We start from the raw sequence: 72,089 nt of genomic DNA on the forward strand, positions 1-72,089 counted from the left end.
TAAGACTTTTCTCAGCATCTTCATCACTGCCAGCCTGAACTATCAATAAGCGGTAATAATCAGAAGGGCGAATCAGTCCAGGAAGTTTCCTAGAAGTGTCCCTGACTCGTTCCCCAGGGAGGAGCAAACCTCCCTACAGGTAGGGTCAGGCCAACATATAGGGCCTTCCGTTCCTCTCAGCAGGGAGTTGCGAATGACAACCATCCTTCTGTCCTTCGGGTGGAGGCAGTCTTGAGGCGTGGGGTCGACTGCTTCACCTGAGGCAACCTCGCGGGCAGGCCTCCCTCCATGCCCCCATTCATCTCTCCCTCAAGTTCCAGGGCCTCAAACCTATTGTGCAGAGGCACCTGGGGAATCCAGAATGGTCGGGATGGGGGATGCCCACTTTCCGAGCTGGTATCCGTTTCCACTCCTCCTCCTCCTTTCTCAAATTGTTCCAAGGGGGAGGAGAGGACAGGGGACTCACTGCAGCACGCCTGCCTGCCGTTTCCCCTCTCCCACCTGTTTGCAAGGCAGCAGGGGGTGATGTGCTCCATGTGGAGCCTCAGCTGAGTGCCAAGATCTTGGGACCAATAGGGACTGGCACCACCAATCAATCTCCCTCTCAAACTCCTTTATGGCCCTCAGCCTCTCCACCTCCTTCAGATTGACAAGGCTGAGTAAGTCACTGAGGTGGTCACATTTTATACAAGTGCTGCCTCCATTGCCCAGCACTGCAAAGGCCAAGCTATGGCACTGGTGATAGCCAGTGACCTGCATACTAGCATCTTGTGTTGGGGCCTCACTGTGTCTCCACACCTTTGTTAGCATCAGCTCTCCTTTTAAGCATGCACAGGACCTCAGTCTGGGTCTCCACATTCTTTCTGGCTGCAGTCTTCCTTCTGCGTGAGCATGGGCCTTCCATCTGGGTCTCCACAATGTTTTTGGCGGTAGCCACCCGCCGGAATGCAGCCATTGCAAACCATCAGGCACACTAACAGCACTAGATAGCCTTAATGGGGTGTGACTGATCAGCCCCACCCGGTAGTGGGTAGCTGCCGGTAGTGCCGGCTCGGCCCTCGCCCCGTTGCTGAGTCGTTAACAGGAGCCCGCGCGCTTATCGCTCACTTCACGGTGATAACAACCGTCCTTGCTGTGTGGCCCCGTGTATGGGTAGCTTACAGTTCCTCCTCGTTAAAACAGCCCAGAGATTCCCACACCCCAACTCCCCTCCGTCCGCTGCCCTTCCGGAGGGCTTTTCTAGGCGAGGGGGTGGAGGCAGAACCGTTGCCCCTGCCGCGTCAGCCGCTCTCGCGAGAACTGCCCGGCCGGGAGCTGCCCGGCCGCTGTGTTATCTCGGGGATCCCTGGATGAGGAACCGACCGAAACCCCCTGCACCTCGCGGTCAGTCGCTGCGGTTCTGGCTGCAACAGCTGAAGCAGCGAACCTCGGTGATCAAGCCGATCAGTTATATTGTATTATAGGAGAAACAAACTTATTTACTAAATATAGTATCGGAATGCAAGATAACGCACTCTAATACAATATAAGTAGAATTGAAGCTAATAAACTATGAGAGAAGTGAGACTTTAAACTTCAAAGAAGAAATGTGCGTGTTAATAGCCGATTGGTCAGAGCGTAGATTGGAGCAGGCTCCCCAGGTAGTGGCCCCAGCACTAAGCCTGCAGGAGTTTGAGAAGCATTTGGACAATGCTCTCAAACGTAGGATTTGATTTTTGGGTGGTTCTTTGTGGAGCAGGAAGTTGTACTTGATGATCCTTGTGTGTCCCTTCTAATCCAGGATATTGTCAACCTGGAATATAATGATGTGTATATAATACCACTAAATACCTATCCTATCCTTGTTGCCACACAGAACTAAACACACATTTCTGTTTTCACCTCCATGCTGTAGTACCACATAGATGAAATTATTTTTAACAACAAGAATTACAATAGAAGGATGACCATACCGTTGTGAAAATTGTGAGTTTCAAGGGCGCTGAACTTTGCTGGGTAATGCTAATTTATTAATATATTATAAAGAAAATATTATAAGTATAGCTTTGGAAAGGAGTCTGAAACTTTATATCAATCTTAGAACTGGTAGCTTCCTGTGTGAGTTGGCCACACTTGAAAAGTTCCTAACTATTTTAACACCTCTGGGCAGTGGCATCTCTTAAAAGTTTGAAGCTGCGATGTGCCTCAGTGTATTGACTATGATGATAATACTAATATTAATAAATTTTCCATAAGGTGAGAGAGCAACAGTATGACAGTAGGTGAGGCTTAACTCCTGCGTTTTTTTCCAGTGATTTACAGTAGAATGGCTTGATATATTGGCAGCTTTTGTGAATAAGCTATAAACAATACTGAACCCTATATGTTTATTAAAAGATCTAAATATACTTGAACAGATTATTTTTGTCAGAGTAACATTTGACAAAATACACCTCCTAAACAACTTCAGTCTATGCAGCTGATGTAGAAAAATAATTATCTCCATAAACTATATAAATCTGATCTTGTGCCAAAGCTATAGAAGACAAATCTTTATTCAAGCACGTGGTGAAGTAATAAACCTGTTTAAGAGACAAATTTAATGTTTACTGTGACTACATATTTGCAATAATTGTTTATATTTTTATTTTAGTAGCAGTTTTACTAGGAAGAAGTTTGTTCCTTGAAAAAAATTTGTTAATTCCATCATGGGAGTAAATTACAGTGGTGTTCCTTGTGGAACAGATTTGTTTTTGTTTCAGAGTAGAGAACAAAGCAGAATGAAATTTAGAAGCAATGACAGTAAGTAGCAAAAGAAAGGAAAGAACTATTTCATTTGTTGTTTCATCCAGACATAAATTTCTAGAACTAATTGTAATAGGCACACCATTTTCTGGCTTTTGTAAAAAGATTCCTGTTATGTTATCTTTGCTCTGCCTTGAAAAGGGTAACAACACCATTAATTGTTGGCTCTTGTAGGCACAGTAGAGTGGAATTTAGCATGATACATCATTACTAACTTTCAGAAGCCCCCCTCAGAAAAAGTTAATTTGGTGGCTGTGTTGTATGATATTCTCTCTGTAACTTGTGTTCTCTGAAAACTACACCAAGGATCTACAGCTATTTCTTGCCTGAAAAATGAACACAAGCTGTTAATTCTAGGTGATCAAAATCTCATCAGATTAGCTGCTTTATGATGCCTAAAGTAGGTTGTTCTGGACAACCTGCATCCCTTCAGGGACTTTGCTGGGCACTGAGTGTAGGAGCATCATCATTCTGTGCTCCCTGAGCAGACTGGAGGAAAAAGCAGGAACCAAAAAGAACTGTGCTTTTAGGTAACAAAGGTTGTATGTACACAGTCTTTTGCAGTTAATATCGTAGAATCATAGAATGGTTTGGGTTGGAAGGGACCTTTAAGATCATTGTTTCAAACCCCCTGCTATAGGCAGGGACACCTCCCTCTAGACCAGGTTGCTCCAAGTCCCATCCAGCCTGGCCTTGAATGCCTCTAGGGAGAGGGCGTCACAGCCTCACTGAGCAACCTGCTCCAGTGTCTCATTTGTCCTTACAGTAAAGAATTTCTTCCTAATATCTAGTCTAAATAGACGCCTTTGTCCTGTTGTTTCCCGTCCTTATAAAAAGTCCCTCCCCAGCTTTCCTATAGGCCCCCTTCAGGTACTACAAGGCCGCTATAAGGTCCCACCAGAGAGGGGGAAAATGGGGAAAATAGGGGAAAATCCCTATGCTAGGTGCACTAGTATGCACATACTTCAGACACTCAAGTTGCATTGATTTCCCAGAAAAGACAAAACATGAGAGCTTTCCCACGACACCTTCCTGTATTATTTTTGTACCTGTGCTTGAAGTGGTGAAGCTTTAGCCCTGTTTTGATGATCTTGAGCTCACTTCAATCTACAACACCCCATATTTGCTTGCCATCCCTGTCTACCACTTCCTCACTTGATTATTTGTTGTTAGCTTACATCTGTGTTGTTCCTAGTTTAAAGCTCTCTTTGCCAGGTTGACTGGTGGACCGTAAAAGATGTTTTTGCCATGCTGGTCAAGGCAGATCTCCTCCCTTACTAGAAATCCCCGTATTGGGTTCCTTAAACCTTAGAGAGGGTTTTGTGTTCATAGGAGCAGAATGTCCCATCAATAGCAATTATGCAAAAAGTTGTTAATCCACTGAGTCCATCCATTTCTCCTCATATACTTCACCCTCACAAACAAGAAGTAGAAAATCCAGCTGGACTCCCATGTTCTTGGCCCATAATTGTCAGAGAGCCAGATAAGCCTTGATGATTTCTCCACGATGTCCTAGATCTATCCTCCTGGGTGCAGTACCAGCACCCTGAAGCTTCTTGATAGGTCCCTAGGAGTCCCTCAGAGATCTCGGGTATATTCTCAGATGATCTAGGTCTCAGAAGCTCAGAAGCTGCTGTGGTGACATTCGAGGTACTGGGTTCCAGGTGGGCTCCAGGCCAACTCTTCCATTTTGTTAATAATTCAAAATCCCTTTCCAGACTAAGCTTTAAATATGCTTGCTTTTATTAAAAAAGATGTTTACATGCTGGAGTTTTTAAAAAATTATTCAGAATTTCCAAAGACTTTTTTTTTACTGATTTGGCAATGAATCGATACATTTTTTACTCCAACAGCACTGGAAGAAAAACAAAGACCCAAACCCTGCTGTTGTGCATGTAGCTTCATCTGGAATGACATATTGGCGAGTTCCTTTCACCAACTCCCTCTCTCCTCCTCCTTTGCTCCCATTTCCCTTGGTTCTTCCCCTTCTTCCCTCTATCTCCATCTCCCTGCCAGTCCCTGTTTCTGTCTTTGTCTATTATATCTGAACTCTGCCTCTAAGTCCTGGAACCAATTGATTGCTCAGCAAAATGGTCTGATTTCTTACCTAAAAGAATTATATTTATCTCTATTCTGGAAGGGAAATTATCAATACAGTGCCTCTCCAGTTAATGTGGGAAGAGATTTGAGAGAATTTTGCTATCACACCTATGGAGATCCACATTCCCATCCCCTAAATGTGTGGGGATTGAACAAACTCCCAGTTGTCCAAATACTTAGTACAGTGTTTCCTCAAAGTCAGGCAAAAATGAAAATCTGTGCCTTGAAAATACAAATGCAGCTGTTTAATGCCAAAGATTTTTCTGTTTAAACATATTCAATACCTTATGAGGAAAACAGATTGCTTCCTTGGTGGTACTTTCAGGTATAAAGCTGTAGATAGCACAATATCTGAGTAATAGACACCAGAAACAGATATCACTGATGGCATAATTATGCATTTACTGTGTTTTCAGATGTATCAGCACATAAAGTACATGGATTACTGCATATTCTACAGTGTTAACGGTTAGCAAAATTGGATTTCATCTACATAATAACTTCAGTGCTCAATGTTTGGTTTAATTTCAAGCATAAATACTGCCGAGGATTTTCAAGATGTCAAAAACAGTTTCTTAGTGAAATGCATATTTCATAGCGTGTGTCACTTGTCCATTATTTTGTGGCAGAGTCAATTGAGAAACCTAGTAACAAACCACAAGTCACTCAATGAATCATCAAATACCAGCAAATGAGAATTTTTTTTCTGTCAATTCAAATTCAATCAAAAGCAGCTCACTTTATTATTTTGAACAAAGTTAAGAAACTGCATTTGGAATTTGTTCTCTTTCCTACAACCTTTTGTATTTCTTTTCTTTTAAAATGCAAATTACTCTAAATGCAGCTTCCAGTTTCTCAAGTATTTAACTGAAGACTACTATTTTAGATACATCAGAATTTATTTATTTATTTATTTTTTAAAGCAAATTCTTTGTATTTTCTGAGATTATGCAAATGTATCAAGTCCTATGTATTGCAAATCTCTTCTGGTTTTTGCTATTTCCATGAATACATTTATCTATCTCGTGTTTCTAATTACCCTTCTGGTAATCTCATATTTCTTATATTTTTATTCTCTTCAGTTCTGAACTTTTTCTTTGTGTTGAGATAGTGTTCTCACATTCTGTCTTTTGTGTCACTCTCAAGGCAGGTATGTATCCATCTGCTCCTTGAAACAGTTGCAATAACATGCATTATTGCAAGCTTTCATATTGCCTGTGCATTTAAAAAAAAAAATCATAGAATCATCGAATGACCTGGGTTGAAAAAGACCTTAAAGATCATCTAGTTTTAACCCTCCTGCTATGGGCAGGATTGCCAGCCACCAGACCAGGCTGCCCAGAAACAGATTATCATCTGTTATATCCCCCTGACTCACGTGTATGTGGTTTACATGCATCACTGTTACGTTAAACCATGTGACATGTCTGTATATGATGGGTATGACTGAACTTCCACTGTGTTTTGTATGAAGAAGTAGAATAAGTGCACGATGTTCCTACTGCTATTAGTGTTAAATGGAATTATGTTAAGAAGAGTTGAATTTGTAGGAGTAGTGAGCAGTGAAGAGGAGGATACACACTTCTGGGATTAGGTCACTGTTCATTGTATTTAACCCTTTACAAATTAATTGTTAGGTAAAAAGCATCTTCAACATATTTTCACTTCTAGAAGCCTTTTGACTATGTTTGCTGTGACTTGGAAATTACTGATTGACTTTAAATTCAAGTGAAAGTTATGCAAGTAGGTCAAAGCAAGAACAAAACTACTATATATGACTTTAATATCCTATGTTGTTACAACTGATTTAACATTCATGAAGACAGTTGATTTAGGCAGAGAAGAAATTTACTAGTTGTTTTAAAGCTTTAATGCAATTTACATTTACTTTCTAAATGAAGTTCAAAGTGATTAATGAAAATAATGTCAGTGAAACACATGACTGCATAGTTCGTGGTTTGATTGCTTTCTTACTGACCTGTGCTCTTATGTCTGTAACACATAATTGTATTCTTTAATTCTGTTCTGCTCACAGAACAGTAGCGTTATCCGTGGTGGAAGGGATGCTGTAGTCTAATTCCCCACTTAAAGTTGTTCAGTTAGAGTAGACCTGAGGGAATGGTGTCCAACCAGTTCTGATAATTTCTGCAGCTGGATATCCCATAGCCTCTCCAGCACTCTGTTCCCAATTTCACCACTATCATTGTGGGAGTATTGTCATTATATCCATCCAAAATTTCCCTTCTTCTAACTCATCTTCTTTTGCTGTGTACCTCCTAGAAGGTACTGGTCCATCTATCTTTCCTATGCCCTCCTATTACAAAAACAGTTGAGGACAGCAATAAGGTTTTACCTTCATCTTTATCAAACCTGAGCAAACTCAGCCTGCTCACGATGTTGTGAACTCCAAGGCTTTAATTATCCTGATGGCCCCTCATGAGCTTGATTCAGTATGTCAATATCTTTCTTGCTCTGGGAAGCCCAGAACTGCACATTCCTCCAAATGCAGAGTTGTATCTGATAGCAGAGAATAATCACTTTCCTAGTCTTGATGGCTATGCTTTTACCAATACAGCTGGTATGCTTGTAGTTAGTTTTCATCTCCACATCAGCATGGTGCTGACTAAAGCTCAGTTAATTTTCTATCAGAATGGCTGGGTTATTTTTTCCAAAGCAGTTTTCTAGATTGTCAGTCCTCTGTACACACTCACGGAGTTATTCTGTCACAGGTACAGGACTTCGCATTTTTTTAATTTGCTGAACCTGTGAGTTTCTCTCAGACCCTTTCTCTAGTGTGTTGATATCTCTCTAAATGGCTGCCCTCCAGCATATTTAATGTGCCTCATGTTTTGAGGTCTTCCATGAAGTTGCTGAAGTTGTCTTCTACCTCATCATTTGAGTTACTAATCAGGATGTTAAAGGGCCTTCCATGACCCCTTGAGGGAGGCTGCTTGTAACATACGTCTCTTGGACACTCCACTGCTGATCACTGCTCCGAGCCTGGCCAGCAATCAATTGGCCACTGCTGTTGGAGTCCATATCTCTGTAGCCTTTACAAGGACACTACTTTGTTGCAAAAGCCATGCTAAAGACTTCTCTCCCCTCATGACAGAACTGTTAGGGGACATGAACCGCCTCAGACCTGCTCAATCCTGGGCCTGTATGAATACAAAGTTTAAGTATGAATGAATATATATGAACATATATTTAACTGGGCATATAGTTTACTGTCACATCAGAACTTCAGTTCTAGCAACAAAATTAAGGTCATCCCAATTCTATGCTGTTCTATTTGTCTGCCATAGGAATAGTCATTACATTACGCAGAAATAAGCCACAGTCCCAGAATTAGAACAGGAGCAGAGAAGAAATACATTAATTAGAGTATCTACAGATAGCATGTTCTTGCATGCCAGGGATGGCCAAAAATACTATTGCCATGAATATTATAGAATCTGATGGGGAACAGTGCTTCACATAACTAAAAATTTGCCCACAACTGCTCAGATTTGCACTAGTTCTCTTTACTAGTTCTCTTTACTATGGTGTTATTTGCTCATAACAGCATTTTACACAAAGATATCTTCCATGTCTTTCCACTCAATCTTTTAGAAATAACAAGATATGGGTGAATCCTTGTAGTTCTCATTTTGAAGATGCAAGTTGTTTACTGTCTCTTTTCCTGTTTGCAGGTGTCCTTCGTGCTTATTGCTCCTATGAAAAATCATACATTCATCCCCCAAAAGTCCTTCACTGGACCTGAGTCCTACTCTTTCCCTTCCCACTGCCCTAATTCTCACTGATGTCTCAGAGAATAAACCATGCTTTTATATCTGGTTGTATGATTTAGATAAGTATCCTGTTCACTGTATTTTGCTTCTGATTTGAGAATTTTTATGTATAGCATTAGGAATGTGCAAACTTTAGGCTGTAGTTCTCCAAAGTCCTTTCTTAATAACAACAACAAAATATTCATATATGAATATCAGCCCCCCAAATCAGTGTAAAGCTAGTTCACTATACAGACTGGAAATGAGATATAATTCCGTTGAATGGCTATACTTCAGGGAATTAAAGAGGAAGAAAGATTTTATTTGCATTAGCCATAATGTGCAATGCATAGCAATTGTCGTGTTTTTTGTGTTAGCGATGATAAAGTTGTCATGCTTTTATTACACTGAAAATTAGTGTCTGATATTATTATTTGTGCAAAGCTTTTCTGAAAAACGATATTAATAGAAACACTGCCTGTAATACTCTTTACTAATAAGCTGTTTTCTGTACTCCAACTGCTTACAGCATTTGAGATTTCTCGCTGATTTTTAACGCAATAAGTAGCAATACTTAAAGGTTTTGTATCAATAATAAATACAAATATTTTTTATTTTGAAGTTTTAACAGGTAGATCTACACAGATTTCACTACTCAGAAAGAATCAGAAACATCATTAAAAAATTATGGTAAGATAAGGATCTAAGGGACTTGCTGATTGCTAGGATAGTCCAGTGAGCTCCCTCTCAAACCAGGTTTGCTGCACATTCTGATAGTGAATCTGAGAACATGGTGCTGAAGCCCAGGTGCAGAGTGCACACAGTCTTCATGCCAAGTAAGCTCAACAGCTCAAAACAGGGTAAGGCACAACAGGCTATATTGTCTCAGTCTTCAGTGGCAGCTGCTCTTCACGCACCCTTTGAGTGGATGGGTAGAAGGTGGGGGCTAGAAGAAAAATGTGATCTCCCACTGTGAATATCAGGCTTGTGAACACCTGAAGAACCTGAATATTTATAAGTCCATGTGTCCCAATGAGATACATCCTGGAGTCCTGAGGGAATTAGCTGATGTAGTTGCCAAGCCACTCTCAATGGTATTTGAAAAGTCATAGTGGTCAGGTGTAGTTTCTGATGATTGGAAAAAAAACAACATTGCACTGATTTTTAAGAAGGATAAAAGAGATGACCCTGCAAACTACCAACCTGTCAGTCTCACCTCTGTGCCAGGAAAAATCATGGAGCACATCCTCCTAGAAGCTGTGCTAAGACACATGTAAGGGAGGTGATATGGGAGAACCAGCATGGCTTCACCAAGGGCATATCTTCTTTGACCAACTTAGTGGCCTTTTATGATGGTGTCACTGCATCAATGGACAAGAAAAGAGCCACTGATGTCACCTATTTGGCCTTCAAGTAGGACCTTTGGCATGGTCCCCTATAAAATCCTTCTCTCCAAATTGGAAAGATACGGATTTGGTGGGATGACTGAGAAACTGGCTGCATGATCATACCCAGAGAGTGGTTGTCAGCAACTCAGTGTCTGGATAGAGATCAGTGGCAAATGGGGTCCCTTAGGAGTCCATACAGGGACTGAAGCTCTTTAATATCTCATCAATGACATCGACAGTGGGATTGAGCGCACACTCAGCAAGTTTGCAGACTACAGCAAGTTGTGTGGTATGGCTAGCATTACTGAGGGATGGGATGCCCCTCAGAGGGACCTAGACAGGCTCAAGCAGTGGACCCAGGAGGACATTATGATGTTCAGTAAGTGCAACAGCACCTGGATCATGGCAACCCCCACTATCAATAAAAGCTTGGAGACAAAAGGACTGAGCACAGCCCAGCTGGAAAGGACTTAGGGTTACTGATGGATGGCAAGTTGGACATGAGTTAGCAATGTGCCCTTACAGCCCAGAAAGCCAACTATATCCTGGACTGCATCAAAAGAAGTGTGGCCAGGTTGAGGGAGGTGATCTTGTCCCTCTACTCTTATCCTGGTGAGATCTCACCTGGAGTGCTGTGTCCAGATGTGGAGTCCTCAGTATGAGAGAGACATAGACCTGCTGGAACACATCTAGGGGAGGGCCACAAAATGATCCAAGGGATGGAACTGTGTCCTTACAAGGGCAGGCTGAGAGAACTGGGCCTGTCCAGAAAAGAGGGGCTGTAAGAAAAAAAGGGACAGACTCTTCAGCAGGGCCTGTGGTGATAGGACAAGGGGAAATAAGAATTTTGAACTAAAAGAGGAGAGGTTTAGATTGGATATAAAGAAAATGTTTTTTTACCATAAAGGTGGAGAAGCACTGGAACAGGTTGTCCAGAGAGGTCGTGGATGCTCCATCCCTGGAAACATTCAAAGTCAGGCTTGATGGGGCTCTGAGCAATCTGATGACGCTGTAGATGTCCCTGTTCATTGCAGGAGAGTTGGACTAGATGTTCCCTTCTAATTCAAATGATTCTATGACTGCTGCTCTGTCTATTGAGGGGTTGTGGGTGCATCCCATTCACTGCTCTTCTGGGGGATCCTTATGAATGGCCATATAGCAAAGGCCAGTAGCAGAAGCTCAAAATTGCAGTGGGTTTGCAGTTATTCCTTGCAGACTACGGAGATTTTCTTCTACCCTTAGTGTGCAATGAATAGAAAGCAGAAGTAGAATAATATCTTTTCAGTTACAGAGGTTCATACTTTACATTTCATGTGTTAAAAGATAGTTAAGAAGTATTTTTAAATGGTTTAAAAGTATTAAAATTCAACGTATTTAAAGAAAGAATTTAGCCTGTACATCCCTAGGGGCTATACTGGCTAAGTACTTTATTTTAAACTAAACCATTTTATGGAGACTTTTCTTTTTAGGTTAAGTTTTTAAGCAGCAGGAAGATCTAGATTCTACTGTTCTGAAAACACTAGTATTTAGAAAAAGAAGTTTATCTGTGATGTATTATTTATATATATAATTTATTTTATAGTACTATTTGTATTTTATGAAACCTGGGTGTGACCAAATCGAAATTGACTGCTTTGCCAATATTAATTCCCCACTGATGCATCTCGCAGTGTAGTCTTTTCCAGGGACAGGTCCAGTTCCTCAGGGAAGTAAATAACTCAATGATTTACTGATAAAGCCACCCAGTATATATATCACCCATGTCTCATACATCACTGTCACAGGCAACAGATTGTCTTGCTAAGTGGTTCTGTGCTGCCATTTGGACTTTCTTCTTTTCTCATTAGTTAGACCGACAAAACCTATGTGATTTTACTCACACTTACATGAATATGTTTAATTTTGAAATACAATTCTATAAACTTAATTGCAATGATTGTCTGAATTTATATATAATTTATCATTGAAAAAAATGTTGATACATTGATGTTGATAAAGTAACTGTGCTGCTAATTCTCCTCATGGATTTTTTGATCTTTTAGACTCTTAAGGTTTATGTTCTGATAAGACATTTCCAAATTCACAAAGTACTACTATCACTTTAAAGGTTCGGAAGAAAGCAAGGATAATCTAAAGCTATATCTAAATTGCTAAATAAAAAAGTCACAGATTTCAAGAACATAAGCTTCTTCATTACTCTACCAAAAGTTCTCATCAAGTTCACAGAGATTTCTAGATGATTTCTAGTTGTGGATTACTTTAAAGAAATGTCCTAAATTTCAGAGGCATTATGGTTTCTTGTCTGAACAATAAGATTTTGAATCATAATCATGAAGGCTCTTCACTGACCTACAGCAAGAACACAGTAATCAAAAGCCAGGATCTGATCTTCTCTTTCCAGAAGCCTGTCCACTAAAAAGTGTAAGGGTTTAGAGGGGAATGTTTTCTACTTAATTGGATGCATCATAATCTTCATTCCAATACATTAAAGAACGGTATTTTGTCTGTACCCACCTAATTTCAGGCATTTTTGTAAAATGCCTGACTGTAGAGTGCAGCCTGTGGGAGATGCACTCCTCCAGGAGGCAGTCTGGATCATCTGAGTACAGGCTGAGTCCTAGATTAAGGCTGTGGTATTTGAGGCACAGGAGCAGCAGTATAAATGTCTCTTCAAGGCTTGCACTGACCCTCATCTCCACTGGGAATAGGAATCCTTGGGCTGCCTAAGTCAATTTGGATTTGTTTTTACAGCCCCAAGGGACAGCGCTGGCAATCTAGGTGTGATGCTGCAAAGGGTGGCTCAGGCCCTTTTCAATTAAACACATCGACCAGGATGAATTATTTGTGTTGCATTTACCTCAGTTTGCTTCTCTTTAACCTTGTGCAGCACGGCAGCTTGAAAAGACTCACTTTTATACTGTAATAGCTGCTTTCTGCTGCCTTCTCCTTGAGAAAATTACCTAACAAAACAAAACTGCTTGACAGTTCTCCTCAGTTGCCTAAATGCTAGGGATACCCTCCTTATTAGACGTGGGTTTTGTCTGGGTATCCTTATATTCAGAGGCACAGCAAACAAGTGAAGGCTCGGAGACCAGGCTGAATGTGGAAGCCTGCTTGTCCATGCTAGCATGGATTGCTAGCATGTTCCCTAAGCATGCTATTTGGGTAAGTTCTGCCCGGGCACCTCTGTTTGAAGGTGCCAGCTATAAGCACTGTAGGCTGGAGTTGGTCAGAACCTCCTGACCCTGGGCCAAGAATTAGTGCTTGGACTCTTTCTTAGCAGTATAAACAAGTATGTTTAGTTTTTGCCACAAAACTTTACATTCAGACTGTTTTCCTTCCTGTAGTTCTATTAAGTATGTTCAGAATGGAAACTCTTTATCCACTCCCCCACCAATGTACTTTCTCTGTGAAGGGATGTTTAGCATGGAACTGGCCTCAGTGTTCAGTGATGGCTAAAAGCCACCTGTGGTATTGGTTGGACCAGGTAAACCTTTTTGGAAGAGCTGCATCCCCATGAACCTGGGGAGAATGAGAACACTGGGTGGAGAAAATATCTGTCTTTTAAGTTGGCATTTAGCTTGTTCATAGTCTGTGCTTGATTTTATTACTTTGAAGAGGTAATCATCTAAAAGAACAGTGGTTGCCACAGTGTGGTAGACATTTTTTGAGTTTTGCCTATGTTCTGAATGTTGTTGCAATTGTTTATTACACCATTTGGGGCCAATTTATAGTGCCTCTTCTTACGTAGGCTCACTTTCTCCATCAACAGTTTTACTGATATTGAAGAGAAAAAAGGTGCAAGTGAGAGCAAATACAGCATTTGGCTTTCATCAGAAATTTTAGCTTCTACAGACTCTGCTGTGTAAAAACAATGATACTTCTGAATAAACAAAAATTAAAGAAGGGAGCAATCCAGATCTGTTTCTTTGCTGAAGGTTACATACAGCAAGCAGCAAGTCCTGAAGGCAGGCTTCCCTTTTGACTGACAGATAAAGAGAAAGCTTTCAGTCTTCATTTAAAAAAAAAAAAAAAAAGGAAATGCAAAAAGCTCAGATAGTTTCAGCTGAGTGGGTGAGTACAGTGTGTTGTTAGATGTAAGCTGATACTGGGAATGTGTTTGGAAGGACAACAGAAGGGCACATCTCTACAAATAGAAAGAGGAGCTAAAGTTGGACTTTTTAAAATGGTATTTTAAAACCAAATCTAGACATGACTTAAAATTATATTTGTAATGTGAATTCGTGTAAAATCCATGTTTAAATTTGTCTGAAAATATACAGTATTCTAGATTAATTGATTTCAGACAGGAATTCTGTTTGCAGCCTATTTTTCTTTAAAGGGCTTTGCATTTCTGCATAAAAAGCTTATTAATTATTTGCAACTGCTTGTCATCATATTCTGATAATAGAGGCCTGGTTAGGGATAATAAGTACCACAATGCTATTTTGGGTCGTGGAGATAATATATATACGTATATACGTATATACATATATACATATATACATACACGATTCCTGGTGCAGTATTACCCAAAGCATCTCCTTTCTCCCTGTACACAGGACCAAAAGTGCAGGCACATCATTTATTGATAAGACAAAAAGAATGTAATGAAATTATCAATGTTCTTGAATTAATTATGAACATGATTAAGAAAGCTAAAATCTCAGGAGCCAGGATCTCATTACCCATTCAGTCTTAGGGATTGCTTTCATTCAGCAAGGCAAAAAGGCTTTGAGCAGTCCCACAATTGCTTTAGTCTCATTTATTTGTGGTAGTATTAAGGTTTATTTGTTTTCTGGTTTGCACTTCTTCTGAAATTATTTCTTAGTTTATTCATTTAACAAAATGTTCCCTCCTGTGTCACAGAAGAAAGTGCCTACAAGGCCTAGATAGGTTCTTCAGTCTGCAGACCTCCCTTTGAGGACATTTCTTCCAACTCACATTGCTGGAGCTCCTAAATATCTATCAAGGTAAGTCTGAGAATGTAGCCAAAAAAGTTCTTTCAGATTTATGTCTGCAGCTGTACTACAGTACTGTCTGATTCCCATTCAGCTCGGAGCCTTAATGACATCATTATTACGCTGTCTGAACCAGATTTAACTCGGAGCCTGCACGATATTGTTGCTTATCTTTCTTCCTATTTGGGAGATTCGGTATTGCTGTGCTTAAAAAATAATAAGTAGTCGCCAGTGGTGTAGAAATGGGTCAGATTCTGAACTTTCAGAAACTGGGGGAGACCAAAGGAGCACTGGTACATGCAAGCATGTCTATTTAAAAATCATATTTTTGTCTAGGAATTGATAACTGGGCTATGCTTTTCATGCACAATTGTCTGCCTGAGGAATGAGGCATGCAGCTGCCTTATTTACAGAGTCACAGTGCACTGTATTACTTAGCAATTTTGAATTTCTCTTTACAAGGCCCTTCTGAATTCCTTGTTATTGTAGGGTTTTTTCCCCAAATGAGTGCCTTAATGATGGGGTGTAGTGAATAAATCTTGGCAGAAGCTCTGCTGAAATAATGCTCTGATGATTTTTAAGAACGGAAATAAAATCTTGCTGGCTTTAAAAGCAGAGATCTAACAGACTGCAGGCTTCTTTTTTCTTCTTTTAATGGAAGTTTGATATGTCTTTTAATATCTTTCCTGATTTTTGTTTTCAAAAAGAGGAGATCTGTCTGTAGCCCTGTTTTTGGTACAAGCTATTATCTACCAGAATAGACCAAGGACAGCAAAGAACATATTTTAGATTTAAATTAGTGCTGTCTGTGACGCATTGGAAAGATTGATTCTTGTATTTTTTTCTTCCGTAATGCTTAGGTATAGTATTTTACTGCCTTTCCTAATCTCAGTTAATAAACATAAACAACATGCAAAGAAATTAATTTGCTCAGAGTGTGTACATCACCTAAATGGGACAATCAGACTGAAGAAACAACAGTAATGCCTTACTCTCTCGTAGTAACCTTGAAATGTAGAATTACATTTACAGCATGAAGAAAAAGCCTGTGCAAATACTACTGCTCATTTATAGATCTGCAGACAGACAAATGAAAGTGTGTTTAAAGAAATAAATGTAGAGGAACTTTCGTTAAAACTAACACGTGAAAGTCATTCATACTGCTGGCATATACATCCCATGGCAATTAGAAAACAATGTTCCTGGGTCTTTTAAGATTCATGGATGTGAGTTCTTTAAATTTATGTCTAAATGAAAGATTTCACCCTCAATACAATTCTTTGCTGTCTGCTTCAAGATTTCATATTTTATTTAAAAATGTCTATTGAAGATAATTTGACATATTCTTACAAACTACACTACATTGCTCTGGGCCCGGTTTTAGCTTTCATTTTGTTGGCAACTTTGCAAGTGTTAAAACCATTTGTGATATAAAAACATAAATTCTTTTCCTGTATCAGATAGAAGAAAAAAAAAAATGTTTTTTTTTTGCCTAAGATTTTTTGAAAAGGTACTGGAAGTAAAGCTTTTTAAGTTCCTCTCTTTCTGAAGAACTGGAAATAGCTCTGCCTCTTTTGATATTTCTCTCCCATTAAAAAGCAATATTATATTCCGTAGGTGCAAGGAATTGATCTTTTTTCTTGGGAGAGAGAAGTGTAGTAGCATATTTTAGGGTGCCTTCCTCCCCTTTAGCACTCAGTTGTTTTCTGATGCTCAAAAATTAGTTTGGAGGATCAAGTTTATTATATAATAAGAAATATATAGCTGCCAGTAAAAGCAGCAGTAAATAGATTTTTACCTGTGTGATATGAAACTAGAACATAAGCCTATTGATTTAAACTATATTATCACAGGAAAATACACTGTTTTGTTTCATTAGTGTTTTACTATTTTCTAACACAAAATTTGTGCTTATTTGCTTAACTCAAAGAGTTCACGCTTACATAAAGTAGTGTGAAAACACTTTCTGAACTAAAATTTCACAGTTTGATGGAAATGTTTAAAGCAAAGTATCAGTAAGTGCGTAAGTTTGCATTCGTTGAGAATACTAAGTTGCAGTAATTAAAATAGTTCAAATGTGTGAGAGTTTTCATTTGGTCTGTGAACCTTTTTAACAAAGACATGGTCAGAAATGCTGACTTACGTTGCACGTGTTTACCATATCCTAGATTTCTTTTTATTTCTGGCAGGGGAATGGATTTAGACTGACGGGAGAAAAGTATGTGCATAGTTTGGGTCACTGGGGAAGAGTTGTAGAAGGATTACAAAGTCAGGCTCTAAATGAGATTGGAGAAAACTGCTCTTTAGGAGGAGAGGCAGGCTTGCAGTTTGGTAGAATCTGAATTTATTTTTTATTATATTCTGAGGGACAGTCCAGGAATAAGGGAAATCTCTCCAAAATAAGTCACAAGGGAATCTAAGAAGTTAGAAAGCCTCAAATTACGTATGCTGATTGTATGTCACTTTGATCCCATTAGCTTCTGAGACACAAGGGATGGATTGTAGCGATCAATAATTTTTAACTCCTACTGACTTTGGAAAGAGCAGGATCTGGCCCAAAGTTGTTGTGAAGGTGACCATTTCATACAAATGCTCGAGCTGAAGTTAATAGTAATAGGTATGTTGTCAGTGTATATTGTTTATGCACTAATACATCACAGTGCCTTTTTTTTATCTGGCTGGGAGCCAACTGACATTTAGCAGCTGTGTTAACCTGAGTGCAGGAGAGTGCTTTGTGTCTATCTAAATGCCAGTCAAAAAGAATGCTTGGAGATCTCTGTTATCTAATTACCAAAAAAATTAACAAATGATCACTTAAATAAATTACATTTGCAGTATATTTAAACCAGTATTGAAATCCTTTATTGCCTACTTGACATGAAAAAATATAAATTACACCTTTCAATGATTTTATTTTTATTTTGAGGGACTCTCCATTCGTAAAATTCAGAAGACTATTACGAATTCAAAATTCGTAATTCAAAAGACTAAGAATTTAAATAGCTGTGGTTTGCTAATCTGGTGACTGATAAGTTAATATTTTCATTCAACTTTTGGCAGTTCAAGAAAAGTTACAATTTCATTTTCCATAGCAAAGAATCAAAATATCTTTCAGTACATAAGATCTCAAGATTGTCTTCCAGCACTTATTATTGTGTTTTACCAGAAAATGTCAGTGATTTGTATTTAGATGTTGACTTAAAAAAAGAAAAAAATAGAGTTTTGTACAGATTGAGCTGATTTTAAACAGACTCAGCTAAAAACCTTAAGTATCTTCAGCAGACAGAGTCCTGGAGTAGATTGAGTTGGTATTTTCAAGAATATTAGATTTTATTATTGCAAAGTGTTGCATCATTGTAGGGTAACAAGCTTCTCAGATAAGGAAGGGTTATTTGGCTTACAGCACTGTAGTGTTACCTCCCTGCTGCTGCTGCTGCTGCCCAGATGCAACGTGTAATGCATCTAGTAGCACAGAAGGAGTTTGCATTGCTTTCAGGAAAATTATTTTGCTAGGAGGTCAGCTTTGTTCTGCACGGGTTAAACAAAACTACCTGCTTTAGATTGATTTAAATCAGTAATGGATCTGCTCATAAAGCTGCTGTTACTAGATATTACACTGCTATCTTAGTCCTTTGATAGCTCCGATAAGAAGTGCTTACCACAGAGGATGCTCCTAAAGGACAGATATTGTTTCCTGTACCTTAGGGAGTAAAATGCCATACTGCTGGATCAGGAACTTTTACTAACAGCAAGTAAATTCAGGCCTTATCAAGTTACAGCACAAACTGCACTCATGTTTTATTATTCTCATTAGAGATTTAAGGACTAATTCCAGTTGTTAGCGCTTAGCAGTTTAATGTTTTCCATAGATAAGAATTAAGATTCTTCTGGGGAATTTTTTTATTTGCTAAAGCTTGCAAAATATAATGTGGTAATGCACTTGCTTTGATGTAATACAACTGGATTTCCTAAATGCTTTGAAGGGGTAGGATTTTAAAAATTTAAATCTAATAACTGAATTTCTCAACTCTAAAATAGTAATTTTCAATCATATAGGGTTTTAAGAGCTAAAAAAAGGCAGATTTTGCCTTGGAAAAAAAAAAAAAAGATACCAATATTGTTTAGTACTTGAGCTTTCCTATGCATTAGTAGTGTTTCCAAGTAGATGCAGATCAACAAAGGTAAGTTAAGAATATCTGTGTGTAGAAAATTGTTAATTGAGCAAACATTATGAAGTCCATCTTTACAAGCAATGATGTTGATGTATTTTTGAGTCAGAAAAAGAAAATATGAGCTATGTTCTTACCAAAATGACCTATTTAGAGGAAGAGTAAATCTTGAACTCTTCATCCATTAATTTCTCAACAGATACGTAAATGGAATTGAAAAATATGAAACAAATGATAAGATACTTGTATTAGACTTGTGATGTCAGAGAAATGTATTTGTGTTTTTGTATGAGAAAGTGACTTGAAAATGAAGCTGGGCCTTAATTACCTTGGCTTTATAAGCATAGCTTGATTTGAGAAAATAGGATTTGGGATCCTGGTTTTCAGAGCTGCTGCGGAGACACTTATTCCAGCCATAGTTATTGCAAACACATTTGCTCTCAAAACTCAGATGCATCTGGTCATCTTTTGGAAATTGAGTATTGGCTTCCCCATGACTTGTTGGTCTTCATGTTTCCGAGTCACTGTTTTAGACACTGTGGATATCAGAGGCTTATTAAGAATGACCTTGCATCTCAGAAACTTCAGTTGGGGTAATGACGTCTATTTATCTAAACGATAAATAAAATTTAAAATGTTGGTCTGTGTTGTTACAGTTGCTCTCTACAGCAGATATGGGCACATTTTTGTTGGATACCTCTGTATTTTTTCTCTAACTTGTTGGATATATCCTATTTGAAATAGTTTCCTTGGTAATATTATCTCATAAAGGCAAGTCCTGTAAGACCCTCACAGCTAATCAATAATAGCTGTTATTAGTAATGATTATTGATTAGCTATGACATTGCATTTGAAAGACATTTTTTATAGGGTAGCAATACCAGGAATAAGAGGAGAAGTCCCATTGACTCGGAGACGTAAAACACACAGCAATTATTTTTGAGAGAGCGATTGTTTCTGGAAAAGCTTTTAAATAGGCGTATCTGAGTATAGTTTTTAAAGTTGAGATATACAAAATCTTGTTGCTTGGATAGTTAACTCTTTTTGAGAGGCTGGGCTTGCTATTGGTACAATTCACTTTAATGTAAGATTGCTTTCTCTGGCATTTTCCTTTTGAAGTTTAAGGTATACTTTTTGTGGTTATGTCACTGGATGTAATCCCCTTCTATGTAAAAAAAAAAAAAACAAAAACCAAAAACAAATTTATTATGAGGAACTCCCACCAGATACGTTGGAAAACTTACATGTAGCTGTTCTGTGTCCAAAATGCTGTTCAGTAGATTTTCCAAAGCACCCAGGTAACAGCTGGCGCAGGCCATGTGCCAGCCTTGACAGCCCATATGCTCTCTTTAGTGCTGTAATTATCTCAACACAAAACTCTGATAACCCAGTCTACAGGGTCCAGTTTCACTAGGTTAAATTGACTCAGTGGCTTTGTTAGTAAGTTCCTTTGGCACAGTAAGAACTTCATCAAGACTTTAAGTATTGTGGCAGGCTTGGAAAACCAATATGACTGCTAGTTTCAAGACAGGTGTCTTATTAACCCTAGGAGATTGTAGGTTTCGGTTCATTATAGTGGCACCCAGCAGCACTACTATAGTTAAAGGTCTGTCATTGTTTCCATTATATGCCCTCCTTTTCCAGAAGACATTCTTATTCCTTTGGTTTAGTCTGCTTTGGGCTATACTTTGGCATACTCATCAGCCTGGAGGCATTTTTCTTCTCTTTCAACAAAATTTGAGCTAAATTGCCCTAGCTTTTTAAAAATTATTATTATTTTTTAATTAGGCTTAGAGGAAAATAACACTTTTAATATAGTTTTTATACCAGTTCCAGCTTGAAAAAGTTATGAATATTTCTCTTTCTAAGATAAACACTTTGAGAGTTTTTACTTTGTATAAGCCTTATAAGCTTTTTAGGTAAAAATGAACATGAATAACATGAACTAGGATCCCTAGCATTCTATATGGCGAGTGGCATTCCGAAAAGAGACTGAGCGACCGTACCTCAGCATTTTTTTCAGTGAGTCTGAATGGGCCAGGAGGACATAAGTTCAGTTGCGTGAATTTATCCAAACGTGCTTTTGATACCTTTTCAACGCCTCAGCTCAAGTACAATGAAGAGTAAAAAGGGACCTGTTCTTTATGAATGACCTATGTGTTTGTCATGGTTTTGTTATTTCTGGTTATCGGTATTCCACATCATAACTTCATGTGGGGGCACTGGGAGTTTAACTGTTAATACTCAAGTTCTGGGTACCTGCCCAGAAGAGAAGAACTACATTCCCCAGGGGACTTTGCGGTCATAGAGAGAAGATATAACTCCTGGCAAGGTCACCTGATGCGCTCTTCTTCGTCTCCCTGCTGCTCAACTGGACTGCACATCTCACCTCAGCATTGTGGTGAGGCCTATCTACCTTTCGGACATTCTCTCTCTCATTATATTTATTAGCTTCAATTCTAATTATATTGTATTATGGTGTGTTATCTTGCATTCCGATACTATGTTTAGTAAATTAGTTTGTTTCTCCTCAGATCGTTGTGGCTGTTTTTAATTATGCTGGGGTCCCCTGTTTCCCTTTTCTGGAGGCACGGATTTTGCGAAATCCCTCTGCCCCCCATGGAACTGGGCTGAACCAGCCTGTAAACTGTTGACAGTGCTACTAGTGGTTCAGTTCCCCATGGAAGTATACAACATCACTCCTGAGTGCTTGGGTAGGTCCCTTGTTGGGTCTGATGTAATATTCTTCATTGAAAGCCAAAAGGAGTCAATGAAATCTTTCCTTTAGGCTTTTGGTCAGCACTTGGTGTACTTGGATTAACTAGAGTTGGTCTTTGTGGCTCATTGTGATAGTGAGTGAGCTGAAGAAAGCTAAACTAATGTCTGCACAGGACTAGGCCAAAAGCTGCCTATGTTGTCTGTTCAGAGTCCTTATTGATTCTTCTTGGAGTCTTCTTGGAGTGGGTGGAGTAATTTCAGCTTGCCAGTTGGTGGATGATAGCTGTCTGCAGACCTCTGCTTGGCAAGCTGACCTTTTCCATTAGCACAGGATGTACAGGACAGCTCCTAAAGATCTGCAGATTGTTTGCTGCCAATTGCTGAAAGGAGATGCCTGGTGTTGCTATTGCCATAGGTGCCCTCCCTTGTAACTTCTCTTTTCAACCCCAGCCCTTCTGGCCCACAGGGAGAAGTCTATCTTGCAGTTTGGAAATAAATATAACTCCACTTTCACTATGCTGGAAAAGAAACACAAGTTCTGTTGTCGAGCTTTCTTCCACAGGTAGTCAAACAACTATCATCATCATTTATATGTTGTCAGGAGTAGTCACAAATTTATTGACTTGCACATTATTCTTTGCAAATAAGTTCTAGCTGCTCTCCTCATATTATAATTAAAACAGCAAGGACTTTAATAATTTATGAATTTTTAAACTACATACTGAATATAAATGTATCATTCAACGTGATAGAATGAATTAAATTCATCATTGTCAAATAAATGTATGAAAGATGAAATATTTCTCATCCCACATCATTATCCAATAAAATGTCTGTTTTCTAAGTGCTTTAGCCGAGCATGTGGTTTGCATCATCTTCACGACATAAATGAAAGTCTTTCAAAATACTTTTAAAAAGTACATTTTTCAAGGACAGAGTTTATAACATAAGCATTATATTGAAATCTGTGCAAAGATGTGTACATTCTTTTCGTTTGTATTAGGGTTAGGTTTTAGCCAGCTTCCTGGTTGATTATACTTTTTCTGTCATTATCTAATTAAGAAGCCTTTGATAGTTTAGTGCCTTTTATGTATAAGAGACAGGCAGCCCTTTGCCTTTTGCTGTGCCATCCCTCTGGAACCACGTCCCAGTACAAAAATGACAAAGCCATTGCAAGTACAAAATCTGTGTCATTTGAAAAGCAGGGACTGCAGAGGCAGCGATGGAAAAGAAGCCCAGGCACAGCTGTTCCCCTGCAGTCAAGATGCCGTGACACTTCTGCTTCTGAAGGAAGCCTCCTCTTTCTGTTGACTTCTTGTGCGCGTGGGTTTTAGAGATTAGTCTAGAGACTATACTGAGACCACACTTCCTTCAGGAAGAACCCATCTGGGGGATAAAAATATAGTAAAAATCTCGTTAACTTTTCTTCTATAGCGTTACTTTGCCTTATGGAACTGGCCCTGCAGAATTACTTATTCAGCTTCTATCTGCCTTTTCAGTTCTGATGTTCTGTGTCTTACAAAAACAGCTCAAGACCAAACACAGGAAAATTCAGGCTAAAGACAATACTGATATATTGATATCTATTCTTTTGATAACTTTCATCCTTTTCTGGGACATTTTCTTTTCCAACACCTCATATCCATCATTTTTCCTAGAATTAATTTTTAGTTCTGCATCTGACTCCCATAAACTCCAGTGACTGCTGCCTATCTTTTATGTTTTCCTAGTGACTCAAGCAAATTGTCTTGTCAGTAGTAACAGGCAGGTATTGAATTTCATTCTTGCAAATGCAACAGCAGTCCTGTAGTCTTGTGTCCAAAAAGCACATAAAATACTGAAATCAGAAAGCAACTCCCTGCACCAGCATCCTTCAGTGGATGGGCAGGTCTCTCAGCTAGATGAAGCGTGACACAGTCATTTTTTTCCAGTCAATTACTTACAGATTAAAGCTTTTGAATTCTGGGCACCTATCTTTATAGAGGAGCTTGTATCATATAGATCACTGAACAATCATCAGATGGTGTATTTTGGACTCATGCTTGAAAACCAACAGATGCCAAAGTGGTACTTCAGAGGGGGCTGGATCCAACCTTAGATCATTACTGGTGTAGACTGTAGTCAAATCACTGATGTACAATTTATTCTGAGTTGACAAATACTTTAATTAATGAAAGCATCACTGTCCTGAATAACACCAACAGTATATTCTGCATTCATAGTTAATGTGCCAGTGGAAAAGAAATTAAGAAAATAGAGTATATTTAATGTTTCTCATTTGTGCTAGATACATCACCTTCCTTTTTCACATGTAGCATAAATTAAACACACTTCACTGTATGTATTATTTGTAAAGCACTTGGCCATATATCAGGATGTAATCTAGCTCTCTAATTAGCTTCTTCCAAGTACTTACAGTTACCCCAGGCTGGTGATCACCCATATGAAAGCAAATGTGGCCCTGGCAATTGTTTGTACATGCAGTGGACAGACATGGTAAAAATCTTTTCTAAAGCTTTCCTGTGGCTCGCAGCCACAGTATAAGCAGTAATTGTCTGAGACAGTTCATAGGGATCAGGCAGTTTGCTTGTTATGGTGAAGCATGCATCATGAAAGTAGACATTTGAGGTTTAATGATATCTTTCTAATAGCCTTATGATAGAGTTCCTTAATACTGAAAGATTTTGTTCATTTGGAAATATAATTTTCATGAAGTCTCAAAATAAAAAAAATAGTAGAAGTAAAATGCATTTGCTGAAACCCTTCGATTCTTTTTCTCTTGCTTCCCAGTGTCGTTTCAAAGACTGGAAGGTGATGCTGTATTCCTTGGTGTGCTTTCAAAAGTCAAGAGCGGCAATATTTAGCACATGCTTGGGCAACTGTGTTTGAAATCCATGCTTCCTCTCTCTGGTGCTCTGATGTGCCTTTAGGGGATGCTTGCCTGTTTGTAGTTTGTTTTCTTTTGTTTAAGGTTTCAGCTACTGCATTGACTAATGATTATACAGCAGTAAACTCTCGTCCCTGCTAAATTCAGAGGTAATGCCTCAAAAGCATTTTTCCCTTGTGTGACATAAAACAATAAAAGAACTAGACAATCCCCCTTTGAGGAAGAATAATCCTTTGTTTAAAGGGGAAGAAAAAAAAAAAAAAAAAGCGTGCATCTTCTTGATGCCAGAGGGCATAGAATTCAAATCAAAATTAAGGTAATTGATAAAAATAAAACAAATGTCTCACACTGTAGTCCTTTTGCGTTATTGAGTCTCCAGTATTAATCACATATGCTGTTTTAGTATTCGATTGCATTTAGTTTTGAAATGGTGAAATATCTATCTGACACACAAATAACATGGGATATGCCTGAATATGAATTCTGTCTCAAAACACAAAAGTAAATTTCTTTCCTTCAGTAATGTCACCTCAGCACAGAATTAGTAGGTCCCCAGAATTCAGAGACGAAGATCAACTCACTGCCAGTATACTTTACCTACATATATTACCTGTCTTTAGTATCACAACTAAGAAATATGTGTTTAGTTTTCAATGATATTTTAGAAAAATTCTTGCATATTCTAATTGTGACATTCATCTCTATATTCAGCTGTCTATTGAACAATTTGCACAAAAGCTCTGGTTTGATTAGGCAATCTCTTAAGAAAAGGAAAAGGAAAAAAGACACCAACATGCTGTTTAATTAATGCTGGGATCTTCTGTGCACATGATGTGGTAAATTCAGCACTGCCAATTTAGGACTGTTGTTTGCTCAAAATATTAACAACTAACTATAAATCAGAAGTTAGTTCAATTCGAAAGAAAAGCTTACAGCTGAGAAGACCAACTGCAACACAGTTAAACTACCATTTCAGCCACAGTCTGCAGTTGTTGACTGTTTACAGAAGACTCCATTTTCATTAGTAGAAGTTTCAGAGCAATAATAAGCCATAACTTTCCTTTCACCTGAGTAATTCCAAAGCTATCAGAGAGAAAGTTTTGTATTTAGTTTTCAGTATTTTTTTTTCCTGTTTCAGGTTTTTTATTTTATTTATTTATTTTTTTCCCTCTTGAGCGCACTCCTGGGCTTATGGTTGGTTATTAGCATGACAGTGGTGGGGGCAATTATCTCCTGATGCAAATTCTATTGCTGATGCGTCTAAATAAATACAGAGTAATTACAGACGAGCTTTCCAAGGCTGCAGTCTGTCACACCATTCCTATTCAACTTGACTTGCAGAAGTGGCATCACTGCCACCATGCTAAACAAGCACTGTAATAGAAACCAGATAGCCACTGCTTGCAGACTGGGGCCTTAGCAGTAGTCTACTCTTTTGCAATTGGTTGTGTCCTGAGTTTATAACGAACACTCGTAGGATGAATGGGCTGAATTTTGTGAAAATCTGAGTCATTTCATGAGTCCCAGCTAACACGCAGACCAGAAACCAGTCAGAATTGAGCCCCAAAGCGGATGTTCCCAGTTTGAGCATCACGCTCAGCCTTTCTCTTGAGGAAACAAAATGGACTACTTCAGACCCAGGCAGACAATTGCAGCACTGCTATGGACAAAAGCAGCAGCATGAAGCCATGGCCTCTCCTGACCATTTTCAGCATAAACTCCACTTTCCACAGGAGCACCTGTGTCAGGACCGGTGAGGAAAATGGATGCGTGTTGCAAACACCTACTAATGTTTATTGCTCACTTGGAGCATTGTCCAAATTGACATAAACATGCAAGAATGTCTGACCATTATGCTACTTAAGAACAATTGCTTTATGCCCATTAGCCTAATGGTTTGTGAGGAGACTGAAGTCTATAAAAATATTTATATTCATAAAAAATAAGCATCCAAACCTCCACTACATTTTCCCTGCAACGAGTTTTTAACATTTTGGAGGTTTGTCCTTTTGCAAAACCACTTAGTCTACAAAGGTATAAAATATAGCTCTTAATGGAGATAGTACATTTATCGGAGTGCATTAGACAGCTCTTCCTTCTCCTTCTCTTCCTGTTTGATTGGCAGCCAGAGATCCTAGATGTAACGCTATAGGAGATATTGTTTATTGCCAAAGCAGCAGGATCTGGCACCAGAGAAGACTCCACAGCACTTGTGTTGATGGTAGCTTTGCAGTTGCCTCTGGGTCTTTCATGTGGCTGGGCTGATGAAAGCTATCTGGGCAGTTATATGCTCTTGGAAACCATTTCTTTTTCCATTGACGTTTTAAATGCTTGTGGTGATTAACTGTTTATATGCAGAGAATTTTAAGTCCTGCACCACAGTAGCTCTCTGCAGAGGCTGCTGGCACATGGTATGCATCTATATTTCTCTTTTCTGCCTAAAATCCCATTCCCGTGTTCGGTCAAACATTTATTTAACTGTATTTGTATATGTTTGCAGTGCTCCAGCCTTGAGGAAGGAACTCTGAGACTCTAGATACAGCATGATGGAAGGTTTTATGTGTGGCTTCAGATCCCCACCTCCTAAACAGTTCAGGGATGCCATTCTGCACATCTCAAGATGCTAAAAAGAAACCCAAAACTAAACTAAAAACTGGTAGGACAGGAACTTTGCTGAACATTTTTGAACAGCTAAGTAAAGCCGTGGGAAGATGATGGTGGTTTTACTTCCCCAGCTTCTTGTCTTTTTCTTCACATACAGTTCAATAAGGGGAAAAGAACGTTCATGGTAGCCCATCAAAGTGGCTGATTCATATTGCTCCTTAGTGTTTTTAGAGGCTGCCTGCAGATTCAGGCACATGCATTGTCTTAGATAGAAACCACAAGGGATGCATGCTTTTGGAGGAAAAACTCTCAAACCCAGAGCTTTCCTTGCTGTGCTATACTTAGTGAATGACAATGACACTGAAATCAAGCATGATAAACAGAGTATGGCTTCACCAGGAAGGTACTGTAGCTTAAATAATGTCTAAAGGATCCATAAAATGGACTCTGCTGTTCAGTGGTGCTGAGCATGGGGACACTTTTAAAGTGGATTGTCCAGGAAAAAATGCAGAAGAAAGGTAAGATCCTGTGAAAAAAACTCAGAAAAGGAGAAAAATTAACAGGAGAAGGGAGTTCCATGCACTTGTGAACAACTTCTTCCATTAAAATCACTGTAGGATGCTCAAGACAAATGTTTCACTCAATGTTACTGGCTTGCACTGGCTCTGAAAAATTCTGGAAGAAGTCCTGGTTTGCTGTATGTGGTAGATGGTTTATGGCAAGAATCCTGAATTCTTCCTGTGGACCTGCTGCTAACCCTCCCTTTAACTGGAAATCATGGCTGCTTCATCCCTGTTACTACAATATGATGGAAAGAATGGAAGAGTAAAACACTGGCAAGCTAACACACTGAAAAAAAATACTGGAAAAACATGTAGAATTATATAGTTATTTCTCCATATAGAACTGTGCTGTGCTGAGGCAGGTCTGTCTGAACTTTCATATGAGCAGGCTTTAATGCAGTTAAGGTGCATGCTGGTTACTAATCCTCAAAGGGAGGACTGGAGCTTTGCAGGACAGAAATTTATTTTATAAAAACATAATAGTCATGCAGCTTACTGGCATTTTGCCATGTTCTCTTCCTCTTATTCTTTACAAGAAGTGCTTCCTTTCCAGCTGAGCAGCTTCTCCACCTCTTAAGCATTATGAAGACAGCAACAGATCAAATAACAGGTTTTTTTAAGATCGGTTTTATTAGGACCATAATAAGGTTCATTGAATCTGTGAGACTTAAGAATGTTGGATCATGTTTCTAGTGTAAATTTGTACAGAACTCCTGCTAGTTTCAGTGGGAATTCTGCCTGAGAAAGGACTTGGGGTAATTAATTACTAAAATACAGTCAATACTTTGTAAATTATCATAATACCAAAGCATCAACAGTATGACTCTGCTGAAAGAGCTACAGGAGAGGATAAGTTTGCTGAATAAATGCCATATTCATCAGACTGCTCCATAGAAGTGCACTAGTTCCACTCATATCTGGTGTTGATAAGCAGTAAGAACTATTTATTTAAAAAAAAAACAAAAAAAAAACAAAAAAAAAACCAGCAGAGTTTATTTAGATTTTATCTGAAAGTCAATTTTAACTTTTTTATTTGCATTCAAGTGTGTAATATTTGTTTCGAATGATATTGTATTTTACATTTTATTTTCTTAACTTTCTACTATTTAATTTTCCTATTCAAATTATTCTTAATTAATACAAACAATATAAAAAATGTTTTTCAAAAGATGATATAATTTCTCACCTCTCTCACAACAGAAATTCCTAGGAAAATCGAAGCTTAAGCTTCCCTTCTGGTCTGAAACTTTATTTTTAAACTTCCAGGTTTAAGTATATTTTAGTTATAAGTAAGTTTACAATGTTTGAAAGTCTAAACTTTAAAATCATCAGATATATTTTTATCTGAGATGTGATGCAATCCATCTAGATAACGTAATTCATCATGGGAGATGAAAAAAGGTGAAGACTTTCTTCTTCTGTGCATATCTGGCTGGGACATAATAAATAGCTCTTCTTGTTTTGAATCTTCTGAATGTCTTCAAATGTCATTTCCTCAAGACAAGTCTAAATTCCACTGGCCAACCAAACCATGATTCTCTATCCAGTTTCTACTGAATTAACTAACAGAAAATACCGTTGGATTGCAAATATGTTCTGGGAGTTGCTTTTCATATTCCATTCAGACTTGAAGTTCTATGTTCCATAAAATACAGTGGTACTAAAATTCAGATCTGCTTTTTATTCTGTTTCCAAGAAGACAGTGACCACTGGGATGTTTGAATTCAGACAGGTTAGAGATATACCTTAAGTGAAGCTCTAATGGAGCTGGTCAGCATTTAAACAGCGCTTCTTCCAAGCTCAGCATCAGTGCGTCCCTGTGAGCAAGAAATTGGGAAAAGGTGGCAGGAGACCTGTGTGGATGAGCAAGGAGCTCATGCGCAAGCTCAAAGGAAAGAAGAAGGTCCATGAAATGTGGAAAAAGGGTCTGACTACTTGGGAAGAATATAGGAATGTTGTCAGGGCCTGCAGGAATGCGACGAGGAAGGCTAAAGCCCGCCTGGAATTAAATCTGGTGAAGGGGATAAAGGATAATAAAAAAGGAGAGCTGGGCAGTAAGAAACCGGATGAAATTCAACAAAAGTAAGTGTAGAGTCATGCATCTGGGGAGGAATAATTGCATGCACCAGTACAGGCTGGGGGCTGACCTGCTGGAGAGGAGCTCTGCAAGTGAGGGACCTGGGTGCCCTGGTGGACTACAGGTTGGTCATGAGCCAGCAGTGTGCCCTTGTGGCCAAGAGGGCCAATGGCATCCTGGGATGCATTAAAAAGACCGTGGCCAGCAGGTCGAGGGAGGTGATCCTCCCCCTCTACTCTGCCCTGGTAAGGCCTCATCTGGAGTACTGCGTCCAGTTCTGGGCTCCCCAGTACAAAAAAGACAGGGATCTCTTGGAAAGAGTCCAGCGGAGGGCCACAAAGATGATGAAAGGCCTGGAGCATCTCTCCTACGAAGAAAGGCTGAGTGAACTGGGTCTATTTAGCCTTGAGAAAAGAAGACTGAGAGGGGATCTAACCCAGGTTTATAAATATCTGAGGTGTGGGGGCCATAGTGGTGAGGCCAGTCTCTTTTCAGTGGTGAGTGGAGACAGGACAAGGGGAAACGACCGGAAACTGCAGCATAGGAAGTTCCGCACAAATGTGCGCAAGAACTTCTTTATGGTGAGGTGACGGAGCACTGGAACAGGCTGCCCAGGGAGGTGGTGGAGTCTCCTTCTCTGGAGATGTTCAAGACCTGCCTGGATGCCTACCTGTGCGACCTGCTGTAGGGAACCTGCTTTGGCAGGGGGGTTGGACTCGATGATCTCTGAAGGTCCCTTCCAACCCCTACAGTTCTGTGATTCTGTGATTCTTTGTTCCCTTGAACATCAGTATACATATTATGTTTTTTAAAGTTCATATTTCAGTGCCAGGTGTTCCAAACTTGCCTAAAATTTGTCAAACTCTGATTTTATGTATGTCAGTGGAATGTGGTCAAAGTTTGTATGTGGTCTTAGTTTAAGTGCTTCCTGTTGCCATGGAAACTGTATACAAGGTGTGCAGTATGCACTGTGCAAGTACTTCTGGGAGAAACGCGTCTTTGATATACATGGAAATGTGATAACTATTTAGGAAAAAAAATCCTATATAATATGCATAGATTGATAATAATTTTTTAAAATTTATTTTTAATAGAAATACATTATTTTCATAAAATAATTAAGCTTGCATTTTGTTTTCTAGTGTCTTCCTTACAAGATTAGAGTTAAGGGCACCTTACTTCTCTCACTGTGAAGATTTAAAGAAGTTATTCAGCTGTGATGCTGTTCAGTTCTCATATTCAAAATGAAGGGAATAACATCAGAAAACATGAGTCACTGCAGACTTGTGAAAATAAAAGTAAAAACCTCAAACCCCACAACATAATAGAAAGGCTAGGTATCATTACAGCTGATATGGTGCCGTTGGTCTGTAGTTAAATAAGCTGGTTTTGCAGATCAGTACTTTCAAAGCAGTCTGATTGTGGTGGAAAGCATTATCCAGATCAAGTTTTGTAAGTTATTATTCAGGACTAGTGAGCCATTTGACTGCAGAGTTCCAAAGAGCATTTCTGATCATTATATCATTTATAGTTGATGAAGAGAGAGTCATAAGTCTAATTCTAGAACATCCAATAAGCAGTCTCAGTGCAGATATTTTCCTTTTCACTGGTGTAATATTGCTCATTAGAGCTGCTGATGAATTAGGTAGATATTTTTGCAGTCATGAGTACTCTGGTCATGGGTAGTGACTGACTGTAAACAGAGGGGAAAGCAAAGCAAAGTGAAATTATTGTATACTGAATTGAAATATTATGAAGCACTGAATAAAAAACAAGGTGAGCTCACTGGATCTAACCGTGTGGGTCTGAACTCGTTTGCCTCATCTCCAAACTGAGCTTCATATGCTTACCTAGTGAAATCTACAGCTGACCTAAAAAAAAACCTTTAAAGATGTTATTGTTTCTTCAACCTTTGCACAGAGAGTTGAAACGTGATTTAGAAGAGCATATTGTATCCTAGTCTAAGTCAATTAAACTATACCATGGTTTGAGGTATTCCCATCTAAACAACACTGAATATATGAATGCAGTTCTTTTAAACGAACCATTTTAACTGCATTGTGCAGATTGTTCTCAGATACCCCAGGAATGCATCAGCCAGCAGTTCTCATCATGGAGCCATGGTTTTTCCTCCATCCCACTGCCTTTCCTTTCAGTGTTGCTTCAGACACTGTTCACATTTCTTGGATTTGCTGCAAAGTGGAGTAAGGAAACAAGGTTGACAATGAGGAGAAGCAACAATTTCAGGGAAAAATTAACCTCATTTTAAATTACAACCTTGAGCTGTCAGGAAGTGCCTTCGGAAGTGGATGCATTTTCCCTGGTGAGTATAAAGCACAGTATACAAATAGTTCATATTGAAATGTTTTATTTGTAGACATCGAAACCCATCTGAAAAGTTTATCAGCAGTAGTGTTATTCACCCCAATCCTCAGCAGGTAAAAAGAGCGATCTTTCCTTGTTGCCATTCTGTGAATTGTGCCCAGGCAATGCACTGCTGGACGCAGGCCATGGCCATGACACAAAATGACACGTGTACGCTATACAGAATCAAGGACCAATATGTGAGACCATAGCCCAGACACAATTGTACAGCACATACGCTCTGTTGCTTCTTAGATAGGCTCTGCTGTATATAGACTGCTGTTTTTCCAGTAACTTGAAATTTCCTGAATTTTTGAACGTCTACATTTCACCAGAGAGATTAAACAAGGTCGAGGTAGGTCACTTCTTTCCTGTTCTCCAGCTGCAGATACAAAAGCTTAAGTCCTGAGATTGTCAGCCAAGCTATTCTACTTTAGCTATGGTTTTCCCTGGTGCTCTAATGAAGTTACTCAGCTGAGAACAGGAACGACTGCCTTTCCCTAAGTTTTTTTCATTAAGTTAATTACAAGCTGGTGCAGTTCCCTTCTGGTTCTTCAGTCCCTCAGTGGTTTAGGGTAGTTGGTATTGCCCATTCTGAAAGGAAGAAAATACTGTCTGTCACCTGACAGGTCTTGTCTCTCTGCTTCCTGTTGAGTATCATGGATCCTTGGCTCCCAAACCTGTGTGACATAGCCCAGCTGTAGCGGTGCTCACTGAATAACTATGCACTCATGCCCCTCTCTCATCTTTCTTTTTGCATTCTTTTCTTTGCTCATGAAAACTCTGATTTTTCAATAAACAGAATTCTTACTTGGCTCTGTTCATTTCCAGTTTCTAATTTCTGCACTTTTCTTTACCAGTCAGCATCTCCTGCATGCTATTTTGGCCCCTGAATATTTCTCTATTAATTCTTTATCTAGTATACAGCCTTGCATCTCTTGGTTTTATCCTTCTGATGCGGCAAGATTTTGCTTTGGGTAGTTTTATTCTATGGTTGCAGAGTAAAAGGTACTTTACAGCAGTCTCTATTCTCATCCTATATTTTCAGGGCTTTTCACGATATTACATATTTAATATTTGCTGAATTCCACATTGGAAATGTTGGAAAAAGGTTAAAAAGTGTTAATAAAACTGGGAAAAGTATGGATAAAAGATGTGCTAAAACGCTATTCATATATCATAAAGTATTTTTCAGAAGAACATAGATATAAATGAAAGTAGACATATAAAGTTGATTGTCAGTTTTATGCCTAAGTGTTCTGTGATTGAACCTTCAGATTTATCCCAGTTTGAAAATGTGCTGAAGATTTTATAAGAAACTGTACCAAAGATTGCAAATGGCTATGTTTTATCAGATTAAGTGATTTATCCCTAAATGAATAATGTAATATTCTGTATTCTGGTGTTGCAGACAGTGACTTCATCTAGCAGAATTTAATTAATAGTTTTACACATTTAAAGCAGCACTTTCTATCTTTGATGAAATCATTTTAAAATCTATTTCTTTCCATTTTAAGTTCAGGCTGTTTGCTGGAATACTGTCAGTATCTGTGGTCTGTATGACTGATTAAGGGGCCATCCTAAATATAACTTAAGGCATTAATGATAAATGAGTACTATTTCTATCTGTTCTTTCACAAGTTTGAGTTATTTCAAATAGTTAAAGTACCTAAAAAGTCTACCTGGCTCCTCCTAGGATCTCAGTAGTTAGAGTCTCTAAATCTTCAAGTAAGTTTTCACATAGTTGTTACATAGCACATATCCTAATGGTCTTTCTTGAACTTATCTTAGTAATTTCTCTCTAAAAGACAGAATCTGTTTCAGAACATTCAAATATGGATAGGGAGCCATCAGACAACATCTGTGCTTTAGCAAGAGTGTTGTCCCACATTCATCTTCAAGTTTTGGGGTCTTTATGCTGTACTGAGTGACAGATTCTTGCCTATATATTTACAGGCATTATGAATTGACTTTAGGATTGTGCTGGTTCCTGGTGCAAAGTCTTGGTGGCCTGTAAAATGAGAACAGAAAAAAAAAAATTACACCTCATTTTCTACATTTTCTACCTCATTTCTCATTTTCTGGATGAGATTTAAAGAAATTAATTATCACCTCCTATGGCAAGAACCTTTAGCTTTTGCATCCTATTTACCAAAACCATCTTCTAAGCCAGTAACAATTTGAGTAACATATATTTTTTAATTAACTGTTGTAGCATTTAGGAAGATGCATGCTAATCTGGGCCCCAGATCTGCAGCCCTCAGCTTTACAAGATGCTGCTCTAGCAGAGGCTGTAAAGCCCTCGATAAGAGGGGCAAGGAGCAAGGTGCAAGTCCCACAGCGATAACCTCCTGACTCCAACATTATAGGTCTTTCTGCCAGAATTGAGTTCTACATCTTCCTCGATTGGTTATTGTCACAAATGAGTAATGGATGCACCCTGCCTGCATCCCCAGGTACCCCAGCCGGTCCATCAGGCCATCAGGAGCACAGCTGCCGGCCGCGGGGGCAGGCAGATAACAGGCAGAGCCCCAGAGAGCTGTTAAAGGCGCCAGCACAACCGGCCAGCGGCCGAGCACCTGCAGCTCCTCTGAATAACTACCTGCCCACCAGGGCTCCCAGTGCTGCCCTGAGTGGGCATTAATCAAGCTGCTCCCTGGGCTAACGTCTGAGACCAGATAAAGCCATGCAAACAAATCAAATCTGGGGAGGCAGCTGGGAAATGCACAGTGTTCTCACTGGGCTTGGGTTGTTTTGTACATGTATATGTATGTATATATATATATATAGAGAGAGAGAGAGAGAGAGAGAGAGAGAGGTAAATTATTCAAAATGCTGCATTCACACTGGAGAATTGTTGATAGAAGTATATATGCAGGTATGCATACCTGTCTATGTACGTAACATGTAACTAAGCCTTATAATATTGTCCTGTTGCTGGCTGAGCAGCAGAATGTACTGGCCACGTTTTTCTTTTCTCTCCATGCTGATAACAAAAAAGTGGTGTTTTAAAAACCCAGTTAGCTCGTGCTGACTGAGAAGGGAATAAACTGGCAAATAAGATTGTGTATTAATTTACTGTGTTCTTTTGAAAGTGGTGTAAGTCACATTGCTGTTGCTGGTGTAAAGTTTTGACTGGAGATTTCCTAAAGTGTATGTCATAAAGTGAGTTTCTTTTAATATCTCCAGTAAATCTGAAGTTTCCTAAATGTGTCTAATTTAGACAAATGGTCCATATGTTTCACCTAAAGTGGACATTTGCAGTATTACTCTAATGTTAATAGTATAATTAACTGCACTTTGGGAAATTGTTCTATTATCATGTGTTATCATTTTAACTCATAGAATACGAATGGTTTGTAATGCAAAGTTCAAGAAAAATCTTCCTCAAATGTGTAACGTGAATTCACCTTCAGGCCAGATTTTCAGAAGAACGCAACTTCTCCTTTATCAACTCAGGGATAAAAGCCATAAAAGCAGTATGAGCTGCTGTGTTCCTTTAGTATCTAGTGCTTTAACATCTGATCCTAACTATAACTTTGTCTTTAGTCATAGCTGTATCTGTAACGTTGCATTTCTGAAGGATTTGATTTGTCTCATTTGGGAATGGGAGTTAAACTTCACACAGGGCATTATGCAGCACTTTGTCACGTGGAAGAAGGCAGCTGCACTGCAGAGCAGAAAACAAAACTAGTATTCCTCCTGATGAAAATTGCAAAGGGATTATTGGAATAGGAGTAAGAAACTCCCAAACTGTCAGTTCTGCTATTTCATCTGGAAGTCGTGTGTTCTGTGGGAGGGAAAAGGGAATGAGAAAGAAGGCGGAAGAACAAGTTGGGAGAGGAAAAAAAAAAAAAAAAAAGAATTCTTTAGTACTAAGAATTTTGCTACTTAAAGCTTCAAAATTGCAAAACATTGTATGTATTCTTTTTTTCTAATGTGTCGCAACTATTTTGCAATTGGATCTTTCCTTTAACCACTGCTTCAGATTAGTGAAGTGAAAAACCTTTCCACCATCTGATTTTCCCCTTATTAAGCATTGCAGTGCAACAAGTTTCATGCATGTTCTGATAGTTACCCTCAGAGCTGCTCGTACAGGCTGAGGGAGCTGGGCTTGTTCAGCCTGGAGAAAAGAAGGCTGCGGAGTGACCTCACTGCAGCATTTCAGTACCTAAAGGGAACCTGCAAACAGGAGAGGAATCAACTATTTGAAAGGCTAGAGAATGGCAGGACAAGGGGAAATGGTTTTAAGTTGAAGGGAGGAAGGTTGGATATCAGGGAGTTCTTTACTATGAGTGCAGTGAGGTGCTAGAACAGGCTGCCCAGAGAGGTTGTGGAGGCCCTGTCTTTGGAGGTGTTCAAGGCCAGGTTGGATTGGGCCCTGGGTATCCTGGTCTAGTTTTAAACTGGGAGATTGGTGGTCCTCCTGCTTCTGGGGGGGGTGGAGGGTGTTGGAGCTTGATGATCCTTGATGTCCCTTCTGACCCAAGCCGTTTTGTGATTCTCTGATACTATCTCTCCATCAATTCACTGAGGAGGACCATATTGCTACTCAAGGTGGCTTTGATAGGTACCTCCTGAGAAGGTAAGAACTGGAGAAAACCTGTTCTAAGATACACTTGGATCTCTATGACAGAAGCAGAGAGCACAACTTTCTGGAGTGCTGATCCTTTGCATGAAACACAAGATAATGAATTCCCTCCTACAGTCACTTAATCCACTTCCCAAGTGTGTCCCTTCTCTATTCTGTGGCAAGAAGCATGGAAGGTCTACAAACTCTACAAGCTTTTCCTTAATAGCACATTCAGTTTTGAGCGCTGGCTACCTTTCAGCATTATAGAGTCTGGCTTATTGGATCTAGCTGCCTAAAATAGTCTGAGAATCTGTGCATGAAATTTAGTTTAACTCAAATTTTAGCCCTTTTACTATTACCAGAATGCTGCTGGGTGCTCTTCACCCTGGTCCTAGTCCCTGGCAAGTACATTAATGGAAAAAATCAGACCTGCTATGTACATTTTCCTTTTTCATTGCAGGAGAATTGGGCTAGATGGCCTTTAAGAGTCCTTTCCATCTGAAAAGATTTTATGATTTTATGATTTGAGAGAAACTATCTTGCTTGTAGCACCAGAAACAACAGAAGCAAGCAGAGAACGAATCACACCAAAACCAGATTTGTTTTGCAGGTGTTGTATAATTGTAAGGAGATTCGTGCAAAACTATATGAGGGTCTCTATCTTAATTCAGTCATTTTTTAATCAGATCTGTGCTAAAAAAACCAACAACAAACAAACAAACAAACAAACAACCCCCCCCCCCCCCCCCCCCCCCCCCCCCCCACACAAAACCAACCAACAAACCCTCTAAAATTAATCTAGTGAGCCAGGCCTTGGAAGAGGCAAAATAGCTTCAGGTCTTATGAAAATTTTCATCCATTCCAAACAGTGAAAGTGGACCACTGGCCACTCATAGGACCCAAGTGAAGATTTGTTGTTAAAGCTTATAATCGACTTGGATGTTCTGTAAAATATTGTCCTGGGAACAGAAAAAACAAACACAAGGGGTAATCACAGAATGGGCCCTTTTTGGCAAGTATTTTTGGTTTTGCTGCCTCTCTCATTGGAAAGGTATCAGTATCTGAAACACTGCTTTCTGCAAAGGTTGCATATGGCCTTCTTAACATGAAATGCTTTTTCTGAGCATACCGAATTGTTGTTCTGTGTATTGCCTCTGCAAAGTGCGTTTGTTTTAATGTTTGACATATGTGAAATTCAGCTTCGCTGGTTATGTTACAATCTTAAAATAATAATAATGTTTACCCCTGCAATGAATTCACTTTTTAGAGTTTGCCATTGCCTGGGTACTATTAACCTCTCTCAGCTGTGCTTGAAGTGCTGCCGCACAGAAACAAAGTTCTTGTTCGAATTTAAGATGCAAAGATCCATTTCTGCCTAACAGTCTCCTACTCCTGCATTCCCTGAAGTGTATCCCATCTGCTTTTGGGAGCTCTCATTGCAATATGCAGTGATTGCAGGATAAGCACACCATTTTCCTGTCAATACTTTCCTATTAGCCTCCTGGATCCATACATCATCGTCTTGCTGGCCTGCAGTTTGCTTATCTTTGTCTCTGAGGCTGCCTTTGATTTATCTAACACCCAGGTTAATGAGGCATGGAGCCCAGGGTGGCTCCAAGGATAATGCACTCCTGTATAAAAATGCTTAAGGAAGGATCAAGTGATAATCCATTCTAGACTAAAAGGCCTAGCTCTTCAACAAATGTTGTATTTCTTAATCGCTAAGCTAAGACTATAATAGCTCCCTGTTAAGCTACTGCCATCAGTAAAACTATGAACTCTAACTATATGAAATTTACAAAAGAAGTGAAAATTAGATTTTAATTTGTGTTCCAAAAAAGGCAAAAAAAGTTCATTTCTTAGGAGCAGTTATCACCATTATTTGACAGTGTTCTTATGCAAAAATAAGTTAGCTTTAATATTTAATTTACAGTAATAGTTTTATATTCCCTCACTGGGACCTATGTTTTTCTAAAGACAAAAATAACAGAAGCTTGAATGTTACTGTGGCAAGGATAAATCAAACTAGCTATTTCAATAATGGAGGTAATTACAAAGTGTATATATCTGAGATGTACTGAGTGGTTAGGGGTTGTTTAATTAACATAAAAATTTCAATATCATCAGCAAGTGTGTTGGTATCACAAAAGCACTGTTAAAAATGCATCTTAAAATAGTTATGCCTTTCTCAGTTCCTAGCTAGTACATAAGGCTAATATACCTTTGCTTCTCATTTCTGCTAATTACCATCTTACACAGAAGCATTTTAATGAAAGCAAGGTGATGCTCCAAGTGAGCTTTCAAAGCCATATTTATTTGTTTATTTTTAAGGCTCTCTACTGCATATTATTCTGATGTCTGTTTTGTTTTGCTTTGTTTCTTGTTTTGCTTTGATTCGTTATGCTTGGCTGACTTTCATGTTATGAATTTGCTTCAAGATTCTGAAGTAGGTGTTAAGTAGTACCATTTAGAAAATGATATAGCACCAAATAATGGGATCATTCCTATGGGATACCACGTTCATATTTTGGAGGAAAAGCCACACACAAGCAAGGCTTTCACCAGTTGGCCAATCACAGCCCCAAAGGACTTGACCCAGGTAATAAGTCCTTTACTGGTCACTAACCTACATTATTGAGATTTAGTATGGATTTTAATGACATGACATTGTTAGGGGTTGTTATTGAGATGTAAATGGTCTTTCCCTGGGTTATTTAAGACACGTGAAGGACCTAATTTGGAATGAAAGTCAGTTATTGATTATTCCAGCAATTAACAAAATAAATTTTGCACCTATGCTAACATTTTCAGAAGTCTTAACTTTTTTTTTTTTTTCCTGCTCAAACTGACCCAAGCAGCAGAACTGATCCTAAAGATATTTTGGAAAGATAAATCAATGCTAAACAAGTACTGATGCATTCTTTATTATATCTGTTTTAAAAGTCATTTTTACTCTTATACTTACACCACAGTTTATTTGATATTAGAGTCAAGTTTAGAGCACATTAAAAAAGTGGAATCCTTATCTTGTTTGTTTCTTCTGCTTTTTGGAATTTCTGTCACTAGATTAATATAATTTGTCATTTACAGAGTTCATCTTCCCTATGACCAAGTTCATAGATGAACTAAGATGATTTTGAGTTCAAAGGTGAACTAAATTCATCTTTTTAACTTAGTACTTCAACTTGAAGTTGAAGAGAGAAGCAGTCCTCTCAGAATCCTGTTGTTTGTTGTAGACACCACTTAATGTCACTGGCAGCACAAATATGAAAAAAATATGTTTTCTATCTGACTTATGTCAGAGAATATGTTAATTTATCCATAGATATTTCAACTGGAAGGTGTGTTTCTTGCATTTTTCACATGGAATGCTGCTTAGAAATCTTTAAAGGTATTATATGTACTCCAAAGATCACTTGTTTCTGCTTAGTACTTGATTTGGCAGAAATCAGAAAGCACACTGTACAGATACATCTTGTAACTAACTCAGCCTAGTCTATGCTTTTTCTCTTTCTTCCTACAAGGTTCTGCTAACGATGAGTATTAGGCACTAAGAGCATGTTTTCTAGTTATAATTCTGCTGCTTGGGCCCCAATAATAAAATACTTAGGGAAAGAATGACAGCTTTTTGATTGGACTTTTTTTGCTATAACTCATTAGTTAATGTGTTGTCTGTCAATGGCACTGAACTCAGTGAAACTAATACTTTGGTCACATGCTGTCTTTTGTGTTCCTATATCATGTCAGTATTTTCCACAGTTCAGATAATATTACATGGAAAATTATCTGCTTACCCACTGCAGTTTAAATATGGCTTTCAGGAGACTCTTCCACACAGATGTGTTTCAGTTTAAAAGTCTCCTTTAAAATAAGCGGCTAAGAGTATTGGACTTTTCTGCCATTACCTTTCCTTGAACAATTCTCTCTGTCTTATCACATACATTTTTCTTCTACTCTCAGTCCTGCTGTTCAGATGCAGGCAAAATTCCTGCAGACTTCAATGCATTTTATATCTGTTCTTATGAATCCCTGTTCAGTGTCTGCATCATCAAGTGGGATACTTAACTTCCCTTTCAAGACATGACAGACTGCATTGCCTCTGACCTTAGTGGAGGATTCCATGAATGAATATATTTACATCCACTTTCATGTCAGTCTCTACATCCATTAAATGTGCAATGTCATTTTGATTGTTTTTGTTTTGCATGGGTGTTTGTTTGGTGGTTTGTCTAGCAAGAGATAAGCAATAATTCCTGCAATATTAGTTATCTTTTCTAAGTGTAAGGGTTAAATTTTAGCTTCCATTGCTAGTATTTTGAAGCATACGGTGCATACAGTGGTGTCAATGTATGTTGAACTAAAAAAATCAACAAAATGCAATATAAAATGTTTGCACTTCTCATCCAACTTGATTTTTTTTTTTTTATCACAAAATCAAGATATATCTGCCAAAATACTCATAATTGCAAAAAGTATTTTTTAAGTAAAAAATCAAGTACATATTACAGCTATAACTTCCATGAATAAACAGGCAGTAAATAGAATCCAAATATCTTCCATTTTCTTTGTGCATCACCTATTGATTATGCACTATCTATTGATTTCTTTAGATGTTATCACTCACACAGAGCTCTTATAGTATATCTTCTGAACACAAGCAGAGTTACTGTTTGATTCAGATTCAACTCAGCTACTACTACTCTGTTATTTTAGAAGAGCATATGAGTTAGGAGTAATCAACTGTACGGAAAGTGCAGAGACATGCAGCTGAAGATGTGAAAGATCTCCTAGAAGTGCCTATTTTTCTCCATTAATACATAAGAGGAGTAAGACCAATCAACTAAGACGCTTGTAGATCCTAATAGAGCCACAGAATCTCAGAATCCTAAGATGGAAGGGACTTGCACAGATCATTGAGTCCAACTCATGTCTCCATGACATTGATATGATATGGTTTAGTACTAGTTGATATGGTTTAGTACTAGTGGTGGCAATGGTGATGAGGAGACGGTTGGACTGGATGATCTTATAGGTTGTTTCCAACCTTGTGATTCTATGATTCTATGATTCCACACTGGACCGCCCAAAATTCAAACCTTGTGTCCGAGAGCATTGTCCAAACGCTTCCTGCACTCTGGCAGGCTTGATGCCATGACCACTTTCCAGGAGAACCTGTAAGTCTGATGGTTCCAGGTGTTTCAGATGAGGGACAGGGAAAACTGGAGGAGCCCTCATGATCTTCCCAGCAAACCTGCTCATGCTGTACTTCCAGAAATATAAGCTCAAATGACTGTGCCAAATGTAACTGTGGCACTGTCTTACAATCTCCCAAACCAAGTGCAGTTACTTAAAAAGAAAATCAAACATATCTTGTAACGCATCCAATAAGACAGTGAAAATTCAGATTTATCAGTCTTGTCTCCAAAGTATCACTATAGCTATGGGCCACATTTCAAAGGGTATTTTTCCAATGGAGGTTGGCCCTTGTTTTAGGACTTACATTTCTCCAGACAGATTTTCTAACAAGCTCAGCATTTCGCACTTCCATATACAGCACTGCAAGTGCAGCCCCTCAGGCAGTGTGACATCTCAGCTCCACCAGACTGCCTTTCTTTTCAGATATGCTATACCCGCACCAGCAGTGCATATATCCAGTCTGCAAAAGCACACTCCAGTGTGTTTCCTGACCTCTGACTGCAAGTAAAATTATTCCCCTCAGACACTCCCCTAATGTGTATAATGTGCAGCATGCATATAGAAAAGTAAGGCCAGAGACAGGAGTTTGTAAGTGAATGTGACTCCATGGCACTGGATGCAAGGCCTCATGGAATGGAGCAGACAGATGAGCAAGTGTTGTGAAACACAGGTATGCGCCCAGCTCTCTGGGGAGATATCCTATGGGCTGGGAGGGAGGCATTCTCTCTCTCTCCTGAAATAACATCTGCTAAACAAAACAATTGCACCTACAGTTATCACCTGATACAACAATTTTAGGAGAGATTAGTGTATCTTGCATTAATAATAAATGTGGAGCAAAGCCTGATATTTTATTACATAAAAATAAAACATACCAGTGCATCCTCAAGAAATACTTGTAATAAATATCAATTTCAGGAAGAGAAATCTCTAGTATTTTTTTTAAATAGTGAAGGATTGTTTTGCATTAATAAATGCAATAAAAATCTGAACCCCTTTGAATCCATGGCTCCTCTTTACAAACATTCTTAACTTAAGCTCTGGCTTAAGTTTTACAGAATTTACTCAGTGTTCTACTGTTAACTCAGATGGCTCTTGAGGTTTTAATAACCAGCTGTTGTGGCCAGAGCCATCCAAATAATTGGCTGAAGAGAAAGATGGTGAAGTAGATCTGAGTGGCTCAGCTCCATCAGGCAATTTGGGTGCCTTTTTCTTGCCACAAAAAGAGCTTGGATGCAGAAGTTATTGCTTTGTGTGGGCAGTCATTTCAGAACTACATAGGCAGGTGATTTTTATTCATGCAATTCTCACCTACCCTGATCCTTAGGCAGTGAAAAGATCCATTGACATTCCTGATACAGCTTTGTTCTATGGCACTTTGTATGTAACAGAATCACAAAACGTCATTAGTTGTGTAGGATTTTTCTTTGTCATAACAGATTTATATAAAGTATGATCAGTGAGTATTACCCATTTGTATACATATTCTGCAGTGTGTAAGCACAGGGAAATCTTCAAGCAAAGCAGTGAAATGCAATGCACAATCTGTTTTAATTAGTATTTGGCCTAAGTCAAATTTACAGTGAAAAACAGACTTATAGCTATACAAGAAGAGGGAATATTCAGTGGTAAGCTAATACAACTTCTTGTTGCTCTCATCATTCCATTTATAATGTAGTTTCAAAGACATCACTTGGAAACTGAGAAAGTAATATAAGAAGTCCTGATCTTTAGCAAGCTGTTTGGATGAGAAATGACTTCGTTTCTCTAAGCAGCCAAAGTCCTGCTTTCAGGGACATGTGCTGAGCTCCACTCTGCCAATGACTGTAAACTGGAATTAGGTCGTGCTGCAGTATTCCAGCACATCAGTTGAGCAAGTTCCCAAGCAAGCATAGTTAAATGCAAGAGATCAACCATACAGAAGGAAAGGATGAAGATATGCCTTTCCATCACTAGCAAGTAAAGCCCATGAGATCATGAAAGAGCAAGAGGAGAGCTTCTTCTCTGGTTTCCTCCTGTCTGATTTAGCCCTTCTTTTACCATGGTTATCTGCACCTGCAGGACAGAAGGATAGGGAGACGCTCAGTTAGCATAGACCTGAATTTGCTATGGGAGGATACATGTAATCTAAATTATTAAAAACAGACTTCTACTCAAAATGATAACATCACCCAATCCATGAAATCCTGAATTCTTTATTTAATCCTTTCTCAAAACCAACCAGGATGCACATCATCAAAGCCTTTGACTGAGTTAAGACTTAGATTTTGTCAATATTTGTTTCTCTGAGCTAGACGGATGGGGGGTGGGGGGAGGCGTGAAGAATAGTATAAAAGAGAAGGGATAGATAATTTTTATAATTGCCTTTTAATCAGTTAATGCTGACATACAAACACGGACCAAATTAAAAGAGGTGCAAATGTGTTTCATGGTGGTGCAGACAGCCATGTTTCAAAAAAGAATATTTGATGTGTTTTTTTTCTAGTTGAAACAAAAATGAGCATAGGTGTTTTAGTTAACTGAAAGTTACATACTACAATTTCAGGTATTTGGCCATAAAAAAGATCTTGTATTTTTTTATTTTCTCATTCTCCCCATTCATTAGCAAAATCAAAAGCCAGAAAGAGCAATGAGACCGTGAGAATAAAGAGAGCAAAATCATAATATCTTCTAGTTTCTTTGTTCAGCAAAAATGTTCTCCAAGTTTTCAGCTGAAAGCAATTTGATTGCATCTTTTATTTCCTAGTAGAAAGTTTTGTATTTACAAGGTAAATACACTCTTTACTCTTTGGGTAAAGCCCAAATCTTACGTCTGAAGTAGAAAATCTGTAGTCAAAATACTCAGGAACATGTTCTCTTCTGGTGAATTTTCTTTGTCCAGAGTGCTAATGATACCACTGATGTTTATAAATAGATAGTTTCCTGAGACCACAAAAGCATACTGATATGGCTTGCTGCTTGTCTGATTCTGAACTCTTCTGTTCAGTTACTCTGAAGGAGTTTTTGCCTTCAGCTCTGCGATCATATCTTTGTATCAATGCATTTATCAATACTTTTTTTTTTTTTTTTTTTTTTTTTTTTTTTTTTTTTTGTGAGCCAAATGACAAAGCCTAAGACATATAATCAGAACTCAGGGTTCAAATTCTGTCTGAGTGATGTTGGGCAGCTCAGTTAGCTCTGTATCTGTGCGGTCTGAGCAGCCAGGTTAAAAAATATTTCAGAAAACACTGGTTTTGGCAGATGGAAGGGAATGATATGATGTAAAAGGCAAAGTACTTCCCTGTTTCTTGTAAACCTGACTTCTTCCTCATCAGTGTCAGAATGGAAGCTTGATAGTTTTTAACCCCAGTTCGAGACTGTTGGGCTTCTCTTGAAAAAAATTTTGGACGGAATTTATTGAAATGCTGTACCATACAACTTCCTAATTTTTCTTTTTCTCTAATTACATTGCAGAGCACCTATAAATGAATGTGTTAATCCTTTTTTCCTTTCTTGTCCTTTCCCCTGTTTTCATTATGAAGACTTAGAACCAGTACAATTTTTGAAGATTATATTATTCTGTCTTTAGATATTAAAAGTAACAAAAAATTGGACAGGTATAATTGATCTTTTTTTGGACTTCTCAAACCAACTTTTATATGCTTTCTTTTAGCTAAAAGTAGGTCTACACAGTAGAATTTGCAGTCAGACAGAGATGTTTTTTTTTTTTCCTAGGAGTTATTTTGTACCCAAAATGTTAAGATCCACAGTAGGTGTAAGCTAAAATAACAAAATCTGTGTCTAGATTAAATGGGCTGCCTCCTGACAAAGTTGGTAGTCAGAGCAGGTTAGGAGCTGGAGCCATTACGCAGAAATACAAGTGCGAAGCCAATATAATGGAATGGATGTTATCTGTGGCACTGTATTACCTTAATATTCCCAGAGGCAAAGATATCCATCTGATTAGTCTGAAGATGTCACATTATCTAGTAATGCCAAATATACACTAAAATGGGGAAAGCTACAGACGTGATTGAACTGTGATAACATATGGTTTGTACAGTCACTGGCCTCTTAAGAACTTAACTTCCAGCTGGGCTCTGTGTAACATAAGAAACAGGGATATCACATTTCCCTCATTTCTGCTTCTGGCAGGTGTGTGCTAGACACTGACTGCTAAATACTTTGTAATTAGTATGCCTTGGAGCAGTCACTGTCATCTTACATCTGTAACTGGAGTGAGGGCACTGTTAGCATGACTGTGTTCATTTCTTTAGCGTCCCAAGCCTATAGACCTATACAAGGCAGCCTGAAGGAGCAGTGTTTGATGCATGAACCATAGGCAGACCTCAGAAATGTATCTAATTATACCAGTATCTGACTGCACTATTGTAGCAAGATGTATTATTCATAGACAAAAATGAACTGCTATGCAAGGATAGAAAAATCTTATATATTCTGCCGGCTATAAAGTTCAACGTCTAATTGAAGATTAAATAGCTTGAGATGATCGATAGCTGTGTTTTAGATTTACAAAACTATCCCTGTACTGTGTGAACTATTGTTTATTTCCCTCTGTACATTGAGATATAGATATTTTCTTTCAAAACCTAAGAAATACAGGAAGAGGGGAAAATAAACATAAATTTAGTGTTAAGATATAGGGTTAAACAATCTTCTGGAAATAAGTGGTCATGCATTTGACTCTTGTTTTCTTTACATGATCCTATTTATTTATTTATTTATTTATTAATTTAGAGCAGTTTGTGGGTGTTGCTCATACTGCTTTCATTTGTTAAGAAGTGTAATTCTTCCTAGGTGGTCGTGGTGTATGACTGAAAGGCAGAGTAATTCGTTTTCTACAAACTGGTTGGCTTTATTTTCTATTGGTATAAATCACAATATACTTGCTTCAATCAAACCATCTGTAATCAGAACCCATATGCCACAAGTGGAGATGAGCATTTAGACAGTAACCAGACCTCTTGAAGAGGAAGACTCTTCACCCACAGCTGTATGTAATGAAGAGAGAATCATAGAATGTCCTGGGTTGAAAAGGGCCACAACGATCATCTAGTTTCATCCCCCCCGAATGTGCAGAGTCACCAACCAGAAGACCAGGCTGCCCAGAGCCACATCCAGCCTGGCCTTCAATGCCTCCAGGGATGGGGCATCCACAACCTCCTTGGGCAACCCGTTTCAGTGCGTCACCACCCTCCGAGTGAAAAACTTCCTCTTAATATCTAACCTAAACCTCCCCTGTCTCAGTTTAAAACAATTCCCCCTTGTCCTATCACTATCCACCCTCGTAAACTGCTTTTCCCCCTCCTGTTTATACGTTCCCTTCAAGTACTGGAAGGCCACAATGAGGTCTCCCCAGAGCCTTCTCTTCTCCAAGCTAAGCAAGCCCAGTTCCCTCAATCTTTCCTCAAAGGAGAGGTGCTCCAGCCCTCTGATCATCATAGTGGCCCTCCTTTGGACTCATTCCAAGAGCTCTGTGTCTTTCTTGTATTGGGGGCCCCAGACCTGGACGCAGTACTGCAGATGGGACTTCACAAGAGTTGCGCAGAGGGGAACGGTCACCTCCCTGTCCCTGTTGGCCACCCCTTTTTTAATGCAGCCCAGAACACAGTTGGCCTTCCGGGCTGCAAGCACGCACTGCTGGCTCATGTCCAGCTTCTCATCTACCAGGACCCCCAAGTCCTTCTCCACTGGGCTGCTCTTAAGCGGTTCTCCTCCCAGTTTGTATAAATACCCGGGATTGCCCCTGCCCAAGTGCAGCACCTTGGAAGAGACCTCTGAAATCCATCTAGTCCAACTCCCCTGCAATGAACACGGACACTGCAGCTAGATCAGGTTGCTCAGGGCCCTATTAAAAAGGGCCTCACCTTTTAGGTCTCATTCAGCCCTCACCCTAGGGAAAGTAGATTCCACTGGAGAATCATGATCTCTATAGGATAGTTGTTTTTAAAGCAGAGTGGATTTAATTTAAAACAGCTTCAGAGGCAACAATGGAGGAAGAGGGTCTCAGAAGTAAATGGGTCCTACTTAGTGCTGTAAATGTCCCTTAGATTTTACTCTAAATCAAACAGCAGGATCCAAGGGCTGATACTGTGTGACTCAACAAGGTACATATCTTGCAGAAAAATACCACTTTCTCCAATTTACCTGAAAAATGTTTTATGTCCAGAAGATGGAGCATCTTGCTTCACCTCATACTAATCTCAGGATGTGGCATTTCATTTTGGGATCCTCCCACCACACATTAGAGCAGAGACTTTGTCTTCTAGAGCCACTTCCAGCTGAAGAACGTTGTCCTGAATTCATTCTCTGAAGTAATGAAGCTGTTATCTATAGCTGTTATTCAGGAGTTAATCCAACTGATTAATAAAATACACACTAGGAGAGATCTTGTCTGCCTAGCTTTTCCCTATGCATTTCTGTATTTCAATAAAGTAGCTTTCTTAAATTCCTATATGGACACAAAGTAAAAGAGACTGATATTACTTAGAAAATCTGAAGGGCTGAAGTGTTCTTAAACAGTGATTATTTAGTTGTGAAAACACCTCAATTAGACAGCTAACTTAGGTGGATAGATTTCTTTTTTTGGAGCAGAATCTATAGTTCAGGTGGGGTCTATTCCTTTAGGACGATCAGTTTACTATCAAATATCAGTTTACCTCAAATATGGTCACTGGAATGTAGCTCCTGTGTTTTTGTTAGCTAGATCAGATCCTGCTTTTCTTCCTGAACATATACCTAATTCTAGCTATGGGAACTAATTGTTATGTTTTTTGTAATCAAATGAAGAATCTGATTTTAGAAATCTTCCTATGTTCATGCTTTTACATGTTAAATTACTTCTTAAGCTTTGCCTTGATAAACAAAATATTGTAGTATTTTCATCCTCACAGGAAGTTTTTCCAGACCCTCACTGCCTGTGTCTGAGATGAGTGTTTTAACAATCAGGAGTTAGACACTCTCACCATCTCTACAGCCTTTATCAAAAAAATACCTTTAAGGTTGCCTAAATGTTTCAGAATTCAGAGTTCTTCCGCCTGTGTAAGAAGTGCTGGCATATATATCTATATATTTAAAGAATGCCTTGCATTACATGGTCAATATTCATGTAAATGTCTGCAACCTTCTCACTCTTAGGAAGATAAAATGGAGGAAGATGCCAGACTTTTTTTGAAGTGGTAAAGAAACATCTGGTAACCACAATAAATGGGAAAATAGTTCAAAGGGAGCACTGAATCTGGTGCATAACGTCCTTCAAATGATTACAGATCATGGCAAATGGGATCAGGAAGGATAAAAGCTAACAGAGTTTTAGCCACCACAAATGCTACAGCACAACTGCTTGAAGATATTTTCTGTAGAGGAAAGGCAGTCTCTCTGCTCCTGTCTGAACTGAATTTCCTATTTGATGTTCTGACTTAACACGAGTGCATGGGAAGTGTGTTATGAGTCAGTGGAGGAGGCTGACCTATGATACTTCTACACTGCACTCTCAGGAACCTTAACTGTCCACATTGGCTATAGAAATAAGATATGGAGATGGGACTGCTCTGAATAATCATCTAGAAGGAGTATTTCTCTTATCCATTATTGGATAGGCTGGTGATTTACCACCAGCCTATGTAAAGGACATTTGCAGAGTTGCACTGCCTGAGGCTATGTTGTAAGAGGCATTGCATGCAGTGGGCTGAATATCCCTCTCAGCTTTCCTAACTGTGTGAGTGAGGTTCTCCCCAGCTGAGATTTATCCCAAATAATTGAAAGAGAGAGGTACGCTCACCTCTGATCATCCCTGTGTAGTCCGTGGTGGGAGGCAGATGTCACTGAAGGTGATGCAGAATTTCTTTCTGTCTTTCAAGTAGGTCAGAAGATTAGGATGACTTGCTCCTTGTCTACGTGCCTTAGCTAAGTTGGGGTCCTGTTCTGAGCTGCTTTTTACAGGACATCAGCTTGGTGCAGTAGCATCAAAGCAGCTGATAGAATACAGAAGCATTCAAAAACAAATGCTAAAGTGCTATAAGGCAATAAGAGCGAATTGTCAGCCACATTTCCATTCAGATATTGACATTTTCTCCGTTTGTGAACCACCAGACAGTCTGATCCCCAAATCAATCTTACTGTTAAGCTAGGAAAAAACTCCTCTAGTGCATGGTATACATAAATCCTTAAAGAAAACTATTTATATCATAAGAAAAGGCTTATTGATAACATCACAGTTCAGCCTTTTCTTTTTTGATAATAAGGTGCTACCCTCCCCAGGTGACATTTTCATCTAGGAGATAAGTGATAGTATAACATTTGACTAATTTGATGCTAGTTATGCTTTCATTTTTTCTTTCTCTTGCTTTTTGCTCTTTCCTTGCTCATAGCTCCTGCTTTTAAACTGTCTTTAATTCCTGACACTCCATGCTCTTGGGAGTCCCTGCACTTTGAGAATACTTGACATTCAAGAAAATACACTTTGTATGTTAAAAATCAATGGTGACACAATATTTACAGCCCAAAGGCCAAACATTTGTGTTTCTTTAAAGAGAGTAAGTGCTTGGAGACCAGCTTTGTGCTGCTAAGCTGTAGACATCAAAGAATAATAATGCTGCTGTTTTAAACTCTGTGGCTTGAGTGGGCTCCAGCATGGTGAAGTAAGGGACTAGCTGATTTTATGGATACCATAAATACAGAGATGGATATAAACAATATATATTTTTTCCCCAATGGACTATGAAACATCTCTCTTTTTGTCTAAAACAGGATCACTTTTTCTATGATAAAATATCTATACTATGTCTAAAATGATGATACTTTCTCCTTCTTATGAAAAATTAGGATTCTTTTAAAAGGTATTTTTGTTGAAGTCACAGTTAACTCTTTGCAAAAAAGAAGGAAAAAAAAAAAAGAGCCCTTACTACAATATTTCTGTATCTCCATCTCACTTTTTATGCAAATATATGTACACCATTTCTGAAGGCTTGATTTTTACCAAGAACTGAAATAAATCTACTTTAAATATTAAGACTCACTAGTAGAAGACATAGCTTGTCATTCTTGTATTGTTTATAGAGACTTGTTCTATATTCTAGGCAAGATTTATAATGTTTTCAATTGGCATATTTTACTCTAATAGGCTTAATTTTAGTGGGTGAGACAAAAACACTGCAAGGCATTTATTACATCATTAGAAACTGCACTATGTATCTGGGGAATGCAGTGTCATTTGGTTTGTACGTTTGACCCCTGCTTGTTATTAGGTGCACTTTACTAAATCAGCAGAAAGAGATAGGTCACTAACGACTATTACCAACCTAATAATAATTATAAAGGAAAAAAAACCCTGTTATTGATGTTTCAGACATCATTTCATATATGGTGTTCCTGAGACACTGATTTGTGATTTGCATTATTAGGAGTGAACTTTCTTTGACCTGTCATTTAACATAAGTTAGACTGCTTGGCCTGATAGTTACATACCGCCCTTTCTAATAATGAAATAATTGTATTTAACTCTTCAAATTGACTTTTGAATTATTTTGATTTCACTGTAGTTCTACAATAAATTAGAAAGAGAGGATATAAATTAGAAATTGTGCACATGAGAAAAAATTCTTAATAGGTAGTGGTGGGGGCAAACAGAATTTAAGCTATATTTTAGAGCGCTGAAAAGGTATATTATGTATGAGCAATACATGTCACAGGAGATTTGTTACAGTCTATCACTCTGAACATAATGCCTGTGTAAGTGTGGAAGGCAATGCTGTGAGTTCAGCAGGGCCTATACTTTCAGTTAATTTTTCTTCTCTGTCAGTGCTGAAGTGTGCAACTAGTGGCCCCTTTACTGGTTGCAGTAGTCACAATAATGCTGAATAGCCAGAAGAGCATGGAAAGAAACAGATTGGCTATGTTTGTACTTAGAGATTTGTTCCTTTGAACTTTCTGGTACTATTCAGTCAATAAATGCACATCTTTCTTAAAAAATCTTTGCAATATGTGCTTTGTTGTTAATTTTGCTCCATATGGAAAGATCTAAGGTCTGAGTCAGGGGACAACCCATCAGGTTTGTGATATGGGGCATAAAGGAATTAGAAGGCTTCTATTTTCCAGATCCAACAATGTGCCACCACAGCTTAGAATAAAGAAACTCACTGGGAAAAGCATCACATCATTTGTCTCCAGCATGTAGTGAAATCTCACCAGATCAAGGCAATCTTTCCAAAGCGAAAGCGTGATGAGTGATTTTGACAGTCCATAAATGAGGAAATGGCTGCTGGGACCCCTTGACAACAGGGACATGTGGTCTGTGAATCTGAGTGTGAGGAAGAAACGACACTCTTCTCTGTTTCTTACAAAGTGAAGCACAGTTGCATATTTATTCCAAACATGATATCCTACAGTCTTCAGCTCTGGATCCAGACACAATTACTGGGACAACCATGGAGGTGGTGTTGTGTGCTCTGTGTTGATGGTGGCCAGGGCTTCACATGCCCTTTGCTGGTTTGGGCCTGTTCTTGGCATAACCAGCTATCTCTAATACCACTCGAAAGGGGGTGCTTGACTGATTAGAAAGCTGGGGATAGGATGTAGTTGGACAAGTCAGAAAATCACACTTCAAATCCCTTACTAATAATTCCTATCAAACTTTAAAGTAAGTGAATTTTGGGGGGATATTGCCTAAAGGGTATTAAATCATATAGTGGTGCAAACAGTCATAGAATAGAAACATAGAGTCATTAGGAGAAGATTAATATGATGTCTAACATAAGGACAAGGAAGCAACAAATTCTATTTAGTAGTAGGTTCGAAGCAGACAAAATAGGTGTTTTTTGGCTATGGAACACATCAGAGAGGACTGTACGTGCTAAAAATGTCATTAGCTAGAAAAACAGACAAAAGAATGGGAGAAAAGTCAATAGATCTCAACTCACGAAATCACTGGTATTTTCTGAAAGTGTTCTGGGGAAGTTTTGTCAGCTAGGTTCGGTTGTATTAGAATTATACTCTTAGTCACTGTTGGCTATTTTTGTAGACAAGATACTGGGCTAAATAGGACTTTGATCTGGGTGATGCAGAAGTTCTCATTTTCTTATAATGATCTGTGTCATAAAATAAAACCTTAAAAAATGCCTTTTTTTTTCCACATACCATCCAAAATGTTGCTCATTTACAACTTCTCTCTCTCACTCTCTCTCTCTTTCTCTCTCTGGTTTTGACTTCTTTAAAGTTCCTCTGTGCCTTTCATTCTGGTGCAATGCTACCTGGAAGTGCATCTTTTTTAGTATGTCACGCTGGTTTCTCCTCTTATCTTCTCTAGAGAAAAAAAAGGCAAACAAGCAGGTTTTCTTCCCACATGTTTATGGTTGTGAGAGTCTGACTACAGTGAATGAAATTTCAAACAGCAGCAGGTATTTCTATTGCCATACCAGGAAAAAAAGGTGTATTCTCAGCATGTGAGTGAATATGTGGTAAAATCCTAGGGAGACAAAGGCAAATCTCAACAGAATTGAAGCAACAACTGTATTCCTGTCTAATACTTTACACACTAAAAAATTATAAATCCAGAGATGACTGTGGATTTTACAACATTTTAACATATGTGTGATGGAGAAATGCTGTCCCATCCTAAAGATAAGGGATCTCTGCAAAGCTGTGACTTCCATTGCTGGATACAAAACATAATGCAGATCAAAAAGGATATAATACACAACACTGGCTGATAGTGACTAGGGAGAAAAGAAGGAGAAAAGCCAGCACTCTCTGAAAACTCTCTCAATGTACAGAGCTAAAATCCACAGATTGCTTTAATTTTTTCTTGTTTTCTATCATCATCCTATATTTGATATTGCAATTTGTGACAGATTACATCATTATAGTGCACCTTTAAGTCTCAAATCAGAGGGAGAAAGTAAAAAATGAAGATTGCTATTTGTGTTCCACATATGCAGCAGAATTTTCTTTGTTTTTTTCTATGTGAGAATACATCTCTCCAATGAGATGAGAGGGAAAAGGAAGCATAAATTAGTTTATTTAAAGATCTGAATGTATATTTTTCAGGAGAATAAGAATTTCCCCTGAAAATGGAAAAGTTCTAAGGCTTTTGGACAAGTACCAACAAAAAGGAAATAAACTGATATTTAGTAGGGACTGTTAGGGACAACAGTTCCAGTTTCAAGAGCTCCCATAACTGAATATGGTTGATGTCCAGGGCAGTACTGGGAAAAGGAACCTAAATGATCTTACAGTCTACTGGATTTTTTCACTCTACTAGAGAGAAACCACAGAATGTGGTCTTGGGATGACCCACTCAGATCTCTCTTGTGAGCTTCCACCCCTACTGTGGGAGACTTCAGGACTTGGGCAAGAGTGCAAGGAACATTTTAATTAGTAGCCGCTTAAGACTGCTTGAAGAAGTCACTGTAAGAACCAGGGCACCTTCGGAGCTGTGTCCTAGGAGCAGAGTTTGGAAGACTGACACTGATGTACCAGGTCTGCACCCAGTGGGTCAGTGTTCAGCGAGACACTGATACAGATCCCACAGATAAGGATCCACTGTAGACGTGAGCTGAGGCACTGGAACAGGCAATAGTGAGAGGCATGTATGGTCAGGTACTATCTGCCCTGCGTGACACTCCAGTGAAACTGGGATTTGAAACTTGAACGAGGCTTGTGAGATTATGTGATCAGATGGGAAGTCCTCCAGGGTTTAATTTCAAGGCATTCTTTAGTCTTCATTGGAAATATATAACCTCTCCTCAGGGCGTGGATGAGAATTTCGGACCTACTCACTCTCAGCTGAGTGCTGCCACCAAGACAGAGTGCTCTGTATTCATCTGCTTACTTTCCTTCTGACCTTGTGCCTCTCCACACAGCAACCTTCCCTGCATCCTCTCTACAGTTCATTAAGGAGCAGAAAAGACTCTGGCTAGAAATATGCTGTCTCTCCCTGCCCAGTGCTCCTGGGCAGCAGGGCAGTGTAAGATCCCAGCTGCATTGAGCTACACCCTGGGTGTCCTCTTGCTGGTAGGAGCCCTCTAACCGCCAGGCTATTATGCAAAATGTGGGCTACACCACTGTAATGATAATGTGTGAGTTAAAAGGGTTTGATACAAGCCTGGAAAGTGAGATTTCCCTGGGGATGCAAGTGCTGCAGCACCTGTCTTCTGTCTCTGAAGGAGCCATAGGCAGGGCTCAGACACCCCTCTCAGTCATCTCTGAGAGGATTCTGCTTAGCATTCGAGAAAAATCAGGTTCTCAGGGTATCTCAGGTGAGGCAAAATACTTCTCCTCTCTTTATTAAATAAGTAGTTGCTTTTTGCTGGGTGTGATTAAGATTGTGGCACCAGCTGTTCGTTAACTGACTCCTCTTGACAGATGCTTTCTTCTTTTTATTTTTCTTCTTGATTCTCTCTGCCCATCATGCTCCTTTCTGGTGAATACTGATGTTATCTTTGTTCCTTCAGTTAATTTGATGTCCAATAGCCTCATTTCTGAACCCCAGCTTCTCTTTCCTCCCCACAGCAAGTGCACAGCTATGCTTTCCATAGCAAATACACTGACTGGGGCATAGAGTATGCCAGAACTGATACTTTGCTAATGTGCAATTAATACTGAGAGACTGATTAAAATTCAAAGGAGCTAGGGGCACACAAGGCCAGCTTCTCAGCTGCCTCCAAGTGAGACTCTCAATTCATTCACTTTTGACTTCATGTTTACATTGTGAAAAGGAATTTGTGCACAACAGTCAGATGGATGTAGAATTAAGAATGCTGTCACTAAGCATCTATTTAATATATTCCTTTACCAAAGTTGTTTTGCATATTGTTGATTACAGAATCATTCTGCTCTAGGTTATGCACAAGATCCCCCTCCCAGGCACACATGCACTTGCACATATACAAGTATTTTCTGTAATAGAAAACTTAGCACTCTGCTTCTTAATGAGTGGTGCTGATGGGAAATGACCCCTGCTTTCCTAAACACACAGCAATCTAATTTGAACCTGTGTGCCAATTACTGGCCTCTGCGGAGCACTTTGCTGTGAAACAATCAAGTCACAATAGGATTAGAAAGTGTTGCAGGGAGACCACAAGGGAAAGCAAACACAGGCATAACTGCAGGTTTATTCCTTTAAATTGTCTGTAAATAGCACTGATAGTCTCTTCAGTGCCACCTAGGTATTGTTTCTATAAATCCTCTGTAGGTACAATCTGAAATGAGTATAGACAATGAGTCTTTTATAGCATGCCAACCCAACTCACTGAGCGGGTCTGTCCTTATGAAGATTGCGGGTGTTTGCCTCAGCACCCTAGGAAGGTGAAAGCAGGCAAAGCAGGACATGCATCATGGATGCCTCAAAGAATTTGTTTTCAAATTATTTTTAATTTCAGACCACAACTTCTAATGTTTTTGTTGTTAAATGATGGCTGTAATTCTTGTGAGAGTGGCAGGACAAGACATTTTCACTTCCACTGTAATCAACACATCTGTTCCAACCCTAATCTAGCAGAGTATTTTACTATGTTGTTGATCCCATGTGCTTCACCAGAGGCGCTGTCCTGCCCAATATCAGGAATGTGCTGACGTATCTTGCTAAAATAAGGTCTTCATCAATAATTATGTCCTTCCATTTTTTGTTCTTGCCTTCTTTTCAGACCTTCCTGTGTTTTTCTGGTTGCCAATTCCAAAACAGAAGCTCATTGCTTCTTCTTTTGTATAAATCATTTCATCTGAGCAGATCTTGTAGGCACAGTCAAAGTGACATCATCAGCAAATTGTATTCACTGGATCTGCTGCATTCACTGATCTAGACTAGCAGGTTTCAACTCAGTTGGAGTAGGTGATCTGAACATGTCCCTTTGACTCAGGAAAGTGTCTTGGTGAAGTTGTCTATTTTTGTTGTTCACACAGACTGTTTAGTGTGTAGTACTCATGGAGAGAATTCTGTGTCCAAATGTGCATAAACAGTTATGTTAGATTATGTTATATATAGATCACCCTTACTTTCTGACTTAATATGTGTATGTGCCCCACAAACATGCACTTGCCTTCTTCAACCACTGCACCTCAGGTGCTATATCTCAACCACTTTCAACTGTGCATCCATGGCAGCTATTTTCAGAGCTCTCGTAGCTCTTTTATGTCCACTCAGAAGTATAGATGGTGAGTGTAGCCCTATCTGAGCCAGGTTGCTAAAACTCTAACAGATTCAGTAAATAATGTTGTGTGTTGATTTAAAGAAACTTGCAAGGAGGTCAAGGAGATGGAACCAAAGAGGGGTGTAGTGAGAGACACAACAGAACAGAGTTTTGAGCACCTTGGTCTGACATCAGAGCTGTTCCTGCTCTGAGCTGTGGGTTGGAATAAAAATCTCCTGAGGTCCCCTCTAACCTAGGTGATTCTGTGAGTCTGTGTCTGACATGTGTGATCTTGACCATCTGCTTGACACTGATCTTGACCATCTGAACAACAGTGACTGGTTACTTTTTGCTTTCACATTTCTCTTTCCAGACCATGTTTCAGACAGAAGCATGGAAATCCACACAGCACATGGAATATATGGATGGTCTGGAGATAATTCAGGTGCCTCAAAACAGATCTGTGTTACCTTTGGTACTGTTCTTGGGTATCTGGCCTCATCTCCAGCTGCTAGGCCCTGGGTAGTGCCGACATCATGTCTGCCACCAAATGTCTTAGACACATCTAAAATATATCAGATATCTGTGTTTCGCCATCCAGGTTACTGCAACAGTAATATCAGCCAGACCAGTGACACCATTGCATTTAGGAGACAATAAAAGCCTGCAGCACCATTTTAGCTGTAAGGCCACTGTTATTCTATACTATTTAAATTTTTATAAACATAGTTATAAACATATGAGCATATCAATACCAGACCAAACCTTAATTAACCTATCTATTCCTAGTTTGTGTAATAATTTCCCATCTACCTTCTCAAATTGTAATATCATTGAAATAAAAACAGTTCAGTTTGGAAAAAAAAAAAACAGCACAAAATTGGTCACAGACAAGAAATGGTCTTGCAGAGTTCAATCTTGTAAAACTATGAATATTTGATCTCTTAATTGTAGCTGTGCTTTGAATGACATTTAAAAACCTCTGATTTTATTAAGTTTCATCTTAATAATTTAATTAGATAAAGCCAAGATAAGAGTTTTAGTAACATACATTTTGAAATTAATGAGCTGAGTGCCAGAGGATGAACTATATTACCCACTTCAAGTTCATATACAACACTAATTAATGTAGTCTAGCTTTGTTTTAAGTGCATTTGATAATCTAGTATGTGCAGTACTTCTAGCTTAAACAGAGGAGCCAGAAAAAAATAACTTAAAAAGGCAGAGTTCATGCAATCAGTGCAGGAAAGAAATGTTTTTTTCCTAAACACTTCAAGATCTCAAGGAGTATGAGAATCAGAAGTTCAAAAGTCATTTTATTTTTGTCTGGAGAGGTAAGGTAACGTAACAATTACTTGCAGTCAGAATAGCACTCTTCATTGATGGCATCTACGAAAGAAAAAGTGCAGGAGGAGCATTTTTGTAACAGGTAAGAACCAATACTTTAAATTGCTTAACAATGAAACAATATTAACAATAAAATAATTAAAAGGGAGGGGACATCATTCATTTTAAATGAAAGAAAAATATAATGATGAAAATTTGGGTAGCCTTTTTAGAAAAGCTGATGGAAATGTTGGTCTTTCACCAGCACTTTGTACCGTGAATGATTAGTTTCATCTTTATGACAATTACTTTTTGCCTACAAACCTTTTCTGATAATCCCATAGTGCTCTAGTTTTTTTTTTCCAAACCTATGAAATGTAAATTCCTGAGTTTATTCCTGTTATGAATAGTGGCTGTGTTAGTAGGAATTGATACTGTTCTGTTGTAAAGTAGTATAGGGGATAATGGAAAGTGTAATTATTCAGTGCAGTTCAGGTGATGCTGTGAATACCAGAGAAAGGAAAGTGGTTTGTGGATTCACTGTAACCCTGAGATGGACTGATAGTCTGCACAGTGAACCTCGTTCATCTGCAGCATATGGATTTTCAAAAGGTTTTCATTCTTTGTTCTTTTATAGATATATATACAAACATAAAATCTACAACATACGTAAACACTTGATTCAAAACTATTTGGTGGTGGTCTTCTAGACACTACTGTTGTCATTCATAAACAAATAGAGAACCAGGCAGATGGAGTGAAGGTCCAGTTCACGAGGAACTCCATACACCATCACCTCTTTGCTGTTCCCGTTTTGCATCCAGTGAGTGCATGCTTTACTGTTTATCTCACAATATTTATCACGCACATATAAAAAAAGCACGGGCTTTCCGAAGAGGGAAGAAACATACAAATGGTCAAAATTAGCATGAGGTTTATATAAGCCATGGCCTTTGGTTCTCTTTTGCAGTATTACTGCAACTGACTTATCAGTGAAACCCACCACGCATTTAGTTCACCCTAGAATAGGAAACAGTGTAGTGGTCCCGGTGCTGTGAAGGGTCCAAACTCATTAAGAGAGTCATGGCTGTTTATTACGAGCCTCCAGATGCATGGAGATGAAGCTACACAGCTTGTGGGCCCTGGAACATATCTCCGTATGTGCCCACTATGTAGATAGATGTACTGCCTGGACATCCATCTGGGAGCTCTAGCTTGGCATCCCATTGAGCCATGTATATACAGCCTTTGATTTTATGCTCCACAAAGTACAGATGTCTCTTTTTTTGTGTTTTCTGGGAAGGACTAAAAATGCTTGTGGGTGCCTTGAAATCAATATTTATGATGGTAATATAGTATGAAGTCCACAAGTTTGAAAATTGAGCCCTGGATTGCATTAATAATATATCACTTTATAACAACAGTACTGGAACTGGAGATGATATAACAACCAAATGTTAAAGGTCTTCAGATGAACAGACAATACGATACAGATGTTGGCAAGCTGTGGAACGAGAGCTAGGAAATCAAAGAGAAGATGTGAGATGTTTTGAAATAGTGTTTCACCCAGGCATCACAGCTGTCCAGGGACAGGATAAATGAACACGTGAAATCTGCATGGCACAAACCTTCTGAAGCCATACAGAAACTTCCCATCCTCTGGTAGAAAATCATCCTTGGAGGGCTTATAGGCACCACCTTTTTTATAGCCTCCACACTCCCTGCATTATAGCTAGAAGCTCAAAGGAAGAGATGCCTTGATTTGCACCCTTCTAAGCCAGGTCTGAAAAGCATACCATACCTCTGATTCTTCTGTGGACTTTTCCACAATGGAATAATGCTCCATAGTAAAGAATAGCTTGTCATTTGTTTACAGTAAGCTTCCACTGCATGATATTCCAGTAGTCAACCTGATTACATTTTATTGCTTTGCATACTTAGGAGAGAAGAGAAGCATTTAATTGCGCAGTTTGGCACATGTTCTTCAAACCCTCAAGAATATGATGGATGAGATCTCTGTAATCACCTACCGTAGGAAAAAAGGAAGGGAAACTTTTTATATTTTTCCTTCCTGCTGTTTTGGACAATGAGAATGCTCCTCAGGATTATGCATTTCAGGATGAGGGGAAAACTTCTTGTTAAAAGGTATAAATAACAAATTACTGTTCATTATTCTGAGTTAGCATCGTGCTGTCATTTTTTAATTTGGTTGTGGTTGAGGAGGGCAGAACAAACAATGAACAAACTCAGAATCTAGTTCAAATATGAGGATTACTGCTTATAACTGGATTGAAAAACATTTGCTCCCCTGCAAATAATGAAGTCTTAAAAAATGCAGTAATAATAGCGTGTAATGATAATAAGGCAAAAAAGAAACTAAGTTGAAAGGCTGTATGCTAAGTTTTATAATTTTCTTAATAACAGTTTTGAAACCCCAAAATCTGGTGTAATAATGGAAATGCTGGCAGTCCTGTATCTATACTGGTGTGAATGGGGCTGTTATAATGAGAGAAACTATTGCTTGGAATGAGGACAAGTATATTCTCTGAGCCTCTACAGTCCCCACACCCCTGGAGTACCATTCCAGACAATGATGAACTGTGGTCTCAATTCCCTTATTAGCTGTAAGACCTAAAAATTATATGTGCAATTAAAAGGCAAAATGCTGATATTACTCATAGGAAGCACTTTGTACATTAGCAAGGTACGAAAGTCTGCTGACACTTTGCAACAGAGAGAGTCAGCAGGGCAGAAGATTAATAGAGCCTCATAAATTTGCAGGGTGAAAACAGTAGATGGGGCAGAATAAGCATGTTGTGTTAGAGATAAATAAAGGGCATGGTCATCATGACAAAACATTTAACAAGGAAAACATTCCCTTCTTTTAGACAGTTTGCTGGGCTAGCATTAGGCTGCTTTGTGTAACTACGTATAATTACCTCACAGCAGTTCCAGGAATGTCACAAAGACCTTCCAGTATTTCAAGCAGAACAGTATTGGGCAGATGCATTCTAAAGTGAAATGGGTGGCCTTCTTTTTTTCATCTTTTTTTTTTTTTTTTTCCCTCCAGAATATTCCTAACATTTTTTTGTGGCCACAGACTTGCCCAGGGAAATAGCAATTCTTCCAGCTCTTTCGTACTGTTGGAGTTAGGAGCTGTCTTGACTTTGCAGGTGCAAAATGTGAGAGCAAGTGGCTTGTGTTAATTGATGTGTGCAGTGTATATCTTCTTGAGTCTGAGAAAGGCTCTTCATTTTATTTTGAGAGAAAAGCAAGGCTGAAAAATGCATGACACAGTTTTATCTTGAGCTTTTCCACTTTTCTTCCCAGAAGTGGAGGAATACTATTCATTTTAGGAAGCTGTAGAATTTCTGAAATGGGCACAATAGACAAAAAAACAAATTTTGAATTAAGTGTGTCCAGTTTGCCAAGCTTTGTTTTGTCTAAAGACATTCTTTGTGTTCTGGTAGCAGCTCAATCCAAAAATGTTCAAAATTATGTGAAACATGTGAAATATGATATTTTCATTCCTTTTTGCTTCCAGACTTGCTGGACTGTAGAGATGAATACATGCATACCAATGAGAAAACAACAGGGGAGAAGTGTTAAACGAACCAGATTAAATGTAAAAACATAGACAAGTATAATAACAAATAAAGATTGTACTGCAGTGACAGATGCATCCCCAAAGTGATGGAGGACTGATGTTTGGAAGTGGGAGGGATGTGCAGCTGGTTGGCAACCCTGCACATAGCAGGGGGGTTGAAACTAGATGATCATTGTGGTCCTTTTAAACCCAGGCCATCCTATGATTCTATAATTCTGTGATACTTCTGGTAGATTGTTGCAAGTGGGAGAAACCACAGGGGTTTTTTTTCTTTTTCTCCTTTTTTTTTCATTTTTTTTTTCAATTTTTGGTATGAAGTTTGCACATTCCTTATGTGCTGCTACGAATCTAGAGTTAAAATGAAAAATGAAAAAAGAGGAACAACCTAAATATTCTCACATTTTTATGTTTATATTCTACCACTGATAACAAGATGTTTCACACCTTAACTTAATGTGTATGTAGGTGCCAACTATGCCAACTTTTTGCAGTATCAACAAGTGATGGGAGACTTATGTTTCACAAAAGCTGGGATTCTTCCACATTGAGGTTTTAAAAGTCTAGCTTATAAAACTGTAATTCTGGTCTAATAAAAATAAATTTTCTTTTTTTTAAATTTAACTTAATCAGTGTAATTCTTTAAGTGCCAAGTGTTCTTAATTATATGAGAAAAAGAAGATTGCACATAGGGTGGGAAATGACAGGATTTTGTCATCACTCAGCCAAACTCCCTCCCCTGTACATTTGTTCACATTTTCAGGAAAAAAAGGGGTAGTGGGTTATGTGGGTTATGTAATATTTTAGCCTATTCCATTTGCATATTTTAATGTATGCAGTATGGCATGTTTTTGTTGTAGCTTTATGGTGGGGCAAGAGAAACACAGGAAATCACAGCAATGCTTGCATTTGAACATTGCACTTGAAACTTGAAGAGTTGTGAAACTGAGTACCCCACGTTTAGTAAAGTGAAAAGTGGCATAATAATGGCAATTGCATCCTTGCAGAAAGGATTCTATTGGTAATCAGCAAAAGTTCATCTAGATTTCATCAGTGATGGTGCAGCATTTGATCTCAGAAAAGTGCAGTCAGATTCCTAAGGGAATCTGCAGTCTGAGAATTTGCAAAGCCTTGCTATATGAAGTATATGATAAGCATAGTTCACTGTAGCAAAATGCCTATTCTGGAAAGCTTAAAAAAATGAAAACTATTCTCCTGAGACAAGAGAACAGGGTACATTCTCTTTTAAGATATGTTTTGTTTCTCAGTGATGCTGTCTTTCTAAAGGTTTGAAGAAACAGCTAAAATATTCCCTCACTCTGTTTTAGCAAGATTGTGACTTAAGAGATGGTTAGTATGGTGCATACCCTGTAAAAGTGCCTAGCTAATAGAGCACTGTGTTTTGCTTTGTAATAAGTTGTCCATCTACGGAATTCACTGACATCATTGCCTGCTAAATGTGTAGAATGAGGAGAGATTTTGTGATGTGGGGATGTCCATCTGTTCCTAGGTCTTTACTGTGATTTCTCTGTAAGACAAGAAAAGAACGACTAAACTTTACCAGAAAATAGAAGTCCTTGGAATAAAAATGCACTCTTCTAACCAAGCCAGAAATAATAATAACTTATTAATAATAACTGCTTAATAACTTTGCTCTGAACCTTTATTTACTATTACTTGTTAACAACTAACATTTTTTAAAGGCTCTTTTAAATTTATGAACTAAATAATGCACTCTTACTTGGGGAATTGATGCAGTATAGACTTATTGCAAGTGACGTTAACATATAACTGTAACCATTTACATTTTTAACTAAGGTTGTTATGCTATAACTAGAGCTTGTGTTGATCTTCTTGTTCTAAATACCACTGGCAAAAAGCCTCCCCCCAAAAGAATATGACTTACCATTTGTAGGCAAGTGAATACTTTCTTCTCAAAGAGTGGATGCTACTCAGGCAAAAATTCCATTGCCAGGTCTCCTGAGATGCTTCAGATTTAATTGCTTTGATAAAGCACTTGAAGAAGTAGGTGATGTTTTCGGGAAGCTTACAACTTAGAGTTAAAATTAAGTGCCAGATTCCCTGCTGTTTCTGTCACTGCCAACAGTTATCTATGGTGTTAAAAACCGGGTCAGTGCTGACTATACCTGAATAATCTTAAAAAGAATGGGTTCTCAGGTCTTTGACTTTTTTGCAGTTGAAAGGTGCTGAGTTGTAAAGTATAGATTCGGACCCAAATTTCACAAAAGATGATAACTCTAAAGGTTCCTGTAGAATCTGATCTCCGGAATGATATCTGGTTTAGTTGTTGGGAAGGACATTCTGCACTGTGCCACCAGAAATATACAGTTCAGAAAAGAATGAGTTTATGAGATGATGGTACCTCTCACTTCTGTAACTTAAATGATAACCTATACAGTTTTCTGTTTTCCTGCAGTAGATTAGGCAATGGCTGATTCCAGGCATTCAGAAACCATGATTTTATATAAAAAATAAAAATTACAGCAAAAATGCTAGTGGTAAGACAATTTGTTTTGCAACCACAAGCAAAAAAAACCCACCAACCTACCATCAAAATTTACTCTGAACACATGCAGTCTCACAGTTTACAGAGTTATGAAGAAGGCTGAATTATGTGAATTTTGCAACGATTGATGGAAATGAATATTTTTTATTTGCCAGATTCTCAGCCAAAACGCAATTCCACTTGAAGGGAGAAAAACAATGCTTTTTAGATATTCATGATGCTGCTGTTATCAGGAAAATTAATACCTATTTTCCTTACAATCCTTGTAACCTGTGGACTATGTTTTTGTACCAGAAAGATACAGGAGAGAGTCTGGTTCTGAAGTGCAGTTTCTGAGAAGGATGACCCCAACAACTTGATAATACTATCGTATTGCTCCATTATACATTGTATCATTGCTGGGAAAAAAAGATAAATGTCAGGAACCTCTATTCCTTTCACATTTCCTCCACTTCTTATTTTATCTCATCCTAACTATAATAAAAAAAAGTAAGACTATTAAAGTCATATAAATAAACCAATGGGGTCCACCTCTAAATGAAGGGAAAAGCAATCACAAATCAAATATTTATTGTAAAAAAGTGTAGTTGATAAGCTGCTTTTGTTTATAGTCTCTTAATTATTTGTGAATATATCTTTGAATGCTGTTAGTAACCAAAAACCTATGTTTGATCATTTCTTTTGCTATTTGACAAATATATTATTCAAATATATTTACTATTATTTGATCAGCTCTAACTGTGAACACTGTGAGCAAACTCTCACGTACGAGATTTGGACTAATAATTTGAGTAAATAAGTTTCATTGCTTAAAGAATTGAAAGGAAGTAAAATAGATAATTTTTGATGCCAGCAGAGAGGAAAAAAATCTGTTAATATCATACATTCATCTCTACAATAACCGTTTCCACTGATGTTAGTGTGAATTAACTTTATGCTCCAATTACAGTCATCAGAAGTTCCTGTGGAGTTCTCACATCAAGAAACCATTCCTTTTTAGAGAAGTACAATTTGAGAGCCAGTGGGCCATAATCCCATGCACGGGATTTCTCCTAAATGGCAGGATTTCAGGATAATCACCTGGATTTTCTCTCAGGTCTGGAAGCAGACACAAGTTATTTTATGGCAAGAAGTATGACCTCTGTAAGTGTTATGGTAGCAGAAAACATAAGCACTGCTTAAGTGTGGTTTTCTAATCTTTCCCACAAAACAATTCTACTATCAAACAAAGCAGGAATAAATATTATTACTTTTGGTGGCAATTATTCTAGATTATGCTTGGGTTTCAACTTCATCTCCATGAAGAGCTGAAATAATGGGAAACAGTTGCTTTTCCAGCTTACACTTGTTGCCAAATCAACAGAAGTTATACTGTTTAAATGCCCTTTTGACCAGGTACTGACACCATTTACATGATTGCTGTATTTGCCATAGGAAGTTCTAAAACTTCCCTCCTGGACTCAGTTTTGGTTCATATACATATACTGAAGAAGGTCAAAAATAGTAGATACTTTAGTATTTATTTGCATATAGATTTGTTTATTGATTTGGCAGAGGTAGCTGACAGAAAGCAATCTCACTGACAGATGAATTGGTCCTCTGTAGTTCAAGCATGCAGACTTTGTTTAGCAGGTGTTACCACTTTGAGTATTTAGCTTTTTTATTAACTGTTCCCATATTTTGCAAGTTACTTCTATTCCATATTCTTATTAAGCTTACCCTTAATTGCACAGAGAAAGCCTTCACTGGCCATCATTGAAGTAGGTTGTACCAAAAGTAATGCCTCCATGAAACTACAATAGTACAATCAGACTATTTGGTAGACCAAATTCTCAGCTATGTAGCGCTATTTTTCTAAATAGTCACCACCATTAGGCATTTTTGCCAGCAATGAATAAGAGCATGCGTAACACTCTTGCAAATATCTGAATCGGCTTCTGGAACATGGCGTGCCTTTCATGTCGCTGTTGCCACTGCTGAAATGCAGCCCTCCCTACCTCAGTGTGCTCACACCCACTGTTTGGTCCCCATAAACAGCCAGCAAGCATCGATGAATGCCAGTGGGTGCCATTTTTTCTGCATGGAGGAATTCAGTGACGCACCTTTCCTCCATAAGCACTTCCATGTCAGATGCCATTCTGTCAGCCTGCCCCCCTGCTGCCATCCATCACGCAGCAACAAAATGTAATAGAATATGGATGAGCTATGCAATATCACCAATATACACCTCTGACATTGTGGGCTGACATCATGAAATAGGAGGCATTACTTTCAGGGAATCCCTTGCATATTAAGATAATACTAAAGATAATTACTGTAGAATAGTAAAATGTCACTTATGTTCAGTTAGCAAAGCCTTAATACCTCTTCACAAAATATTCTCTGCACAATTACTGGGCCAAATCCCAATTTTTTGCTTTGATTTGCTTTTGTTCTCATTGAGTGAAATGTGCTTTCCTTGAAAAGTCTGAATAGGTAGGTAGCTTCGGGATATGATCCCTTCTGCCTAATTGATTTAGTGCTTTCTAGGAGGTAACAAAATCAAGGTGATAACAAAAGATGGTTCAAAGAAATGAGTGGCTAATCTTCATTTGAGAACAAAATCTCTCTCTTCATCTCCTGTTCTCTGCTGTGAAAAAACAGGCTGCTAATGAATGGGAAAAGAGTGAAGCATTTTAAGATGGTCATAAGTATTAGTTGACACCAATCCTGCGTAAGTCATACAGAAAAAATAGATGTATACATTGAAGGATGAAACGTCTGAATAACTGCTCTGAAAAACTATTTTTAATCTCTTTTTTATGAAATAACTAATTATCTTATTAGGAAGTAACTTGTTTTCTCAGCCTATGAATTTTTGCAATCTTTACTGGGTAATAACATTTGCATCACTAGGTTTCCAGAACACGATGACCATGATTTGAGTAAAAGTAAACAAAGTTCAGGACGTAGTTGTACTATGGTTGTACTAAGCACCTATTTCCATAGCATTTAAGCTAAGTTAAACAATGAATCACGATTTTTTACTTAAAGCAAAAGGGAACCACATATGCAAAGTGGTAGATCATATTGAGATCTCATGGGCAAATTTTTGTGTACAACCTCGCTTGCTTGTCTTTCTTTTTAAAACTGAGGGTGTATTTTCTTGACTTGAATTCAGGACCAAAGCAGGCCTAACTCATTAATGGGGAAAAAAAAAAAAAAAAAAAAAAAAAGTAATGTAAAAAAATGTACATGAAGATCAGGGGTTATGGTAAAAATCGTGAAAAAAGAGAAGTTTTGATTTCTCTTTAGCATTTGCTTTTTAACTTTTGCAGCCATTCAGAGCAGAGTGAGAATAAGGAAATGTGCTTTGAGCATATTTCTAAAGATATCAGGAAAAGTGCATTAGGGTTTGATAGGCTTTGGAAAGTACTACAAAAGCTATTTAACATCTGTTACTGTTCAGGGATACTTTTATGTCGATTTTATATAAATGTGAACTGAGGCAGTATATCTGGAGCCAACATTACTTTTCAAAGCCAAAGTTTGGCATGAATTCTCCTGGCTCTGTATTATTAAGACAGAAGATAGTAATATATACATGGAATAACTAGTTGTTTGTTGTTTTTTTTCTTTTGTATCCAGTATTATTTTGTTCATCTGAAGTACCCTGAGTTTTCATTTTAATTGGCAGAGAATGGAGTGGAGTTGGCTTAAAGAGAGGGAGCTCCTGGCTGGCCGGGCACCCCTCCCACTGCTCCTTTCCCACTGAGTCTCAGCCAGGTGCCAAGAGCCAATCAGACCCAGGCCTGCTACTGCCAGATGAGTCTCACACTCACCGGATACCACTTCCCATGTTGTTTGGGCAGGTGCTGCATGCCTCTGAAGCTGTAAAATAAAAGCAGTAAAACTAAAAAAAGGTGCTCATAGATCTAGAAAAGTCAGCAGATGGTTTCAGACATGAATGTAAAGAATGGAAAACTGCTAGTACTAGATGAGATGGAAGATCCACGTGGTCTGGTTTCCAACTATGATGCCTAGAGAACAGCATGCAAACACTGTGTGAATGTATCCACACTTTATATAGAGTGCTATCTCAGGCTTCAGAAACACAAAAACTATACCTAGAAGTATTTTTCCTTATTTTTTTGCAAGATAACCCACTGATGCGATTAACTCAATCTGTACTCACAGAATCATAGAAGAACTATAGGGGTTTGAGGGGTCCTCTGGTGATCATTGAGTCCAACTCCCTTGCTATAGCAGGTTGCCTAGGGTAGGTTGCACAGAAAAGCATCCAGGTGGGTTTCAGATATCTCCAGAGAAGGAGACTCCACAACCTTATCTTAGTTTTCAGCTGGAATAGAATTGTTTTCTTCAAAGTGTCTGGTATGATGCTATGTTTTGGTTCTAGGAGAAAAACGATGTTGATAACACATTAGTGTATACAGTTGCTGCTGCAGGACAGTTAACAATTGGCCAAGGGGTTCAATTTTGAAGGGGGTAGGAATTCATCTTGCTCTTTTGCTGCTTGGAGGCTAGCTGGGCATTGGTAGACATGGTGAGCAATTGCTTGTGCATGATTTGTGATGTGCACATATATATAGGCCATCCCCTAAACTGAAGTGATTAAACTGTACTAGGACTCTACACTTGCTCTTGTTGAACCTCATAAAGTTCTTGTCTGTACAACTCTCCAGCTCATCAGAACTCATCAGAATGTGTTCGCTGCTAGAGTCCAAACTACAAAATTCTAAATTTGTGTTAAAACTCTGAGAGGTATTGTGAAACTGGTGGTCTTGATTCACCATCCAACAAGATCAGTTAGCTGTATGGAATACATTGCAGCTCCTATGCTTCTTCCCATTTGACCTAGTTGTGATCACGGAGATTCTCATCACTATCCTTACACTTTGAGAAATACTCCCCCTCACCTCTTTTGGGACCTTTCTCAGTCTACATCTATGGGGGTGACCCAAAACTCATTGAAGCTGATAAAAATAGCTTAATACCTTTACTCAGCTTTGTGTTGAAGCTGTGAAGCTGACATCTGTTCATATGCATGACACCTTTTCAAGGTGATTGATATCTGTGGTCATGTGTCCAAAGGCAGAGTTATATACATTTAAATTTAGTAGAGATGGAAATTGCTAGTAAGAAATAAAGAGAAAACATGTAAAGCCCTGAGTTCATTCTAAAAATAAAGTTTTCTTAGGTTTTGAAAACAGTAGGTAATTTTAATGAACTTCAAAATGAAAACTAGTCATCTTTGCAGGTAGAAATGACAACAGAATATATGATATAGCAGTGCAGATGTAGACAAACTACTTCTCAACTTCGGGAAGATGATATGAATCCCAAATGCCAAGAAATTATCTCTGAGTATCCTCATCAACAGGATTTTGACTGTTCTAAAGTAGGACTCCCTAATCTCCTTTGATAAACTTGTTCCACTTTGTAAAAATAATGAACTGTTTGTTAAAGCAGAAGCTTCAATGCTGGTCTCCCACATCCCAGATGAGTTCTAAAAATGTTGGGTTGCAGAGTCAATCTCTCCCTCATGCTTTGGCTCAATTAATTTTTAATTATTTTTTAAACAAAACAAACTATTTTGCAACATATAATCAAATTGCATATTTGCGATACTTTCAGAAGATTTTTTTGTGCTGCTCTCACTGATCCAAGCAGTCAGGTAAAGAGAAAGCAATATTTTTTTGATGTTTTGAGGAGGATTGTAAGCAAAGAAACTCAAGTTTTTAATAAGCTCCTTTTACAACGACATTTATATCTAGTGAAATGCTGCTAATAACATTTAGGCTTCAATCCTGCAAAGTCCTGGCTCTTTGCCAAGACCTGAAGACATGAAACAGTGCTTGTACTCAGAGAAGCCTGTCTGCTTTTACCAATTACATCAGCAGATCTAATGAAAGATATGACTTCTCATTACAAACTTTTCCTTGTTTAACTCTAGGCTTTGAAAGTAGTCTCCTTGGGTTTAATTATAGCATGTAAATTTGAGCACACACATAGCTCTTCACAGGATCAGGGCCTCAGCAATTATCTGGGCAGGTCAGGTATTAAAAATTGTCATAATTCCTTAGCAGAACTCTGAAAATGTGTTGATCTGCTCTGTTGTATTTAATGTACAGCTATCCAACACTTCACAAGAAAGCATCCTTCCTAGGTGGACTAATGGAAAGAGAGAGAAATTAAGTCCAGGCTTACCCAGTAAGAGATGGAGTAATAGATGCTGGATTGCCAGTCTGAATCCCCATCTACTGGGGGTGGATGTTTCTTTTTCAGATTCATCCTCTGCTCTTCTGCTCTTCGTTCTGTAACACAGGCAGTCCTCAAACTCAACCTCAAATGTGCACTTTCAACAGCTGGCACTTCTCCAGTTTAGCACTCCTGTTCACACAACAGCGTTCATTTTTAAGTATTGATGTGCAGAGGTAGCCTCTCTGGTGCCAGCTCAATTCCTACTCAATTCCTGCTATTGTATTTAAAGCTTTGATTATTGTCAAGTGCTACTGAGGGTTTCCAGTGATCCTGTAAAAATCCTCTTAATCAATCTCCTCTGACTATACATTGTTCACCATTCTGATTAAATGCATTGCACGCGTACTTTATGATTGTACAATTACCAATCCATTTATCTGTCTATCTGTAGAGTATATGTGTCAGATTATTTTTTGCCCTAATGTGATGGGAAGCAGATGAAGGGATGTGTATTACCTCAGAAAACATCACTGTATTGCAAATACAATAACAGTATGCAAGTTGTTGTATTAAAACTGTCATAAATCACACTGTTAGGTCATCCGAATTAATCTGATCATAGAATCATAGAATCATAGAATGGCCTGGGTTGAAAAGGGCCACAACGATCATCTAGTTTCATCCCCCCTGCATGTGCAGAGTCACCAACCACCAGACCAGGCTGCCCAGAGCCACATCCAGCCTGGCCTTCAATGTCTCCAGGGATGGGGCATCCACAGCCTCCTTGGGCAACCTGTTCCAGTGTGTTACCACCCTCTGTGTGAAAAAATCCTCCTAACATCTAACCTAAACCTCTCCTGTCTTAGTTTAAAACCATTACCCCTTGTCCTATCACTATCCACCTTTGTAAGCTGCTGTTCCTCCTCCTGTTTATATGCTCCCTTCAAATACTGGAGCCTTCTCGTACCTAAACAAGCCCAGTTCCCTCAACCTTTCTTCATAGGAGATTGCTGTTGGATCATTGTAACAATAGGATGCATCCAAACCATTTGCCAGACTATTGACCCAATTCCAGTGCTACTTGCAGCCATCATTCTGCGTTAGAACACATCTGAATTAGTTTGCAGACAGTCAATACTGTCTTTATATGATTTT

Source organism: Tetrao urogallus, assembly GCF_951394365.1.
Source record: "Tetrao urogallus genome assembly, chromosome: 1".
In the NCBI taxonomy this organism is placed as follows: Eukaryota; Metazoa; Chordata; class Aves; order Galliformes; family Phasianidae; genus Tetrao; species Tetrao urogallus.